Here is a 60,948-nt window from a genome sequence, read left to right as displayed (position 1 = left end):
TTTAAGATTGGTTTCCAGGTTTGTGTTCGCTTTTTTGTAACAAAGGACCACATATTTATGTGTAGTTTTTTCCGTAATCTTGCACTTAAAATGTGTTTCGTTTCATTCAGTAAAAAAATGTCGGAAAAAATTTATAAATAATGATTGGCGCAAATTTATTACCTTTAGGAATAATAAATGACCTGAAAGTTACAGTGTAATATATTACTCTCGTAATGCTTATGCGGTAACATGAGCAATGTTTCACACTTTTTAATAATTGTGTTTCGGTCTAACTTTTTATTTTTAATTTGAATGAAGTCACTGTGTCTGTACCAGAAACGAGAAACACATATGAGAGTAGAGCATCACCACACATAGATGTGAATGTGTTCATTCTATGTAAATTCACTGCTTCAGTAGTGAGAATTCCGCTAATTTACATCATATACGTAAATACGTAAATACGTAAATGGTTTGTCACACATATGTATTGACGCACTAGTGCGTAAATGTAACGTTTGTAAAAATGGATATACTAACTTGTACCATAACCGAACAATCTCACATCTTTTGCAAAAATTTTAGTAGTTATTTTCATGTCTTGACTCACTTCGTTCGGGCAGCAGTTGGCGCAATTACCTAAAATTTACCGTCCAGCACAGATACGTAAATAACTATTAATAATTCCGAAGCTGTAAAATATGAGTTTTGATGTGTCAGGCACTCAAAACTCGTACTACATTAATTGCAGGCTTCATGATCTGAAAATTACAACAACCTCCACAAACAGAACATTTTGAAAACAATAAGAAGTGTAAGATCTTTCGTCTTAGTCAAGTTTAAACGATAACAATAATTCCCTAACGAAAACAAAACTGAGAACTTGTCCAGTCTTTCTCCATCAATACATCCGTTTCGTCCTGCTGATCTAACAACTCACTAATTTAATGTGGAAACAGTATACTCGGTAGGGCGTATCGAATTTTGAGAATTTTAAGGGTCGCGATAGCCTGTGTGCGGAAAACGTAGATCATTGAAAACAAGTCCAGGCATATGGTTGATGGATCCGAAGGTGCCCGGGAAGAAGTCCCCCCGGACGACTTTAACTTTTAAATGGTCATAACTCGGAAAGTTAAGAGTATTTTTGAAAACAATGTTCTAGCAGGATGTAGTGCGTTAAAAACTCTACAAAACTGCCAAAGAAACCGATGGTCCAAAAGGTGTGTCTGTCGAGGTTTTCTAACATCGAAAGTTCGACATTTTGGTTTTTGACTTTTATTTCCTGAGAGACAAATTATTAACTTTAGCTTTTGGCATGAGGTTGTAGAGGAGGTCGAGTACTACCAGTACACTAGGCATTGTCCCGGTCGGCGATCCATCCGAAACCACTTTTTCAACATTTTTGAATGGACTTTTTAAGTGTACCCACGTCGCCCACGAAGCCAGTGCAGACAATGTAACCGGTGTTGCTGAGTCGAGGTAACCTTGGCCAGTAAAGTGCACATAATATTCCATAACAGTAGCTGAACTCTTTTGGACCATCGGTTTCTTTGGCAGTTTTGTAGAGTTTTTAACGCTCTACATCCTACTAGAACATTGTTTTCAGAAATACTCTCAACTTTCCGAGTTATGACCATTTGAAAGTTAAAGTCGTCCGGGGGGACTTCTTCCCGGACACCTTCGGATCCATCAACCATATGCCTGGAATTAGCTTTCAATGATCTACGTTTTCCGCACACAGACTATCGCGGCCCTTAAAATTCTAAAAATTCGATACGCCCTAATACTCGGGATTCGTCAGGTGAACTAATTCCAAAAACACATAAATTTCAAAGAAAATTTTCAAAAAATTTAAGAGACTGACATCTCACAACAACTCGACTGACATCATTCATGGTTTGTCGACCAAGTGTCCTAAACCGCTTTAACATTTTAGAAACGGATCTACACACGAATATCGAGTCTTTTACTTCTATTGTTTAAAGTATCTTAAAGTGTTCTCCACAAAATCTTTTACTTCATCTGTTTAACAGTTGATCTCACTATATATAATATTTCATTTGTGGGCTGTAGCTTATTTTTTGACGTTACTGTCGATAGCAAATGATTAGCCGTTACCAAAAATGCTTCGTTCCAACGCGGTGTCCCCTTTATAAGTAGTCGACTTACATCTTATGACTTATAACCACAACGTCTAAGTGACTGACTTTTCACTTTAAATTCGGATTTATAAGTTGACGCTATAGGCTATAAGTACGTCATTTGTGCAAACTCTCTATTGTACGTTTCCGTGCTTTGTACTTCTATTAGTACAAAATGTGTACAGATGATCTGGATATATCCGACCCAGAAGTAAATTTAATTACCGAAAATTCCTGAATTCGATCCAACCCGTACGTTTACTTTCGGATTTTACCCGAACCTAAAATTTTTAGGATGGATCAGGTTTACCCGAACAAAACCTGATCCATCCTGGGAACAGGTTCAGATAAGGTTCGGCTCAAACCAAAAAGTAAACGTTCAGGTCTGGACTGATTCGTTTCGAAATAATTCAGTTTCTGGTCCGGTTCGGGTTGACCTCGAAAACTTCAGATTCGGTTTAAGTTCTGGTCAAGCCCACCCCCTAGACACTTCGACAAAAAATATATCTGAATAGTGACTTGGTCGAACCTGAAATTTCAGTTCGGGTTCCAGTCAGATCGAGTGTTAAATACAATCTAGCGAACAATTTGGGTGAACGTATTTCTTCTCGCTATTGTGAGGTTCTAATAGCTCGAAAGATTTCTTTCTACAAGAATGAAAAAATCAGAAGTGGAAAGACAATTGTTCATTGTAATCCACTTTGGACATCGAGGGAAGGGAAAATCATTACCACTCTCGCACTCACAACATAATTAAAGTTAAACTTCTTTGAAACTATTAAATTTAACAAAATAATAAACGTTAATTGAAGCTGTCACTAGAAAAATTACTATTTAAATTTGAGCATGTCAAAAGGTAGAAAAAAAATAATTCTCAAATGTAGGCACAATCATGATGGTGATGTTAAAAAATTAACTCGTCTAATATATTATTCAATGCTGAGCATACATAATTGGTACCTCATTATAGTTCTTCTTTTTTTTTTCTTCTTCTATTTGTTAAATATTATAATATAATCTTCTTTTTAAATGAATTTATGAGAAGTGTAGAAAAGGAAACTGTGTGTATGCCATTGCGTTGAATGGATGGATCCACTATAAACACCCATCCATGTGTGTATGTGCATAAAAGTTATACTCTTCTGTCGCACAGAGACCCAGACGTTATAAATGTATTTTTATTATGTGAAGATTTTATCAATGAAAATGATAAAATAAAAATTATTTCAAGCACGTTTTAAGTATTAAGAAAACAGACTCGGAATAACAATTTCTCATAATTCCATTCTGTAGTGACGATATATTGTTGTTTCGGCCATAAATGTAAGATTAGAGTTAATTAGTCTTGTTCGTAGTACGAGTGTATGATGTATAGGTGAAGAGTTAGCGAAACGTAGGACTTCCCGTCGATCTTTACTGAGTACAATAGGAAAAATGTTCAGTTCAAAAGACATTTTCACAAGGGGCTTATCCAGGGCCGTATCTACTAAGGGACTCATCCAGAGAATTCTAAGAAACCGGTTTTTATTTAATTTCCTCAAACAAAACTTTTGTGCCCATCCTGGAAATTCCTGTCTGGATATGCCACTGGGCAATATACCAATATTTTCTATAATTCCAAATTTTGTCTAATTATTTTGTGTGAAATTGTAACTGTGCCTCTTTATAAAATGTCTAGCTGCAACGCACTTCAATCAAAATTGATCATAGTCGACAGCTGCCAAAATGAGTACTAATTTGTATGAAATTGTTTTTTACAGTGTTTTACAGTTGTTTGACACACTGTCAAGTTTCAGTACCCTACGTAGAGTACCACTCATGCTTCGTAAGATTTCCCTCTGCCTGAAGAGTAAAATTTGCATAAAACTTTCAAACACCTTTTTCAACGCCCTCAGTTTTTATCATCGGGATAAAAATGAAAATAAAGGTCTTTATGTGTTGACTGACCCCAGCTTCGCCTCACACGGAAACTGGACCTTCCGACCTTTCTTACTTATGAATAACTAATGATCATAGAGAAATCGTGGCCCATGTCGACGAGAAAAACGAGTTCGACTACAGCTTGTGAGGCTGCCTTCGGATAGTAAAATGTATTTTAAACTAATGAAGTAATAGATTTTTCTTCAAATCAGTCGCTAAAAAGTCGAACAAACGAAGTAATAGATTCGATAATTATAATGGTGCACGTTCTTCATTAATTTACAATTAGACTATTATATGCCTCAATGCGTATTCGGTAGTGGAGGCTGGAATGTAGGCAACAGCCATCATTAGTTGCTAAAAATCTAGCCAGTCCTTACGGCGAAAGTGATGCCATAACGCCAAAATTATGATGAAAATAAATCATCCCAAAATATTTATGTTCAACATAGTCTTCTGTTATTCAGAATATATTTAATTAAATCAATGTACCAGCCGAACCAAGCTACAGGTCAAAACTTTGTAAAATTAAAATTTACGAGAAGAAAGAAACACCCAAAATATCAAAATAAACATATACGAAAACATGAATGAAGGGCACGCGTGATGCCAGATCTTGTTCCAGATGGGTAACAGTTTCGTCATTTTTTTTTTCTGTTCATTCCTAACAACAAAAAGAAAACAAATCCCGACCAAAATGACAATGATATAAATGAATGAAAAAAGAGAAGAAGCCAATCATGAACTTAAAATAATAAGACCAACAAAAGACGTTCTGACTATAATATACAATACGCACACAGTACGAGCTCCCTCTACGTTTAATATAGAAATAAAAATGTCCATTTCATTATGTCCTTTTTTTTGTGTGCTCCCATTCATATGCATATTTTCGGGTCGTTAAGGTACCAGATCGGCAATATAATAACAAAAATAATCGAAAAATATAAGTCGACAGTGTCTTTTGTTGAACGAGAAATTTCTTTATAAGAAAAATGAATTTATTTTTTAAGTGGCTCGGCTAATCCCATGAAAGATTTCTTTTCCCTTGACGATAATTATAAATATGGGCACAGTGAATGGGAGATTGCTTGGCAGAAATTATTGTCGCATTGTAATACCGTTTCATAGATTATTTACTTTTTTATTTTCTTGAAATCATTTTTTTTTTCTCTCGAATAGTAGTGTCAATAATAATCATCATGAGTCAGACAGTCAGAGAGAGAATTTAATTTAAAAAAGTGGGAATTAAAAACGGTGTTCGGGACCACTATAGAAACATCTAACTATATATATGTGTCAACACACTCTGCAAAGGATTAAAAATGATGAGTTTCCTTTTTACGATGTTTTGAACGAAATTGGCATTTTGTGTTTTATTTTTTTTCTTTCTTTCTTTCAATCAAATAACTTTGCCGACAACATTTTCTGTTCGAGTTTCTGTTGAAATTGAAAAGTTGAAACTAACATTTTTCGATATTGTGTACTTATACGCATCGCATTCGTTGGTTCGGGATATTTTATATTTTGAAAGATCGAAAAGATTCGAAATTCCAATTAGTATGGTGAAAAGAATGAATTTATAGCGAAAATCATAAAGTTTATTGGCAATAAATAATATTGAAAATCAGTGAATTGGTGGGGGAAATACATTCTTATTTCCACAGTAAAACATAAGGTTAAAAGGTATCACTTGATGACACGTTCACTAATAACTTTCACTAGCACTAGAATAGAATTCGATCGGATAAAAATATGTTTCTAAAAATAAGGATAAAACGTAAAACGATGGACGAGTACAATTTACATGTGAGTCGCAAATAATACATGTCGCACGTATGCACAGAATAAATATAGGTCGTAAAATTTAACGTCATACTAGTCATACGACTTGAATGGACATTGTATATACGAGATGTTGTATTTGCGTCTCGCACGTAAATCGTACTCGTCCTGTACGTGCATGGGTATTTTACGTTTTTTCGTGTGACTTTGAAAAGTATCACCACTTTGGATGTGTTTACCCCCATTGTCTCTCTTACATATTCAACAGACTTAGTGTAGAACTTCCCCATCTTATAGAGGATTCCTCCCTAAAAAAACAACCAACCGAGGTCGGCGCATTTTCCATGATTTTTTTTTAAATATGAACGCTTAGTAAGGTGTTGGACCCTGTAGAATCTATAGGAGGTGATGGAAAACCTAAAAGAACCATCATGGGCGCGCGTTAGCATAGCGCCCGTGACGCAAGTCCTATTACTAGAAAAAATTGTAAAAAAAATTTTTTGTCGTAGACTGCAGAACCATATATACAGCAAATATTGAAGTTCCACAATTTAAATACAAATGACTCCAAATTACCTTTAAAAAAAACTAGGCGTCCGTATGAGTTCAACGAGCTATCACACGTTCTTGCAGCTTAAAATTTGGCCACGCAAAAAATCTTCCAAGAAGCCCCATTTCCATACATTTTGGTCAATTTCAGTACTTAAAACGAAATGAAAAAATCCTACGTTACTTTGTTAGTCCGTCCGTCCGTCCGTCCGTCCGTGTTTCCTATCTTCGAAAGTCTTCTTTAGATTTTGTTGAAATTTTGGGGGGAACCGGCCTCGTTTCGGAGCTAGGGCTCCTCGAAGTTCCCATATAAGCCCCATATAAGAACATCTTTAAGTGTGTGTGTGTGTGGATGGGTATGGTAGAACAAATTTGCTCGCTTTTGATAAGCTCTGCTCGCCTCAATTTTTTTCCCTAAATTTAGAATTTTTTAAATTTTGCAAAAAATTTTAAATTTTTCAAATTTTTTTAAATTTTTTAAATTTTTTAAATTTTTCAAAATTTTTTAAATTTTTAAAAATTTCAAATTTTTCAAATTTTTCATATTTTTTAAATTTTTTAAATTTTTCGAATTTTTCAAATTTTTCAAAATTTTTCAAATTTTTCAAAATGTTTCAAATTTTTCACATTTTTAAAATTTTTCAAATTTTTAAATTTTTCAAATTTTTCAATCTACTAATTCTTCCAAAAGAACTGATATCAGTCAAAAACACTCAAAAGAGTAAAAGTGACGCAAGTCCCTGTGCATACTTCCAAAACAACTGATATCGCAGAATGTGACGCATCCTGCGCTTGTACGCAAAAACTGTAACACCAAAAATTTGACCAAAGAAATTCTAGAAACAAAATTTTACCAAAAAAATTTTGCGTCACAAATGGCATATGTTGAGGAAAGTACTTTTAAGAATTTTTTTAAAATAGGCTAGAATACGTCCTAATACGTCCGAATCATCTGCCACTTTGTGACGCAAAATTTTTTTGGTAAAATTTTGTTTCTAGAATTTCTTCGGTCAAATTTTTGTTGTTACAGTTTTTGCGTACAAGCGCAGAATGCGTCACCTCCAGCGATATCAGTTGTTTTGGAAGTATGCACAGGGACTTGCGTCACTTTTACTCTTTTGAGTGTTTTTGACTGATTTTTATTGTGTAAATTTCTCCATGAACACGAAGTCATTAGAAAGGTAATTACATGTTTTTCGGGGTTCTAATTGGGTTTAAAATTCATCTACACTGAGATATGGGCAGATGAAGTAAAAGGACAATTTTGGAGCAGTTCGAAATGCATCAAAAACATATAAAAACCGATTTCCCTGATCACTACCGCTCACAGCTTTCCAATGACACCAATGATTTCTATGAATCTATGAGGTGTACATGGAGAAGATGAAACTTTTTGTACTTTACAAAATCTTTGATCTGCTCACCATTTTGCAATGAATAATGAAAATGAAAAATGCAACCAATTTTTTTGGCCTTGTGTGATGGTGTTACCACCTGAAAATTGTCTATTATATGTTTTTCATTTGAACATTACAACTACACACTGACTCTTGACATATTTTCAATTTATTTGAGGCATGCAAAAGTAAAGTCTAATAAACAAAATGTTTGATGTGTATAAACGACGCACTCCACAATGTTCGTCTCTCACTCGAAAAGCAACTAGCGCATAAAAATCATCTGTTTCTACTTGCAATTTCTGCCTCTATATTCTCTATATACGTGAGCTTTCATGAGTGAACGTGGTGTAGCTGTTTTTTCCATTATGATTTTGTGTTCATATCTGTTTCAAAGCCACTCTTATATTTATTAGCATCATGGAAAAATATAACGAGTGAAGAATTTTCACAATAAACAGGTATTATAGCAGACATATTTTTCGGCGTGACAGACAGACATTTTGCGATGATACGGAGGGTGGTGGCGGTGATGATTATGATGAATTTTTAAAACGCGTCGGAATTAATCTTTGTGGTAGTAAATACAAAGAAAAAATGTGAGATGAGAAATAGATTTTTAATTTGGTATCGCATGTTGGAAATGAAAGAGTTATGGCTGACACGTTAATTTACTCTTTTTTTTGTGTTTATGAATGGGGTGTCGGTGTATTTGGTTAACCCCTTATTTAAAGAAAAAAAAATTCTTTGTTCTCCTATGTCATCTCACTAGGGACATCATGGGATTATCAGCAAATTATGTAAATAGTTTCCTTGATGGATTACACCAGTATCACTTACAATATGCTAGATTTACAAGTAAAGAAAGGAATAGGGAGCCAGCCTATGTCAGGACACATTTTAAGGAATGAAATTCTTTAAATTTAAAATTCCTAGGAATACTTAAAGTTCCTAAAAAATCTTAAAATTCCTAGATTTTCTTAGAAATTCTTGCAATTTCTAGATTTTCTCAAAAATTCTTAAAATTTCCTAGAAATTCAATTTTTTGGTAAAATGTAGAAAAACAATATGATACGAAGGTTAGTGGGTTGGTTCGATGACATATAGCGAAAATCGTCTGTAAAAGTTATAAATTTTGAAGAATTTAATTTGATTTTTTCCTGTCCTATGTACATATCCCAACAAAAATCTCTTCGAGAAAAGTGTGACGCAGTCTTTGAAGTATAATTTCTAAAATGAATGATATCGCTAGAGTTGACGCTTTCAGCTTCGTTGCGCAAAAATTAAATTTTACACCCAATTTCAGTTCAAACAAGCTGGCTTAGTTTTTCTCATCATCTGCCAAATAATTTTTACCAAAAAAAATTTGACTGGAAACAACCAAAATTTTACCAAAAAAATCTGCGTCGCATGTGGCAGATAAATTTTCTAGCTGGTCTGTTCGTGAACATCTGCCACTTTGCGACGCAGATTTTTTTTGGTAAAATTTTGGTTGTTTCCAGTCAAATTTTTTTTGGTAAAAATTATTTGGCAGATGATGAGAAAAACCAGCTTGTTTGAACTGAAATTGGGTGTAAAATTTAATTTTTGCGTAACGAAACTGAAAGCGTCAACTCTAGCGATATCATTCATTTTAGAAATTGTATTTCAAAGACTGCGTCACACGTTTCTCGAAGAGATTCGAAAATTTGACGAAAATCGAAAATTTGACGAAAATCGAAAATTTGACGAAATTCGAAAATTTGACGAAAATCGAAAATTTGACGAAATTCGAAAATTTGACGAAATTTGACGAAAATCGAACATTTGACGAAAATCGAAAATTCGAAAATTTGACGAAATTGGAAGAAAGTAACTCTCTATCTGCCACCATTCAAGAAATACCTCTAAAAACATAATTGACCCACCCATTTCCAACTTTCGACATTTTTCACATATACCCTTCTGTTCTACTCGTAAAACTCTGAGACTTTGCCGAAGAAAGTAACTCTATATCTCTCATAATCGCAAAAATATTAGTCCTTTCATCCTACGCTCGAGTAGCTCAAAATTTGGTCACTCTAACCACTCTAGCTCAAACGAATCTGCCCCGATTTTTTAATATATTTTTTTGTTCGAATCGTGTTACGAATACCTTTCATTTGATGGGTCGCACGCCTCTGTAGGTTTCAACACAGCTAAGCTACAGCCGAAAACGTGTTCCCGACCCTCGAAAACCACACTCAGAAACCACTTCGAGGCCAATAAAACAAAATTCTGGTTTTTCCTGGGGTAATGGCATATCACATTTTCATTTTTATGCCCACCCTGAGGCACCTGCAAAATTTCATGGAGATTGGCTGACTAGTTTCCGAGATCGACTGTCGATAGATAGATAGATAGATAAGTTGAAAGATTTTGATTGTTTGGGAAAAGTCAATTTGGTGCATTTTGTACATAGTCGACATAGTCGAGTGATAGCTCGTTTTGCTCGTATTTGAAGCGAGAATATGATAGAATATGTTTTGTGGTGATATAAACCAAAGGGTAGAAACTGAAATGTTCGGCTATATATAGTTGCCACGTCTCAAAAAAATTTCTTCGTTCTTTTTTTGGAAGTTAGACTGCGTCAAGTCCTCCGCTATCGCTCCGGACATGATCAATTAGTCATGCGTTGTTCTATGGTCATTGTTTCTGATCGCTGCAACGTCTTAGACATCGCAAATCGCTGTGAAAATTGAATTTGGTCTCCTAACGAAAGTATTGGTGGCAAATTGTAAGAATGAAATTTGAAAATAATTTTTTTAGGCAAAGGTCTGTATTGACTGTCAGGTGAAATTTTTGAAATTTCAACATCTGATACGAAAAGCCTTTCAACAACAATTTCACAGAGAGACGCACGGGCTACAAAGAAACGTATATAGGATTTTGTTTTGCTTTTCATTTGGCTTTTCTCTTTTTTGTTTGTCCTTTAAATTGTCGTCGCTATTGCCAAGAGAAAGGTGCTCATAAAGCGAACTTTATTCTTCTTTTTAAAACTTTTAACTTGCAACGAAATTTGTCAAACGAAAATTCAGCCAACCAAAACAAATTCGAAAACATAAAATTCACATTAAGATCTTTCTCATTATTATGCCGCTGCCATCAACACCCTTTCTACAGAATAGTAGCTCAAAGTAACATAGCTTTTAGATTTTTTTTTTTTTAATTATGAAAGTGGTAAATTACTAAGATTGCTTCTTAATTATGAATTTTCAAGGATTATTTTCATGCACATGTAGCGCACAAAACAAGACAAGCAATGAGAACGTGTATGTATATTAAAATACATGCCATAGTGAGGGTTTTTTTTATATTTCAAATTTAACTCACTGTTAGAGACACTGCAAAACCTCGCATGCATACAGTCCTTGAAAAAAATTAAAATCTGCACGTCACCATCACTTAGACTCTGTTCAACTTTTTAACGTACTATAAGTTGGTTTATAAAGTTCTTGAGGACCCAATTAGCGGCTTTGGATGTAACTCTTGCTTATGATGTCTTCATAGGATGCAGGTGTGACAGCAGAACCAATTAATGTTAAAAGGAGAGTGCATTTTTGAGATATTAATTTGAGGAATGGAAATGTTGTTCTTGCATAAAAGTGAATGTTGTTCAACATTATGAAATTACAACTAAAGCGCGTCAACTAGAAAATGTCGATTCATACACGTACCGTGCGCGAATCTAAATAAAAGGAAGAAAATGTTGTGTTTTCTGAGAGGAATGATTAGAACCATAATGTCGCAGGTGGAACATTGTTTCATCTGGGTAATGTTTCCGTTTCCGTTTGGAAAGTTTGCGATGAATGTGAATGATAAATATCGAGATCTGGGTAACGTTGTCTTTTGTAGGAGAAATCCATGTTGTAACAAATGAAGTAACAGATTCTCCCGCAACGTGGGAGCCAAAATCTAGTATTTTTGCTGCACATTTTTATACAGTTTTTGTACTGTCTGGCATGGGCTACCCATTACCAGTGGTTTATAAATTTCTCAAATTTTTACTTATTGATGGTGTTGGAACCCACACCCGCCCTGAACAAAAATAAAGTTTTACCGAAATGCACCCAAAAATTGATCGCTGTTCTGAATAGAGGGACCCTAGGGGAGTTCAAAACGATGGTCCGTTAAGCTGGACCAGATGCTTCCCCAGCCCATACAATTTTTTCCTTAGTTGTATGGGTGTTTTGAACTCCCCTAGGGTCCCTCTATTCAGAACAGCGATCAATTTTTGGGTGCATTTCGGTAAAACTTTATTTTTGTTCAGGGGGGGTGTGAACCCTTTTGCGGTTAAAGCTGATTTCCACATATTTTTACGGTAAATTTCCTCTAATGGTCAGCTTTAACCGACTCCAGATACACGTAATTAATGTAAGAATTGCTGCAAATGACTTATACCACTTATTTATGAAGAATGCATAACAATTCCACTCATTCTAAAGGAACGGGCACTTGAAGATAGATGATAAATTGAAAATTTCGTCGTAGAGTGACCTTGCTGCAAACAAAATGTCGTAAAAGATACTTGTTGTGAGGCTGGTATGGCGAGTGTGGTATTGTTGTAAAGCTTAGACTGCAGGCTGATCAGGCATTATTGTTTTGTTGCAGACAGGATCAACCTGTGTATTGCAGATGAGTCCTAGTTTCGCCGAAGATGGTGAAAATAAAATTTTTCAAATATTGTACAATTCAAACAAATTTTGTAAAATCTATTCTCGGCGTTTAATAAAGCATGGAATGCTCTACCAATATCGCCATTCAAAGAGTTTCAAACTTTCTTCGTCTTGGACATATCACCATTCAAAGATGTTGAATTTTTGACTTTAGCTGGCTGTAGCTACGTGGTCAAGTTGTCAAGGGGAGCCATTTCAATACGAATTAGCTTAGAATTAGTCCCTCTATCCGTTGCGATAACAATCTGTATTCAAATTGACTCGTCGGTCCCGCACAGCCATGAGTGCCGGTTCTCCGAAACGGCTGGAAAATTTTTCGAACTGAATGTGGTTCCTTATAGTACTCGAGTCCCTCAATAAGAATATTAAAAAAAATCAGAGGTGGTGTCGCGACTCTATTTAAATTTTGTTCAACCCCACCGTGCTTTGTTTTTGGAAGCTCTAGTTGAGACCTTTTCAAATCACTCTTACCAAAAAAAGTCTCGCCAGAATTTTTTGAAATTTGTAAATTTCTTTGTGAACTATTCCTACCAGCAACTGCCAAAGAGTTAAAGGGAAAAAAAGTTGGTGGTGCATTGAGACCACGTTCTGTATCGATTATCTATCTGTTCGGTAGTCCTGACTATACTATAAGCCCTTTCGTTACTCTGGATGCTGTTACTTCTTCAGCTTCTTCAGCTTCTCCGTATGAAAGTGAAACATGCTGTGTAAAATTGGTGTTTTTCTTGCGTTCACATCTGTAATTTCATTGCAATCTGCAAATACACTTTGTGGAGATGGAAATTGGCAGTGATTCCAATACGAAAATACGTCTATTAAACCGTTAATATGTATCGACCGTATATATATATGAGATTAAAATCTCACGGCCTAATATTTAATTTTGGCGGGATATATATTAAGTTTCTAGTCAATTTCGATAGTAGCATTCGTGTCAGGAATATTTCCTGTGCAATGCAGAGACGGAGAGAGAGAGCATATTAGAATATATTGAATTACATTTCATTTTTATAATTCAAATTACATGTGTAATACATTTCCAGATGTATCAGCCAGTCAAAGGCTGTGTTTGACGCCTTATCCTATGCTTAGCAGGGGGTGAATTACTGGTAGCAAATCTCAAAACCTAATTTTCTTTTTTCCATTCATCGAATGTATGAATTCGGGTACATTTGGATCAAAATGTAAAGAAAAGCTTTTCACATAAGACGCATAAAGTTTATATTCCTCTATATACTATATACGCGACTTATATATATACATGTGTGTCGATGATATTATGAAATATGTGTGTTCGCCGAACACTGTTTGGTTATATATTGCTGGAAGCATGGTATTAAATGACTTCATATATAATAAGAGGGAATTTATATGTCGCAGAAGTATAGAAAATAAGTAAAATACAAAAAAAGAAATTGAAATTAAAGATTTATTTATAAGATTTCTTTTCGAAACATAAAAGTTTCCCGTCCAACTCTCACCGAACATTGGATGAAATATATTTATTGCGGTTTTTTTGTCGTTGTTGTTGTTATTGCTCTAATGAATGGGTCCCACACAACAACTCAGTATTAATGAATTAACCGAAATGCTATTTTCACTCATAATAATATCAAATAAAATTCCACAATAAAAATTACTAATAATTTACCAAAACGAAACCCTTTCGTTGACACCCTGATACAACCCCCTTTCGGCATAAATATATTTGCCACAGACATATATTTCATAAATAATCATAAACGTGAATTTGACACGACATTTAAATGCAGGGGAGGAATATTTTATGTATTAATGTGTGTACCCATATAGCTGTCGTCATGAGAGTTTGAAAATCTGGAACAACATGAAGAACAACATAGATAAATTTAGGCGAGGGGCGAGTCACATTTTGATGGAAATTCTATGAGTGAAATAACTAAGACTTAGGAAAATCCAACGGGACGTGGGATCTCAGTGGCCCATTGGTATAGTTATGGGGAATGAATTATCTACAAGATGAAATTAGGAAATTTAAGAAAGGCAAAAGCTAATATTTGAAGTTTCTAACCTTTAATCTTTTACGTAAAACGAAAAGCTTTTGAAAACGGAAAACTTTTGGAAACGGAAAGCTTTTGGAAACGGAAAGCTTTTGGAAACGGAAAGCTTTTGGAAACGGAAAGCTTTTGGAAGCGGAAAGCCTTTGAAAACGGAAAGCTTTTGGAAGCGGAAAGCTTTTGGAAACGGAAAGCTTTTGGAAGCGGAAAGCTTTTGGAAGCGGAAAGCCTTTGAAAACGGAAAGCTTTTGGAAGCGGAAAGCTTTTGAAAACTGAAACCTTTTGAAAACGGACAGCTATTGAAAACATTAGGCTTTTGAAAACGGAAAGCTTTTGAAAACATATAACTTTTGGAAACGGAAAGCTTTTGAAAAAGATAAGCCTTTGAAAACAAAACGCTTATTAAAACGGAGAGCTTTTGAAAACGAAAAGCTTTTGAAAACGGAAAGCTTTTGAAAACGAAAAGCTTTGGAAACGGAAAGCTTTTGAAAACGGTAAGCTTTTAAAAACGGAGAGCTTTTGAAAACAAAAAGCTTTTAAAAGCGGTAAGCTTTTGAAAACAGAAAGCTTTTAAAAGCGGAATCGTTGATCAGAGGCGAAGCCGAGGATCAACAAACACACGAAAATTAGATTTTTCGCGTTTATCCCGAGTTATATAATGGATAATGTCGTCGAATGAAACATGAAAAAAAACGGTTTTCGACGCATGATAGCAGGAAAAAACGCCCCCAATCTATTACATAGTTCGGGATGTAAAAGAATAACCTCGTTTTTGTATGTTTATTGACCTCGGTTTGGTCTCGGATCAATAAAACTCTTCATCTTTTCATCCATAGCTATCTCAGAGACTGTTCCGTTGCATATATCGATACTAAAGTAGTAAACCTATTCAATGTTAAATGTCCAATCATGTTGTCGGATTGCTCCTGAAGTTGGCCAGATTGGAGACTTAAGTTCGAATACGTTTCTAGCACTGATATAAACAAAGGAAAACAACTATCTCGATTATAAATCACACTAATTTGTATCTATTGCCTAGGAATAAAACGATTAATACTAAGATTGCGAGCTTCACTTCTAACTTGAAAATTTTATGTCACTTCTCTGTACAATGTAGGTGGACGGTCAATTTATAATTTTCAAATTTAACTCGTCTTCGTAGTCGTCCTAAATTTGCGTGACTTGTTCTGAGTCTCAAAATATAAAAACATTTTCCTTTCGTAAACGGCAGAGAGTGTCAAGTTATAATTATGACCACAAAATCTTGTACTTCTTTTGTTCAAGGTAAAGCTTAGAGTTATCAATTTACTTGTTAAAAATGCTCGGTGATCGAAGAATAATTTATTGAAAAAGTAAACTCAACTCTTAATCATGCCACTTTTGACGACTGCAAGTGGCACCATTGATTCTACGTCATCCGGTTATTCAAATTTTACTACCAAACGCTTACTATACTAAGGACTCAACTTTGGTATGAGCATAAACAAACGTAGAACACCCCTCATGTTTAAGTAAACTCTAAATGTGATTGTAGATACAATACATACATATACTACCATTGCACCCTCCAGTAAAATTGTAGAATAAATAAATATCAATAATTTGAGTTACCAAAATAATATTTTCATTGTTGATTTGTTGACTTGTTATATCCAAATTGAATTTTCAAAATGCCAACCCAGAAAGTAAAAGTTTTGATTTTTGTATATTTACCAAACAATTAGATTATTGTTTGCATTTTCTCTGCTTTTTTTCTCTCTTTCTCTCTAAAAAAAGTGGAAATTACGTAACCAGAATTCATATCGGTGGCAACGCAACATTGATTCATTCATATATCAAAAACAATGAACCAAGCAACGCTCATACCACACTTGGAAAATCCATTAGTTTTCTCACTGGGATTTGTTTAACTTCCTATCTCATCCCGTAAATCCCCAAAAATAAATCGACCACATGAACAATATGTCCAAGAATACGTGAGAAAATTAAGAGGTCGTTACCGTCGATTAAGAAAGTCGATTTACTTGAAATGCTTAGTTAGCGACAAATTAACCAAACATTTTGCTATTTTGTTAGAGGGTGAACGCTGAGGAATGAACATAAAATGAATTACGGGGATTTGTTGGATGTCGTTAATGGTATTAAGTGGTTGTTCGAGGAGAATAGACTCTCATACTTCTGGGTATGCGGACGACCCAGAAAGTTGTTACCATACGTTGATATTGAATCAAAGATTTTCGTTTAGGAAATTTTAACAAAAAAAAGTTTATTTCTGGTAACATAATGTCCGTTGAACGTGGAACCATTCAAACTTGTCGGAAAATAAAATTTTTAACAAAAAAAAAACTTCAAAAAATAAAAACAAAAAAATTAATTAATCCTTCTCGGAGCTGATATGAATGGATGTGTCGCGCGGTTTACGACTCTTATTTCTTTGCTTTGCGACGTCGTAATTCGGCCTCAACTTGGACGATGGCACTGCGAAATAGGAAACAATTATTGGGATAATTAACTAACTGCCGTTCAAGCGAGGATAAATGCGATAATAAGAAATGTAGGATCGGAAGATATGCCTGACATAACTATTGATGAAGTACATGCTGCAGTAGCCGAAATGAAGAACAAAAAGTCTCCCGGTGAAGATGATGTTCCAGTGGAAGCCATTAAACTAGGTGGCGACTCATTATAGGGTGCAATAACGACTTTGTTTAATCAATGTCTTCAATGGGAAGAAGTACCAGAAGCATGGGAAAATGCAGTGATAACATTGCTGCCTGAAAAAGGAGACATAACAAAGCTGGAAAACTATCGACCCATAAGTCTCTTATCAACACTCTACAAGTTGTTCATGAAAATAGTTACGAAGAGGAACACCAAGAAGCTCGACTTCTACCAACCTGTTGAACAAGCTGCTAGATCAGGATTCAGCACAAACGACATGTGATGAGAACGCTAATTGAGAAATGCAATGAATACAAGATTGCTGTGGTCTTGATATTCATAGACTTTGAAAAAGCTTTTGATTCAGTGGAAACATGGTCGATATTGGACTCATTAGACGAGTGCAGAGTAGACTCAAGATGTCTGATCGAAATTAGCCAAAATTCAAAATCAAAATTAACGAAATTTTGCAGATGACAAGGACAACCAGTACAAGGCGCATAACTAATTCTCCTGTTGCCACAACATTTAAAAACAAAAACTTTAACATTTGCAACCAGGTTCAGGTCAACAAGCCATTTCGGAGACAGAATTTTCTTCGAAAAAGGGGTAGTGACGACCGAGTTAGACAATTTTTTCGAACCAACTGAACCAACTGTTAGAAAAGTGGAATAAACTTACGTCTTCACATCTTTGGAAAAAGCATCCAACGTGTCGTTTCGCTCTTGTTTCATCGCTGCTTCTGCTTCCATTTCGGCCTTTACTTCTTCCTTCTTTTTTTCATGTTCTTCAATGCTCTTTATCGTCTCCTTCCTCTTCCGCTCAATTTCGACCAACTTTTGGCTCAAAACTTCGTCAGTCTGCGAATGAATTATGAGAAGATTAGATTTGAGCGATCCCACAACGACAACGAGGTGAAAACTTACGAAATTCTTCGGGATATCTTTGACGGACCGAAAAAATGTCATGATGCTGTCACTTTCGTCTTGCTTTTCAGCATCCAATTCACGCAGTGCACCACCCATTCGATTCATCTTCTCATCCAGTTCCTTTTCGATTTTGTCCCAGTGATAGGCCCCCCGGGCACTTTCCTTGGCTCTAAGTCTGCACTTTAGATCTGAAAGCGAAACAAACGCCTAACGATGTGGTTGCACTTTCCACCGGAATGAATTCAAAGAATGTGCAGTCTTACCGAGCTCGATATCGAGCTGATCGTTCTGCAACTTTAAACGTAAGTATTTGGTCTTCTTATCAATCAGAACGGCCCGATTTCGTTCCAGTTCAGCTCGAGCCCGTTTCTCCATTTCTTTCTGACAATAGATAAGACAATGGCGAAGCATAAGAGAACGTTCGCGATTCAAAATTGTCAAACAAGGACTTGAAATAATTCCGCCAATGCGTAATCGCCAACATCTGTCGCCAGATAAAATAATTTTGTGACTTACCGCTTCTTTGACCACATTTCTTAACTGCTGAAGCTTTTCTTGAAAATTCTGTTCGGACATGTTGATGTTTTTTGATTCAATTTGTCTTCACTTGCACAGCTAGGATCGAAGGTTTGTATCTGACTGAAGTCAGCAACGATACGATTACAATAGTCGCTTCCTGTAATCGTCGTCCTTTTGACAGTATCAAATTCAGAGAGATGGTAATCGATAGATAGATCCAAAAACTAGCGAAATGACAGAATATTAAAACATTCTGCCGAAAATAGAAGACGTGAGGGAAGTGATGTCTATGAAGAAAAAATGCGAACATCATTTATAGAAGGAGAAGGACACCGTTTGACGTGACTGACCTGAGATAAAAGTCCTTTGCAATTCTCTAATATACTCCGTCACAAAGACGGAAGAGTTGAAAAGTCGAGTTTTCGCGTGAAATTCATGAAAACCATGCGAAAACGTGACTTTTCATTTTTCGTCATAGTAACGTACAATATTTCTTGCGCTTGAAGACTGAAAATCCACGGATCTCGACACACAAACTATGATCGAAAAGTTTAATTTTTCAGAACTTCTCAGAGAGAGGTATTTGCGGCCAAGAAAGTACTTTCTCGACCGCTCTCTCCGGCCCTAAATGTACTATTTCATATATATTTTGTGCCACCGAGAATTGAAATACGACTCTTTTCAGCATTCATTTTAGTGTTGTAAAGTGATTTATTTCAGCGCCCATTTGATGGGATATTTCAACACTCAAAGCAGTGTTGTTATGGAATTTGTATGAGTTATTACAGCATTCGTTTTAGAAAATGCAAAGCAATGTGATCGATCAAATTTGAAGAGTGATTGTTTACCATGAAAATTATGATTTTTTTGGGCATTTGTCTATTTCAATTCTCGGTTGGCACAAAGCATGATGTGTTACACGTATTGTAATGAGATTTTTTCAGCACACGACCCAATTTTCCTTACTCGCTCCGCTCGTAAGGAAAACTTGGGTCTAGTGCTGAAAAAATCAACATTACAATACTTGTAACACAACATACTATTTCCGGCCGCGATCAAGTGTGCATGCTTTAGTGTTGAAATGGCTCCACCTCGTTAGGACAAGCTTACGACTAGTACCGAAAAATGTCGTCACTTGGAACAAAACGTACTGTTACATGCTCTGGATACCAAAAAAATGCTTCATTGATGAAATCAACGGTTTGCGGTGCAGAAGCATGCAAAATTTTATATTGTTGCAACTCCACTCCAGCGATTAAAAGGCCCGTCATTGGGAAATGACAGGACAGTTTCCCGAAAATGTATGGAAAATTTTATCACAAAAATTCACCGAAAAGATTCAAAGAAACTCACCTCTTATGCTTTCCATTGTATTCGGGCATAGTCTCTTTAGGTCGCCAAGGCATATTTGAACACTAAAACACTTTTTACTCGATGCAAAAACAAAGTTTTTTTTTTTGTTTTGTCGCGACAAAAACACAGAAAATATTTCGACACAACTGTGACACTCCGCTATTATAAGGACTAGAATGAATGTTTGCTGTGTTCACTTCGGCGGTAAAATATTTTCATTCAAAAAAGTGTCCGACACTTCAACGATGGTAGACATTTATTAAAATTGTAACCTCTCCCACTTCTTTAGTAAGCTAACAAGACTTCGCTGAGTCTAATTATGCCACCTCTTCGAACAAAAATATCGGCTGAGGTCGAATAAATCTCCGCTGAGCTTTAACAAACCTCCGCTAAGCTCTAATAATTCTCCGCTGAGCTTTGACAAACCTCTAATGAGTTCTAATAATTCTCCGCTAGGCTTCAATAAGAGTCTGTCAAACCTTAGCACGTAGTAGTAAGGCAATGAAGCTAAGCGAACACTCAATAAGCATCAGCGGATACCTAATTGTTGCTATGATTTAATAAGACTCCACTTAGCTTTGGCAGATCTCCGCTGAGTGTCCGATTCGCTCCATTAAGCCATCCTGCAACTTGCTTAGGCCTAACGGACACTTCCTGAAGCCTAGCAGAGAATTATTAGAGCTCAGCGGAGGTTCGTTAAAGCTTAGCGAGGAATTATTAGAGCTCAACGGAGAATTATTCGACCTCAGCCGATATTTTTATTCAAAGAGGTGGCATAATGAGACTTCGCGAAGTCTTCTTAGCTTACTAAAGAGGAACGAACATTTATTTACGCTCAGTGCAGTCTTACGAGAGGCTAAATTTTTAATAAATGCTCTCCCATCGTTGAGAGAATGTCCGCTGAGCTCTCGTAAAGCTTTAAAAAATGGTCGATGAACATTATTAAATGTATACGCTACCCTTTGTCAACCGTTTGATGATTGTTTTTAAATGTCCGACACTTTTTTGAAAATATTTTACCGCCGAAGTGAACACAGCAAACATTGATTCTAGTACTTATAGTAGCGCAGTGTCACAGTTGTGTCGAAATATTTTCTGTGTTTTTGTCGCGACAAAACAAAAAAAAACTTTGTTTTTGCATCGAGTAAAAAGTGTTTTAGTGTTCAAATATGCCTTGGCGACCTAAAGAGACTATGCCCGAATACAATTTTGACACCATATGAATTTTTGTGATAAATTTTTGCATACATTTTCGGGAAACTGTCCTGTCATTTCCCAATGATGGGCCTTAACACAGTACTCTTCAATCGAAAGTTCCACTTCACAACAGAAAATGACAGTTTTCACGTATCACCTATCGGTGGAATGCTCTGCATTGCATCGAAGTTACTTGTGATTCGGTGCTAGAGAGAGCTTTGCTCTGTCGCGTAATAAAATTACTTCTTTCGCATGTATAAAACTATCGGCCAAAAATAGCTTACAATGGAAGTGTGATGCCAGTCCATTTATCCACTTACAAAAGAATTGATATCGGCGGGAGTGACGCTTATGCTTTTACACGTACAAGGAATCTCTAGGACAAATATATTTATCTTCGCAGATAAAATAGCGTATGCACCTCTGTCCATAGCCAAAGTGTACAGTTTGAGGATTTGGATTAAGCACCACGCTTTCGGCTTCCTACTTAACTTCTCAATCATCAAAATAAACATTTTGGACAGAATAATCTACTATTAGTACTTAGTACGCTTAGCCTATTGAACAAGTAACAAACAGAAAACTAAAGCTTTTCAAACAAGCTGAGTCTTCAAGAATAGCCGTAATTGAACCAGTTGATATTTTAGTGACAGATATACTCACAACAAAACATAAATAAATTTAAGTTATTATAGTGGCGACACCAGCAACCCTTCTGGCATACACTTTCAGCATTTATTTACGTTAATTTAATCTAAATGTTATACGCTCTTGATTACTTCCAACACAATATGACATCATTGAACGACAGTAAAATTCAATTATTCTCCCCACAATTGCAAAGTAAGGGACACGCCGCGCTACAATTCGGTGATGTAATTTTCGATATTTATATGCCACAAAAACTTACGGTAGATAGACGACTGTGTGGGGTGGTAAGATTGAAATGTCATGATTGCATCCCAAAGGGCAGCTTTAACTACACAACAACTTTCATCTTCTTGGTACACTCAAACGTTAACATTCATAAAACTTATGAGTATTTAATGCGAATACCCTTGTATCCTCTTGTGCAGGGTACGTTGTTTGGTAGTACGTAGTACACACAAATTCAGCGGAGAGATATGAAATTGTGTGTATGAAATATCATTGTAGACAATTTTTTTCTTTCTTTCTTTCTTTACTCTCCGAGTTCATGTACATGAATAACATCACATCACACATCTTTCATTTGTATTTTAGTAAAATCCACCGGAAATCTTAAGAGATGTCAGCTACAACATGCATACATATACTTATGCGATGAGATGTGGTTTTTATGAAAAGAAAAGATTTTTTTACCCGCTGGTTGTGCTGCACTAGAGATTCAAGAGATTGGCTATATTATTATAAATATGTGGATCGTATCATGGGTTTCATATGCTGTACCATCACATTTTTATGTGTAATGTATGGTAAATGCGAAAAAACGAACGATTTTTTTATATGTTTAAATACTTAATGCATACAGTAAGGGAGTGAGGTGAAGTCATTGCAAAATGACGTCGAACGGTTGAATGATCAAGATTCGTCTTAAATCTCCTAAATTTCCAGTGACCGGTCATTTCTTGGGAAAAATCAACGGGAAACCTTTTGTAAAGATCTTAAACAATATTTTGCAATTTCCAATCACACATTTAGCACCCATTGCTCCATTGGCAATATAATGCCAGCGTGTACTGATTTTCGTCGTTTTTTGTTGTCATAAATTCACAAACTGCATTTTACCAACATTTCTATCGCAACAATACAATCGAATATATATCATTTGACAACAAAACGCAAAAAGGAAAACGCGCTGTTTAGAGGTTTCCTTATGACAAACATATCGGTGAAAGGTGTGTGCCTGTTTGTATGAAAATGTTCTTGTGTAGATATGAAAGCGGTTGAGTACCTTTACACTCTTTTTTTTTCTTCTTCCTTCTTCCACCATTTATGTGTGCAATAATGTCTAAACGGAATAGGGAATATAATAGTAAATCCCGAAAATAAAATAGAAAATCTCTTTCATCCGCACGCTGAGTGACTGATGGGATTTTATTATGGTTGGAGTGAAGGCATGGTGTATATTATGTGGAATGTACAAATTTGAATTTAACGATTGCATGACTTTCGTGAGGTGGTGTTACGGATGTGGGGTGTCAGTTTATTACACATCCATTTCTTGAGTTTAGTTTTATTTGTTGATATAACTGACTTTCACTTTATTACACCTTTACGTTGACATTCCGATTCGCTGAACTTGAATTTTTGTTGAATCGTCTCGATAAATCAGGCAACAAACCTAGTTCCATTTTAATTGTGTGTGAACCCACGTCAGTTATGGACAGCCGCTTATTGCTTATTAGAAACTAGGCCCCACCTCTTGGGTGGGTCAGGTCCCATGACTGGCTATTTTTTTCTATAATTTCTGTTACAGACGGCTGTCATCTGTTATCGACAACGACAGCAAGAATAAACGACAAGCTCTGACTGATGAGGTCTTATATAGCAAAAAGCATGTTCCAAACAAATGAAGTAAAAGATTTCTGAAATCATCTCTGTAAATTTTCGATCAAATGAAGTAATAGATCAGCTAGTAAAACTGTTAATATGCTTTCTGTCTGTGACAGGTTAAATGAGGTGGTGTTTTTGAGATCACAAAATTAAAGTCACATGAAAAGGTGATGTCTCTTTTATTTAGAAAACAGCAGTCATCACATGCTTCATTTTACTCATATTTATTTAATTTCATGAAGAAACAAATAGAGCTATGAGTTGAGCCAGCGAGCGATGTCTTACTCCTAATATGAGTCTCCTATATATAGTCTACTAGAAGCGCTGAACAGGTGGCGCATTTCTTGCCTACCTCTTGAAAAAAAAAACTCATGTGAATTACGACCCTCGCTTCGCTCTGACAAAGTTCACACTCGTACAAACACTTTAGGAACGAAAAAATTTCTTTTAACATGTTACAGACGGCTGTCATCTGCTATCGACAACGACAGCAATAATAAAAGACAAGCATCGACAAATGATGTCTTGTACAGCAAAAAACGTGGTCAAAACAAATGAAGTAAAAGATTTCTGAAATCAATCTTTGAAAATCTTCGATCAAATGAAGTAATAGATCAAAAGATTGAAAAAATTAAACTTGTGTGAATTACGGCCCTCGCTTCGCTTGGGCCGCAAAGTTCACACTCGTTCAAACATTTTAGGAACGAAAAAAAATCTTTTAAGAATACGGATTTCACGCAAAAATTTTCGTATATCCCAGATTACTAGTCCAATTAAATTTAATGTTCGAGTTTAACCACATGAATTACGCTACTGGTCGAAATTGATTTTTGAAGCCTCTGAGAATTACTCTATTGGTTTCTCAAGCAAGCAAAAACTTTTTTGGGAAGTACATCTAAATTGTTAGACCAGAAATCCAGAATTTCACTACTCGTCAAATAAGAAATTTTTCTGGAAATCCGTTGCAAAAATGTCGTGGTATAACAAGTTATGTTTACAATTACTCCAAACTCACTACTCCAATATCATTATCTGTCAATTAAAACAAAACATTTGAAAATCGGGTAGAAATTACTCAAGTTATCGCGTGGTAACAAAAGAAAGCGTCTGTGTAGAATTTCTCCCATCTCGTTGTTCGAACATTATCCATCTGCAAACTCAGCCTCAAGAGTTTCAATCTTCGTCGGTTAAGACAAAAAATTTGAAAATCTGAAAAGAATTAGGGAAGTTATCGCGGTAACAAGGAATAAAATTCTCTTGAGAATTACTCCCATCTCATTACCCCAATATTGCCCATCTACGAACTTAACCTCATGATTTTCATTATCCGTCGATTAAAACCAAAATTTTGCAAATCGGTAAAGAATTACTCGAGTTATCGAGTCCACAAGTGTACGGACGTTTTCTGTATTTAACGTTTTTTCCCAATGTAGAACATTTTCAAAATATCAAAGTGAACTTAGCGTTACGGACATTTAAGGGTATTTTCTTTCATAAGACCCTGACTTTCAGTCAAGGGAATTATATGCGGAATTTTCCTGATAGAGAAACTAGCTGTATTTTGGTGCAATTTGGTATAAAAGCGTGAATTTTTTACCATTGATAAATATGCATTTGAGGATTCCAAAACGATTAGGAGACTTTGAACAAGTTACTAGCACCATCTATATCCGGTTGAAGTTTTCGATGCAGATGTAACTTTTATGATTTTCTGCGTAGCGGTAATCGAAACTGCTTGAATTTGGGTGCCATCACATATCTCACATCATTCATCCTTTGATCCGGAGAGCACTCCGTTTAGCCTCCGTCTACATGACAGTTGTAAAACAGAACAAAAGAACTGTTACGCAAACGGAGTGGAAATTGAATTTATTTCAATTTTTTACTCCGTTTACGTGACAGTTCTTTTGTTCTGTTTTACAACTGTCATGTAGACGGAGGCTAAACGGAGTGCTCTTTTTAGGTGAAAACTATACTTAAGGGTCCCAGGTAAGCGTTCAAAGTAATATGGTGCTGTTTGAGGCGGTAATGGAATTTGTAGGGTCGGCCAAAGTTCGCCGAAGGAGAGAAACTAGCAGATTTTAGCAGATTTCGTGAACTCAATCTTTTTTTAAATGAAAAAACCCAGTACTAGTCTCATTAAATCAAAATAAAAAATCACGAAAAAAATTGGCCATGCAAAAGGGAATTTTTGATGAAAACTGCAACTGTTTCTCCTCAGTTTAAAAATATCATTTTTAAGTACCAGAAATATATAACTTTGTCCACCAATGCTATCGATTCCCAACCAATGTCTACTACGGAGAACATTTAATATTATCACAACGAGGAGTCCAACAAGGCGATCCACTCGGACCAGCATTGTTTTGTTTAGTCATTCAAGATATTATTTCGTTCTTGCAAGACCTGGATCTGAATGTATGGTACCTAGACGATGGTACAATCGCCGGAACCCCTGCAAATGTTTTGAAGGCTTTCAAATCAATAATGGAACAGGCACACGAAATTGGGTTGGAATTGAATCATGACAAATGTGAACTTTCGATTTTAGAAACTGAATTGGAAGAAATAAAGACCGCGATAGAACAAAAATTCCAATTAATCTCAGACGGCATTCAATCAATGACACCCGAAAATGCTTTCTTATTGGGAAGTCCTTTAACCTATGCAGCGTCAATATTGTGCTTGACCAAGAAAATATCAGACTTACAGAATTTGACCACAAGACTCAAGAATTTAAGCATGCACAGCGCTTATTTTTTGCTGCGAATTTCAATTACAACTCCTCGTTTGATTTTCTTTTTACGAGGTTCACTAATGTGGCGTAATGAATCTGGCCTATCACAGTATGATGAAGTTTTGAAACGTTCACTCGAATCAATTTTCAATATCAACCTCACCGAACAAGTCTGGATTGAGTCATCCTTACCCATCAAAAAGGGAGGAATTGGTATACGTCATGCCTCCGATATTGCTCTTCCATGTTTTTTGTCATCATTGTACAACGCATCCGCCTTATTAGATCGACTGTTACCTGAAACTTATCGACATGTAGATCCGACTAAGGTGGATTCAGAGGAACGATGGTACAGAGAATTTGGTGAATTGCCAGAGGAGTCACTGCGTATTTATCAAAGTGTATGGGAATCGTATGAAATCTATCAAAAACTTGTTTGGATTAACAACTCACTGAACAAAAACATAGACAGAGCACGATTTCTGGCAAATTCTTCGCAAGAATCTGGAGCATGGTTGCACACTCTACCATCACGTCCTCTGGGGACACATTTAAGCAATGATGAGTTTCGAATATCTGTTGGCCTACGTCTTGGTGCCGCGATTGTCCAGCCTCATAAGTGTGTGTGTGGAACTAAAGTTGATGAATTCGGTAGACACGGTTTGTCATGCAGCAAAGCATCGGGCACAAATTCGAGACATGGAGTGTCTAATGATTTGATCCAACGAGCCTTAAAATCGGCCGAAGTTCCTTGCAGACGTGAGCCGCCCGGTTGTTCCAGACCGGATGGTAAGAAACCGGATGGATTAAGCCTCGTTCCATGGGCAAGAGGAAAATCCCTCCTATGGGATTTTACTTGTGCAGACACTTTCGCACCGTCATACGTTAACAAAACGGCCCGTCAATTGGGTTGGGCAGCTAAACAAGCAGAAACTCGGAAATTCGATCACTATGCGAACTTAAGAGACCAATTTATATTTGTTCCAGTGGCAACGGAGACATCTGGTGTGTTTGGCAAATTGGCTTTGGAATTGTTTAAAAAAATTGGTTCAAAGATATCTGAAAAAACACACGAAAAGCGAGCGACCAGCTATTTCATTCAAAGAATAAGTTTGGCGATACAACGCGGTAATGTAGACTCTATTCTGGGAACATTACCACCGTCGAAAAATTTGAATGAAATCTATTATCTATAAATGTATAGAACAAACTGACTTAATAAACCATCTATTTTTAAGAATATTTGGAAAAACTACGGGAAAAACGTGCACTAAAAAAAACTTTGTCACTTCAGTTTTCGTTTGAGCCCAATATTCACGCCGTCAGTGTGCCTAAAATTTGAATTTTGAGTGAACGATTCGATGAAAAAGTTAACCAAAAAATACATTTCAACGCTTCCTTGTATGAAAATGACGCTACGTTAGAAAGACCTACGCACTTTCCATTTTGAATTTCGACCGCACTAACGGCGTGAATTACTCGTGTGAAAACTTCAACCGGATGTAGATGGCGCAAGACGTCACTTTTTCAAAGTCTTCTAATCGTTTTGGAATCCCCAAATCCATATTTAACGGTGACAGAAAATTCACGCTTTTATACCAAAATGCACCAAAAAATTTATTTTGTTCAACTAGTGAGCCCTACTAGTTCAACAAGTCCCTGTATCATCCAATGAAAGTATAAACCAGGTATTGTCTGTTCATACCAACCGGAGGACTTGGCTATTTCATATAAACAAACTCACCTCCAATGAGTGGTGAGTTTGTTTATATGAAATCGCTATGTCCTCCGCTCCATACAAAGTTTGACATTCGACCATACCTTGTGTTGACCAAGGCTGTATACTTTGGGGAGGTCACGCAGATACAGATACGCGGGTTACACACCACAGTTGATGATAAAATGGCCGATTTCATACAAAAATTCACCTAATCTGATGATTCTCGTCGTCTTGATGATGTGGTGAATATTTTTACATGTAAAATCATCAGAAGTGGTGTGTTCCCGCGTATCTAATAAAATGGCGGTCTGCGTGACCTCCCCAAAGTATACAGCCTTGGTGTTGACGTTCATTGGTATCATCAATTTTTAGCCTTTCCTTAACCCAAACGCAAAAGGCAATTGTATCCATGAATCGAGACCTATATTTAAATTGGCAATACCCTCCCACGCATAATGCATATGTTCTACTTATTGCTTAAACTTAATCTCAACATATCGTCTCAACACCAGAGAAATGATACAGATGATGTAAGGCGACACCAACGCCATCTGTTATCATTTCTCTGCGAAATTAGCCACAGGTGTGACACTATTCACGCTATTCACATATATTTTATGTTAAAGTGTCTGGAGGATCAAATTAGCTAAGAAACTCTGTCTCTATCTTTAATTAGATGCCACAGCTTGCCAGCCCACAAAATCCTTGACAAAATCCACTGGCGCATACGTATTATTATTGTTCAATATTGTTATATTTCGTACATGGTCAAGTACATTATGTGGATTGTATGTGAAGGCTGACGACCATTAGATGCGATATACGATAACATAACAAAAGGTAGGGGAAAAAGTGTCGAAGCCGGAGTTTTTTTGTATTTGTTGCTCGATTACACCTGACGAAAATGGCACTAACATTTTATAAGCGGCAAACGAATCGCGATATAATCAAGAGGTTGATAACGAATCCACTGCCCTGGTTATTAGTTTTGAACTAATATTCTACATCCGCTACTTCCTCTGTAATCTGCTATTTATTATTAATTTTCATGTGGTATTCTGTGGTCAAGAATACATACCTGCAACGGCACAGATATTTCTGCACTTTGCTTACAGCTATTAACCATTATGCACACATGGTCTTTCCTCCGCATTGCAATATACATTTTCTGTATAATACACATACCCAAACCATCAGGGAGAATAAATGTTCTGGTTTTTCATCATAATTTTAAAACAGAAAATACCAGGCACACAACATCAATACAACTTCTGATGCACATTGAAGTGTTCTTAGTAATTTAAAATTTTCCGGAAAATTAATTTCTGAATATTTCATAAGAACGAATTCCATACAGCCCCGTGTTGTATACTTTACTTTACTTGTTGATACAAAATTTAAAATTTATGATATTGCTTTCTGAACGTTTGCACCAAATTTATTTTATTTTTTTTTCTGCTGCTTTTTTTCGGTAAAACAAATGTTATTTTTTACGGGCCATGGTTACTCCACATTTATATAAAAATTTTCCTTTGCTCAAATGTATTTTTCCATACAAAACGCCCGTCAGTGTGTATGTATTAATCGCCCAAAACCACTTACAGTGGAGGTGTGACGCAAGTCCTGTTATCCACTTACAAAAGAAATGATATCGGTGTAGGTGACGCTTACAGATTCGACACGCAAAAAGGTATGCGTCACAAATGGCAGCTGATGAGGAAAGTACGCGAAAGTTTTAACAACAAAAATTTTACCAGAAAAATTTTAGGAAGAAAATTATGATAAAAAAGTTTGCGTCAAAAAGTGGCAGATGATTCGGCTATCTTCCGTTTGAATTCCATTCTTTAAAGGAATATATTTTACAATTTTAAAAAATTTCCTTCCTCAACATCTGCCACTTGTGACGCAAACTTTTTTATTATAATTTTCTTCCTAAAATTTTTCTGGTAAAATTTTTGTTGATAAGCCTTTCGCGTACTTTCCTCATCAGCTGCCATTTGTGACGCATACCTTTTTGCGTGTCGAATCTGTTAGCGTCACCTACACCGATATCAGTTCTTTTGTAAGTGGATAACAGGACTTGCGTCACACCTCCACTGTAAGTGGTTTTAGGCGATATCAGCTCTTTTGTAAGTTGTGATTTTTTAGAATTTGGTCGCAGATAATAGACAATCATATTGTGCAGTTTGAACGAAAATATTCTTCTTACAAAACTGTATAACTTTCTCTTTGATCTAAACCTTCCAGCTTTCATTTGACGAAAATTGAAAATTTTACGAAATTCAAAAATTTGACGAAAATCGAAAATTTGACGAAAATCGAAAATTTAATGAAAATCGAAAATATGACGCACTTAAAACGTTCATAGCTCACAAATAGACGACTTTTTAGGAAAACTATGAACCACGTGTCGACTAGTATGTGAAACTCTATAAAATTGTCTTTTATACGAACTTTCTATATGCCATATTTTCCGAGTTATGGCTGACATAGCTCGCACTTAGAACGCTCGTAGCTCCCAAATAGACGACTTTTTAGGAAAACCATGAAACACGTGTCGACTAGAATGTGAAACTCTATAAATTTGTCTTTTACACGAGGTTTCCATCTGCCGTATTTTCTGAGTTATGGCTGACATAGCTCGCACTTAAAACGCTTGTAGCTCCCAAATAGTCGACTTTTTAGGAAAACCATGAAACACGTGTCGACTAGAATGTGAAACTCTATAAATTTGTCTTTTAAACGAATTTTCTATCTGCCATATTTTCCGAGTTATAGGTCTCATAGCTCAATAGCTTAACACGCTCATAGCTTCGAAATTATAAGCTTTTATAAAAATTTCTTCAAATTAGTTTCTCCCTGAAAATTTCAGCCAAATCCACCGGTAAATTAAAAAGTTTCGCCGTAACAAAGTAACAGATAACAGAGTAACAAAGGTTGGTAAAATTCATCAATTTCAAAATGTATGAAAATGAATGTCTTCATACGATTTTCCAAAGTTTGAAAATTAATATCTCGGCCAAATCGGAACTTTATGAGGCGTGTGATAGCTCGTTGAACTCGCATGGACGCCCAGATTACGAATAAAGTACTTTGGGGGTAGTAGGAGCAAAGGGGGAAAAGTCGGAAAAGTTGTGTATATATGTTCCTTAGTCCTGCGGAAAAATTTTTTGTCAAATTTTTCAGTGTGAACGGACTTGCGTCACGGCCCTTCACTAACGTAGGGCCATGATACTACTTATACTTATGTGTTGCCGCTTTTTATGTACATGATTCTTCTTCCCCTATCATAATTTTAAGCAATGTCACATAATCGCAAAATTTTATGAGGCTCTAAAAGACATTAATAAAAACCAATCTGAAATAGAGACGATAGCGAAATGTGAAATTTAAAGGTTGAAATTAAATTAAAAATGCCATCTAAAAAAAAGTGTGTAATCTCCGGCAATGGGCATCGCCATATACTTTCTTTTTTGTCACATTTCCACGCAGTGATAAGTAGCAATTATAATGAAAGCAGCCAAGCAATGTCAAAAAAAGTATTTATTTTTCTTCGTTTTTTTTTTGCTTCTTTTTTTCTTTTCTCAGAATGAAAACTCATTTAAAATTAATGGGCAATATGTTGGAAGAAGTGGGGCAGTTACAGAAAAAAAAAATCTCTGTTGACATAAATAAAATGATAGAAATATGACATTGAACAATTTTTTTTTGAAATATTATCTATCTTATGGATGGCTTCAAGCAATTTACGATGGTGAGAACTTGACATGTGTCTTGAAGATTTCCCCCCTTATCATGTTATGGTAAAACATTCCATATACATACATAAGCCCTATACGGGAAAATGTGTGTAATAGGTTAGACTTTTGAAATATATACACAAACTTTTTTTTGTATATGGTGGAACGGAATTGAAGTCAAAGACGAATGTAGCCTGAAGTGAAATACGATTTCTAGGCGGATATATCAAATGGGTTGTTACATCGCTCTAATACTTTAACTTTATGCAGCACGAAACATATGTACCGCTCAGGCAGTTACATATTAACGGCGTTGTTAAACAACGCCTTGCGTTTTTTCGTTGAATCGATTGGAGTGTGTGGAGGATTTGCTTCGTTCGTTAGGATTTTCAATTAATGGTAAAGCATACTTTGTAGGTGTCAAATTCAGTAAATTGATAGAGCTTACCAAATTCAAAAGCGAGAATGTGCAAAGGAACGCAGCGTTGTATGCTCAATGAGTACACAACGCTGCGCTAATTTGTACATTCTCGCGTTATGAGTATCACTGATGTCTGTGATTCTTCTCATTACTAGAGAGTCAGCGTTAAAATATCCTTCTGATGCCATTTTTTACTTGTACAACGAGCTTCGTTATAACAGGTGCCTAACTACATGTTTCGCCTTTGACTCGTTTTAGTAATTTTAATTCTTCCACGCGAAGACTAAAGACAATTGTTGAGAAAATTACTATTTCCAGTACATTTGAGAGCATTCTGTCGGCTATCACTAGGGGCACTGATCAGGGAAATCTCTAGTATCACGCTGTCCCTCAACCAAGATAAACTTTTTTGACCTATCTATGCAGAACGTTATTACGTTATTATAAAAAATGGGTGAGGCGACATAACTACACGGTCAATATCGTCAGGAACGATATTATCGTTTTTTAGACGATAGTATCGTCTAAAAAACGATAGTATCGTTTTTTGGACGATAGTATCGTTTTTTAGACGATAGTATCGTCCAAAAAACGATAGTATCGTTTTTTAGACGATACTATCGTCTAAAAAACGATAATATCGTCTAAAAAAATTTCATCCAGGACGATAATATCGTCTAAAATTATAAATTTTAAAATATTTTCAGGACGATATTATCGTTTTCTTGACGATATTATCGTTTAAAAAAACGATAATATCGTTTTTAAACGATAATATCGTTTTTAAACGATAATATCGTTTTTTTGGACGATACTATCGTTTTTTTGGACGATACTATCGTTTTTTTGATGATACTATCGTCTAAAAAACCATATTTCGTTCAAAAGACGATAATATCGTTTTTTTGACAATAATATCGTCCTGGATGAAAATATCCGCTGGACGATATTATCGTTATTTTTTTTTCTGAACAAATTTATCGTTATTTTGGACGATATTATCGTCCTGGTCGATAATTTTTGGGTCGATAATATCGTTCTGGACGATAGTATCGTCCAGAACGATAATATCGTTTTTAATTTATTAATTTTTTTAAATTTGAGACGATAATATCGTCCAGGACGATAATATCGTTTTTAATTTATTTAAAATAAAAATTCTAGACGATAATATCGTCCTGGGCGATATTATCGTTCTGGATGGTTGTTGAAGACGAAACACAAAATCTTGTAGATAAACACCTTTTTATAGACGGCAAATATATATTAAAAATTGGTTCATTTGGTTCCGTAAATTTAAATTTTATATAGAAAAATTCCACAGACTAATTATGAGACGATGCGAGAAAAAAAAATTAACTCCTAAGTTCCGACACCGTTCCGGCGCCCGGCTCGCATTGCGGCCCTCCGCTTCGCTCCGGGGCAATGGGCCGGATCGCTCGGCGTGTTAAAACGCTTTTTATGTACAATCAAAGTTGGTATTCATTTCGTAAAAAGATGAATTATTTAGGGACGAACTAAACGCCTTTTTTAAACACTGATGTGTAGGTGATTTCCTCTGACAATTGTTTTTCGATATTTTGGAAGAGAATTCGGTTCTTGCTGCACCTCTGAGTAAAATTAAGTCCTGGACAATATTACCACCCAAAACTAAACGATAATATCGTCCTGGGCGATATTATCGTTTTTTTAAACGATAGTATCGTGTTGGACGATATTATCATTTAAGAAAACGATAATATCGCCCAGGACGATATTATTGTTTTGGACAATATTATCGTACAGAAAACGAAAATATCCATTAGATTTTCTAGAACGGTAATATCGTCCAGAAAACGATAGTATCGTTTTCTGAACGATAATATCGTCCAGAAAACGATACTATCGTCCAGACAATATTTTAGAATTTTCCAATTTAGACGATATTATCGTCCTGGATGAAAATTTTTTGGACGATAATATCGTTTTTTTGGACGATACTATCGTTTTTTAGATGATAGTATCGTCCAAAAAAACGATAATATCGTTCCTGACGATATTGACGGTGTCGAAATGTCCCGCCACCTTAAAAATGAATAGAGGGACAGTCATTTAAAACAGGTTTCAATGTAATTCGATAAGATCCTTCCCATTATATAAAACTTAGAATTGTCCATGTAAAATACACGTGAAACAGTTTCCGTTTCACCGTCCAAAATGAAGGTTTTTGTAAGGGTACCCGCAGAGTTTTTACCGAGGTTAGATCATTCAATAAAACTTTATCTAAGATGAGAGACTCCGTGGTTTTTATTTTACATCCTTTTACAGTAGTTCTAGAAACTCTATGATCGCTTCTGGCCGACCATGTCCATTTTTCGTATCTCGCGAGTTTTGAGTGACCCTTCCAACCTACATAACTCCCTTACTACAACTCACCACCACCCAGGACTATATTTTCTACACGAATCAGAGTAATCTTCGCAATATTCAAAATTTGCTATTTTTTCATTTGCTATCGACAACAACGACAATACTAAACGATGGGCAATGGCTAGTGTTCTCTTATATATGAAATAGTATGGTAAAAACATTGAGGTGATAGATTTTGTGTCAAACATCATGAGATACTTTTAACAAATGAAGTAACAGAATTAATGATTTGGTTGAGAAACAATCGCTGTTTGTAGAACGCTGTCGAGTTTGCTTGGGAATATTGTTGATAAAAGGCGAATCCGTAAACATGACTTTTCATTTTTATACCGTCGTGGTATGAAGAGTGAACACAACAGAGATAGATATTTAAGAACTAATTTCACATAGTTCACACAGACGCTTATTGATATGGATGTAGAAAACAATTATTCATTTTTCCACATACGTAACGTACATCCAAAGTGACATCAGCACCATTATTATTTTGTCCTTAACCTTGACAATTTTATCCATTAATTTTTTTCGGACATTAGCATGCATGTGTTGTTATTAGAAAAACAGATAAATCACTCCGATGTACGTAGTCACTGGATAGAATTTATGGCATGGTGGTAGATCTATTTTTGATGGATATTTATAGGCGTAGAATGAAAAAATATAGCGAGTTGTGTCTTATAGATGTTTCATGTCACCACCCACTGTACGATAGACTAGACACAAAGTCAAACTCCTAGACGCTACTACTACTAATTTTTGGTGTTCGATTTCAATAGATTAAGGTTAACTCGCTTAGTTTGTGTTTGTTATTACGTATGTGGAAGCAAGGGTTTTCAGGGGGTGTAATGCAAAGTATATAAACACTGAAGGTAATGCAGACTCTCAGCGGATCAGAGAAATTACGGATCCAAACTTTCAGGTGAATTCGTTTTCGTATGTTGTCTCAAAGTATATAAACACTGAAGGTAACGCAAATCCGCAAGAACACACGGACTCCTACTTTCGGTTGAATATAGTTTTTATAATGTTGGACACAAGTCAAATTTACTTTGTTAGGTTGCAACACATGCCAAAACTCAATACTATACAACACACTTCCAACAACATTATAGCGCCAAACGTTACGGATGCAACATTACAAATCTTATATTCACCCGGAACTTGGGGTCCGCATTTCCAAAGTATATAAACATGCTGGAGGTAATGCAAATCCCCAAAAACTCACGGAACCATACTTTCGGGTGAATATAATTTTTAACACAACAAATTGTATGGAGAACAACACATTTCTACCAACATTAAAACGCCAAACGTCACGCAAGCAACATAACAAGTCTTATATTCACCTGAAACTTGGGTTCCGTAAAATTTGTGATCCGCTGAGCAATGAGCATTTGCATTACCTTCAGTATGTATATTTACCTTGTGTTGTCTAGCTTAGACTTGTGCAACATGACGGCCCTAAATCCTTCCAATTCACCACTAAATACAACTTGACGTAAACGAATTTTATATGTGTGCAACATAACGCCGCTAAATAGTTCCAAATTTACCACTAGATGCAACTTGACGCAAACGAATTCAATACGTGTGCAACATGACAGAGCTAATATTCACCTGAAAGTTTGGATCCGTGTGTAACTGTGGATTTGCATTACCTTCAGTGTTTATATACTTTGGTGTAATATACCGATGCATGTGTGCCAACTTGTAAAAAAAACCACTAATGACCGGTGGCGACTCGCTTGACGAGCGAATAATGCTAGAACAAATTCCTCCCCAAATTAACTTTGTGACACTCACCATAGCTGTTCAAATGTTGATGCGATCTATACTTGCGAGAACAGAGTAATTTTCGAATTAGAATTTGCTGTAACTTAATACACTGGATGCATGAAGCATAATAAAAGTTTACTGAATTTTCCGATTCTCTATTGCTACTTACATTGGCCGCAAATATCGACCAAATCATCCAATTCACATCGTTCCTTCCATAATATCCTTTTGGTTAATATTTATGCTTTGCTGCACATTCGAAAATGTCAATGCATCAAAACCAAACTGAAACTTAGCATACGGCCATTGAAAATTTACGGTCTTACGCAGAACGTATGGTATGCAGCATTTCATTATTATGTATATCGCATATTTATATATGGAGTTGAATCGAGTTGAACCAAATATATGTTCAATTTTCGTCCCAGTGCTTATATACATAACATGTGATCGTCATATAAATATAAATCAAAACATTATGTTTATGTGTCTGCATACATTGCTAAATGGCCGAATACATGAACTTGAGGAAAATTTACCGTCCGAAATTAATCATGCGAATATTGCGATAGCCTGTGATGCGTGGAGAATAAACTTGCTTCGATTACGTTCACGTGTAGAGAGCTAGAATTTCATGTATTTTAATAGCGGAAAATTGATGCATATTGAGTAATAGGAGCAATTGTAATCCAGAACGTCGAACGTAATTTTCGAATGCTCACCACACATTCAGTGTGCTACAATTTTGGTGTACTAGTTCACCAAAATTATGTGTTGAGCGAATGAAATTGATGCGATCTACCCGAAAATCCTTAACAATGAAATATTTATGTCATTTCCCACAAAACACCATCATAAGCACACCTTTTCAACATCAGAAAAGATAACAAATTTCTTAACTTTCCCACTCAACGAGCACGCATTTTAAAACGATTCCACAATCATGCATGTAAGACTGGACTGGGGCTGAGGGGTGGCGGAAAAACCTTTTTTTTTGTGGAATATGGTTTGTCATAATTTTTAAAAGTAAACGACCAAACGCATGTCACCCTTGTGGAGAAGATTATGCCACATCATTTTACTGTGATATATCGAAAGTCAGCATACATCGCCGCGAGTTTATAGTTTACTTTATCTCATATAAGATTCGTACGTCTGATTGGCGGAAAATGTACGCAAAAAGTCCGTTTAGCACTTTTGTTGAAGAATTTACTTGAAAGGAAAATACATGAAATATCCGCAAGCAGGGTGGTTTTATGGGGGATTTTAAAGAAGTTTTTAGGTTAAAGTTGCTGTGAAAATTGCTACAAAATTTTATAATCTAGGCCTAAGATTAGACAGTTTGCGCAAATGACGTATAAGTTATACGTCGACTTATAAATATGAACTTATAAGTTATATGTAAGTCAGTTATAAGTTATAAGTAAGGTGGTTATAAGTCATAAGTTATAAGTCGACTACTTATACGGTCAAATTTATAAGTGCTTAACTTTATACGTCAAACCATTAAACGTCAGAGGTTTATACGTCATACGTCTGTAAGTGATCAGTACATAAAGTGTTCACGATTAAACCATATGAATGAAATATACAAGTATGATATTATGTATGATATACACGTGCCAGGCAATGATTTATAGACATCTTCGTTGCTCTATTACGTTTAAAAAAGTGACAGAATTCTATTACCTTTTCATTAGTAATATTCGCTCCTGTCAAAGGTGTACACTTTAAGACTGGTTATTAGGACCTGACATATTGCCTTAGTACACCTAGCTTTCAAATCAAAAGGAAAAGCCATTTTCTGACAATAGATCTCTTCGTTTGGTGAAACTGATGACGGAAACGTGAGGAATGGTGGGGAAAAGTGTGCAAACTAATCGAAACCAACTTCACAATTTCACATAGTAATGAATAAGTGAGTGCGTCCAATTCTTTGAAATGAATGCAAATGAACTAAATACGGGGAATTCCCTTAGAAGCAAAGTTGGTTGTCATTAGTTTGCACACAAAACCGAACCGTCGATCGTCACGCGAGCGGTCATTTTAGTGATCTATAACCTTAAGAATAGATGAAAAATGGGAAAATGGGTCATAATTTATGATTATTTGTAGTTTGATCTTGTTTTCTGTTAGTAAATATCCTGACATCATTGTGCAATCGAAACATAATATTACCAAAATTTTATTGGATTTTGAGAAATATCCTCAAACGGAAAGCAAACGTAATTGCATATTGCTGAGACTCCTTTCGGAATGTTTGGCATTTTTCCGTTTCCGCAAAGATGATATAATAAAACTCACCACAAAGTTGTGTCATTACTTATGGACCAGAGCCTAATATTTGGGAATCGTTTTTGAGAATTTTTGGGAATTTAGGGAATTTTTGGGAATTTAGGGAATTTTTGGGAATTTTTTGGAATTTAGGGAATTTTTTGGAATTTAGGGAATTAATTACCTAAAATTCCCAAAAAATTTGTTTTCTTTGCATTTTTGTAATTAAATGCTCGTAAAAGATCAGGAACAAACAAAATATTTCTATCAGCTGACAAATACCTAATATCACATTTCGATTCTTTAGAGTTTCCGTACGTGAGTTCATCATGGCAGTGATTTTTTTAATTAAATTCTATAAAAAAATATAAAAAGTTTTTATTACAAAACTAAACTTTTATTAAAAAAGGCTCGCGGTTTATTCTGGTGGCTATCGAAACTTTATATGTTGTGGCACCAAACGATGAAACCACTTTTTTCAAAAAATATTCTAATAAGAAGTTATCATCGAAAATGTTTTTCATAGAAGGTCGGAGTGTAGACTGCTCTTAAAATAATTATTTTTGAGTGAAAGACGCAAAAGGGTTTTCGGTACCCTCTGACATGCTTTCACCTTTGAACACTTTAACCGAAAATTAAAAAAAATGTTCGAAAAAAATTAAAGATACGATTCTCTAGAATTGAAGACGAATCTATCACTCCTTAAAATCGGAGACCACTTGTTCCCCTATCACCATCACCTCCAGTTTTGGCGATATGCCGCTTAAGCTCAATTTACTGAATATATTATATTCAATATGTTCTGAAATATTTGTTGTGTTTTTTGGGAATTTTTGGGAATTTTTGGGAATTTAGGGAATTTTAGGGAATTTTTGGGAATTTTTGGGAATTTAGGGAATTTTTGAGAATTTTTGGAAATTTTGGGAATTTAGATAATTAATTCCCAAATATTAGGCTCTGTTATGGACTCATCACTTATGACGTATAAACCTCTGACTTTTAACGGTTTGACGTATAAACTTAAGCACTTATAAATTTGGCTTTATAAGTAGTTGACTTATAACTTATGACTTATAACCACCGTACTTATAACTTATAACTGACTTACTTATAACTTATACGTCATTTGCGCAAACTGTCTATTGTCTACTGAAATGGAACCTAGATTTGAAGTCAATATAAACATTAAATCTGTCACTTCTTTTGATCGCAGTATTTTCGACACAAATTCTTTTACTTCATTTGTTGTAACACAATTCGTGCTATATAAGAAAACATTAGTGAGATCCCAATTCTTATTAGTGTCATCGATGTTGATAACAGATTGCTAGTCTAGTAAATTAATTATTTCCGTTTTTTTTAATGAATTTGAGTGCAATTCCATGTAATTTAAGAGTTAGTAGAATGAGAACGGCAATTTTAAGTCCTGGATAAGTACAGTGAACAGTCGCTCGGGATTATAAATCTGGGAAGCTATTTAAAAAGAAATAACTTCGCCAATTTTTTCTTTAACCATTATCACCCTGTCCGACACCAAAGTTATAACTTTCAGTGATGAATTTTCGTATATCTACTTCCACGAAAACTTTACTCATAGAAATATAAAGAGCCCGACCCGGAGAAATATCTCGCTCTCTTATTTTATGTAGATGTTCTATCTTTAGTACGGGACACCATCCTGTATTATGTATGATATAATAAAGGTGCACTATCGCATTCCCTTCTGTGCCATAAAAAAAAGGGAAAATAATGTTTTCTAGAACTTTTGATCGGATGCGATGTAAAATGTGGTTTTAAAGTCATACGAGTTATACGATATGTGGTGGGGTGCAAAAACATTTTGTAGATAAATAGTGTGTGTACCGTAACCGGGAGAGAAAAGTTATATTTTAAAATTTTATGTATTCCGAAACGTATTGGATAACACCGGGTAAGAACGTAAAGCTGGATGTACACAACTTTCTTTTTCTGTTGATGTTATGAAATAGAGTGTAAATATTTGGTCAAATACTTTTTTTTGTGAAAGATTTAACTTACCTTTTTTCTGCGGATAAGTAAGGGTGTTTTGCGAGTGTAAGGCCGTTCGGTTGAATGCAATTTGGAATGGGTTTAAAGCATTTTTCTACTCTAACTTCTTCTACACACAAACCCAGAAACGAATCCCCAATAAATGCACACAATCCGAAAACAGACGGACAATTTTATCGTCATTATCGAATTACGAGCTGTATTATTCACATGGCAAAATAATTGTTTTATTCAATAAATTGTTCATCCAACCAAACGAATTAAATTTGACAGAAAGCATATTTAACTTCTGAAACAATCTGAATAATCTGAAAGAATATTCACCTCAAATCCCCTTAGGATAAACCGTATGCACCGTCTGTCTCTCTCTCTATATATATTTACGTATTTATAAGCCCATCCATATCCTATCCCATATCAAATATGCAACATTGCTTCCGTATGATCCCTCTTCTTTATTTCTCGAACATCGAAATGATGTACTACACACACAGCATTTTATTCAACAACAACTGAGAATAAAAATAATTCCGAATTCGTCTAATAAAATGAAAACGCAATGATGAAAATGAAATCAGTTCAAATGAATTTATATTTAGTTAGTTTAGTACCATATTATGGATAAATGTGTATACATCTTTGCATCAGCATCATCATCAACCACCCATTAAACCCCCTTAAATGTATCCACCCTTGTTATACTCTAGCCCGGAGAGCAATATGCTATTTGCGAATTTTAACTTGATTTGTGTTGCGTTGTGGGTGCAAAATAGGGGTAACAGTGTCGAAAAGCCGAAATTGTTAGTTTTAGCAAGTTAATGTATTTAGGGGTTGTTTATTTTAGGGTAATTTTATGTATCAGAGTCGAGAGCAGCGCTGTGTGTTGAGATTCATTTTTTTTAGTTGAAACATTTCAATTTAAGTCTTTTTTTTGTTTTAATTTTTTGTCGATGAATTTTTGTTCAGAGTTCAAAGGGAGAAGGAAATTTTATCAGTCTTTTGAATCGAAGAATTATATGCAATAGTCAGCAAATCTAGCTGGATTTATATTTGTTTAAGGAGTACTAAAATGATTAAAAGTCTCACACGTCCTAGGTTGTTAAAGAAAATTATGGCGAAATGAATAAACGTTTTTCAACGGATCTGTAATGCCTAATCCGGTCAACAGGTTCATTGAATGTCGGTTCTGCCGGATTCTAGGTATTTACCGTATTTACCAACGGATTCGCTATTACAACTAGGTCCCACCTGTTGGGTGGGTCAGATCCCTTGACTGACTGAACCTGAACTTCTTAATAGATGTTGTATTGGTAATGATTTATTGGTTGATTAAGAAGAAGTACTAGAACAGTCTAAATGTCTCATTAATAATTTAATTCTGTTTTGTTTTACTGAAAATCTTTGTAAAGTCTTGAGACGCTATAAAACGATACTAATTTTTGATTCACAACTTCATTTTCTGTTACTGGCCTGGTTTTATGCTCATATTAGTAGTTTAGTCGATAACGCAAAACGTTTACAAGAGTCTTCTGCTTATATCTCATCCAAAAAAGTTCCAAATGTGTCCAAGTAAGAAGAGAAATTTGTATTTTTGCTATAGCTTCCTGTCTCTTCTTGTTAGAATACTCTTAGAAATATTTTTGGGTGAAATCTAAGCAGAACACTCTTGTAAACGTTTGTACTGAAAATTGCGTTATCGACTACACTATAGACCGTTATTGTCTATAAAATGATGAATGCCTTCAATAAAAATTAAACTCGTGTAACTTGCGGCCCTCGCTTCGCTCTGGCCGCAAACTTCACACTCGTTAATTTTTTGTGGTTTATTCGCTTTTGTTAACAAGACAAAATAAAATAACAAGAAAGACTTATTGAAATAGATCAAAAAATTCGTTTAGCAACAGCAGCTACATCGTTAGACCAATATAATGTATCTTGAAACCTAACCACAGGAATTCTGTACTTTATCAAACATTTTTCTTTAAATCGGTTCAGAACACTGTAACTGGGGTTAACAAAGAGCAGAAAAGGCTTTTTCTAAGAACTACTTCCAGATGGTTGAACCAATACAACCCATTTTCGAACTTGACCTGAGGATTTCAACACTTCATAAAATAAAAAAAAGTTTTTTTGAAAATCGGTTGAACTTTGCTCCAGTTATCGTGTTAACAAACAGCAGAAAAGGCTTCTTCTGAGAACTACTCCCAGATGGTTGAACCGATAATACCCATTTTCGAACTTGACCTGAGGATTTCAACACTTCGTCGAATAAAAAAGAGTTTTTGAAAATCGATTGAGATTTACTCAAGTTATCGTGTTCACAAAATTTTAAGATTTAACGTTTTTTCATCACATTTCAATACATTTTACATGCTACATGCGTCGAAAACCGTGCTTTTCATGTTTCAAGCACTTCTTTCGAAGCCCTCATCATGTAAAATCCATTACACAACTCGGGATAAAAATGAAAAGTCTCGTTTTCGTGTGTTTATTGACCTCGGCTTTGCCTCGGATCAACAAAATTCACACGAAAACTCTACTTTTCATCTTTTTATCCCTAGATATGTAAAATACTATTTAATCATAGTGAACGTGTTATGTACGGTGTATTTGTTTTTGTAAAACCCATGACTTACAGTCGAGGGAATTATTAGTTCTGTTATTTCTTTTGCGGGAATTTGCTCATAGATAGGCCTCACAGATAAATGGAATTTTTGGCTAATACTTAAAACATATAATTCCAGTCATTTAAAATTCCACGAATCAATGCTAACTTTTTGCATTATTGTTCTTTGCAGAACGAATTAAGTACAATGACGCTCTTAACGATAAATCGAAAAATTAGAACGAAGTTCTGTGAGATATGAAATCTCAATATTCCCATCTGCGTAACAAGCGCCTTTTGCAATTAAACCAAAAAATTCATTTTATTATACGAGCCTATCACGCAATTTTTTTCGTTTTAATAATTTAAAATTAAACCTTTCCAGCTACCAGTCTAAATAAAAAAGACAAAATTTCGATTCTGTGAACAATAATCATTCAAAATCAAAATTATACACAAAAATGCGCGCCAACAATGCGAATTGAATGATTAAAGTGTGCGCACTCCAAACGTTTCAGATGTATGCATTGCACAGTGCTTTCTACGGCAATAAGATAGCCGTGCCTTTTTGCCCACAAATGTTCTCAGTGATATTTTGACCAAAATATCCGATTAATCTTCACCAAACTTTAGAGAATGAAAGTTCCACACGACTTTTAGCGGTACTCCCCAAAAAAAGTTCAAAAAGTTTTGTTTTTGTTCCCGTACGGACTCTCTCAAAAGGGCATTTGGGGTGCTATATAGCACCCCAAATGCCCTTTTGAGAGAGTTCGTTTTCATAGTAAATATTAACTTTTTGATTTGTTTTTTGGGAATATCGTTAAAAGTCGTGGGGAACTTTCATTCTCTAAAGTTTGGTGAAGATTAATCGGATATTTTGGTCAAAATATCACTGAGAACATTTGTGGGCAAAAAGGCACGGCTATCTTATTGCCGTAGAAAGCACTGTGCAATGCATACATCTGAAACGTTTGGAGTGCGCACACTTTAATCATTCAATTCGCATTGTTGGCGCGCATTTTTGTGTATAATTTTGATTTTGAATGATTATTGTTCACAGAATCGAAATTTTGTCTTTTTTATTTAGACTGGTAGCTGGAAAGGTTTAATTTTAAATTATTAAAACGAAAAAAATTGCGTGATAGGCTCGTATAATAAAATGGATTTTTTGGTTTAATTGCAAAAGGTGCTTGTTACGCAGATGGGAATATTGAGATTTCATATCTCACAGAACTTCGTTCTAATTTTTCGAGTTATCGTTAAGAGCGTCATTGTACTTAATTCGTTCTTCAAAGAACAATAATGCAAAAAGTTAGCATTGATTCGTGGAATTTTAAATACACTTTCAATGACTGGAATTATATGTTTTAAGTATTAGCCAAAAATTCCATTTATCTGTGAGGCCTATCTATGAGCAAATTCCCGCAGCTTCCTTAAGGAAGCCATTTGTGTTTACTATACCAAATCTTTTACTACAATTGTTTTCACATACTTTTTGTGATATAAAAAAACGAAAACCGGTGCTTATCGATTAATTTTGTCGTTGTTGTGGACGACAGATGAGCTTTATTAAAAATTAATGGAAAGAATTTGATTATTATACGAATTGGTTCATGTATTCAGGTTTGTGCAGAGCCAAGTTGAGAATCGTTATTTTATAGTCAATTCGGATCGGGATGATGGACTGGCTGTACTGGGCGATCGCCAGATGCGTCTTTTGGTAGTCTCCGGCCCTGAGTTTTGGGGTGATGCGCCCAGCGAAAGTGACGCATTCTTCGCACTGAATTCCATTTTATGTAGAATTGTCGAGTTTCAGTTTGTTAAGCTCTGGATATTGTGGTGGTAGAGAATCAATTTCCATTTCTTCGTCTTCGGAGGTGAAGAGTGATGGCGATGCTGAACGGTTCATTTTTTTAATTGGACACTGTTGATGTAATAGAAAAAATTTTGTCTGTGAAATGAAGAAGTGGGTGAGATTGAAAAGTAATTGATTGTGGATTGGCCTGAAGGAATTTTAGGAGAGTAGGTTTATTGAATTTTGTATCTAGGAAGAGGCGGGAAATTTCAAATAATGTAGTTAATTGAGTGGAAGTTAGAATAATGTGTAAGTTATTATGAAGGTAGACTGGTACACTGCAGGGCTTACTTTAGAGAATTTTAATTCTGAAAAGTCCGAAAATTCTGAAAAAATTCCGAAAAAGTTCTGAAAAATTCCAAAAATTATTTCAGAATTTTTCGGAACTTTTTCGGAATTTTTTCAGAATTTTCGGAATTTTCAGAATTAAAATTCTCTAAAGTACACAGTATATTTACATTGATTTTTGAGGGGTCGGAGATATTTTATTATGTTGGGGGTAGAAGACCTGGATTGTCAATGATAGTTGAGGATGAAAATAAAAAAATAAAAATTTGAAAATAATTTTCGAAGCCGAGCTTGGAAATGTAAATTTCATGACTTTTCACACAGCATAGTGAAGTAAATCCGGCAGGAGTGGTTCATTTTCGAAACGTCAAATGAGCGACCCAATACACTGTATGAAAATGAACTCAAATGAACACTGACATAAATTGAATAATTTTATTCGCAAAAAATAGGTCTACTTGACGTCCCTAGTCAAATCAAGCGGTCATGCCCGGTTTACTTTACTCTGCCGTGCTTTTCAATTTTAGTGGTAGTCGAACTACAAGAACCGCAAAGAAACTCCAATGTACAACATGTTTGTATGCCATTTAAATATTAACTGAACGACAACTTTTCAAAACGTTTGCAGTGAAAACCAACAGATTTTCTTTAACAAATAGCAATCTCACTACGATCAATCTCGGACAAATAAAACGATACAAAATAGCTTCGTATTTTAGCAATAAATTTACAAAAAGAAATTCGAAAAATCAACAGTCACCTTTGCCACCTTCATCCTACTTTGTATTTCTATTATGAAACATCATTTACTTTTGTCAAAACCATAATCGGCATCTATTTGTCATATTTCTTGAAGAAAAAAAAAAATGAAATAAAACCGTCGTCGTATCCAAACCGCCAACCCATAAATCTAAACAGGATGAGCTTATTGTGAAGTTTTGTACGTATCACCTTATGGTGTTTTCGAAAAAAAAAAAAATACATTTTGTAGTTCAGTAAAATAAATCAATGTCACACCTGAGAGACGTGTAAATGTAGAGACATTTTTCTCGGTATGGCAAGGCCCTTTTTTGATAGTGATATAGCATTTTAAAATAACTTCGCGATTGTTGTATTTGTTGGTGCAAATCGTAATGTACCATACACGTAATTCCATGTGGACAAATTCGCATAAAGTTTATCAAGCAAAAGTCAAGGAACACCTAAAACGAACATGTCGAACACAAGGCATCTCTTCAATCAACTTTATGATTGATTGGATAATAATTATCCAAAGGAATGACAAAAGGAACACCTTTGAAGGCTAGGTTACCGAACGCCTACTAAGGTTAGCCGATTGAGAGTATAACTTATTAAAAATCGTCGTAAATTTTTGCATTTTATAAGTCGACTGCTCATTCACTTTTACATCATGCCCGGAGCGTTAGCGGAGGACTTGACGCAGTCTAACTTCCAAAAAAAGAACGAAGAAAATTTTTTGAGACGCGGCAACTATATATAGCCGAACATTTCAGGTTCTACCCTTTGGTTTATATCACCACAAATCCTATTCTATCTTATTCGCGCTTCAAATACGAGCAAAACGAGCTATCACTCGACTATGTAGCTTTAAAATTGCCGGAGATACATCGTTTTGAAATTGGTCACTTTTCATAGAAAATACACCAAATTAACGTTTTCCAAACAATCAAAATCTTTCAACTTACTCTGTATGTTTCTATCTGTCTATCTGTCTATCTATCGACGGTCGATCTCGGAAACTAGTCAGCCAATCTCCATGAAATTTTGCAGGAACCTCAGGGTGGGCATAAAAATGAAAATGTGATACGCCATTACCCCAGGAAAAACCAGAATTTTGTTTTATTGGCCTCGAAGTGGTTTCTGAGTGTGGTTTTCGAGGGTCGGGAACGCGTTTTCGGCTGTTGCTTAGCTGTATTGAAACCTACAGAGGCGTGCAACCCATCAAATGAAAGGTATTCGTAACACGATTCGCACAAAAAAATAATTAAAAAAATCGGGGCAGATTCGTTTGAGCTAGAGTGATTAGAGTGACCAAATTTTGATGAAAGGACTAATATTTTTTTGGGTTATGAAAGATAGAGAGTTACTTTCTTCGGCAAAGTCTCAGAGTTTTACGAGTAGAACAGAGGGGCATATGTGAAAAATGTCGAAAGTTGGAAATGGGTGGGTCAATTGGGGTTTTGGAGATATTTCTTGAATGGTGGCAGATAGAGATCTTCGATTTTCGTCAAATTTTCTGAATTTCGTCAGATTTTGGAATTTCGTCAAATTTTCGATTTTCGTCAAATTTTCAAATTTCTTCAAATTTTCGAATTTCGTCGAATTTTCCAATTTCGTCGAATTTTCCAATTTCGTCAAATTTTCGAATTTCGTCAAATTTTCGAACTTCGTCAAATTTTCGAATTTCGTCAAATTTTCGATTTTCGTCAAATTTCGAATTCCGTCAAATTTTCGATTTTCGTCAAATTTTTGATTTTCGTCAAATTTTCGAATTTTTGTTATAAACTGTTATAAAAAGCAGTGTTCTAAAACTTCTAAAACGACTGATATCCCAACAAAAATCTCTTCGAGAAAAGTGTGACGCAATCTTTGAAGTACAATTTCTAAAATGAATGATATCGCTAGAGTTGACGCTTTCAGCTTCGTTACGCAAAAATTAAATTTTACACCCAATTTTAGTTCGAACAAGCTGGCTTAGTTTTACTCATCATCTGCCAAATAATTTTTACCAAAAAAAAATTTAGACTGGAAACAACCAAAATTTTACCAAAAAAATCTGCGTCGCAAAGTGGCAGATGTTCAGGAACAGACCAGCAAGAAAATTTATCTGCCACATGCGACGCAGATTTTTTTGGTAAAATTTTGGTTGTTTCCAGTCAATTTTTTTTTGGTAAAAATTATTTGGCAGATGATGAGAAAAACTAAGCCAGCTTGTTCGAACTAAAATTGGGTGTAAAATTTAATTTTTACGTAACGAAGCTGAAAGCGTCAACTCTAGCGATATCATTCATTTTAGAAATTGTACTTCAAAGATTGCGTCACACTTTTCTCGAAGAGATTTTTATTGGGATTGAGTGTACCAAAACGTCCATAAAACATTGTTCATTGAAATCTTACCATTAGTGTCATGCCTTGTTGAACTTATGTACTTATGTATGTCAATCCTGATCCTAAAGTAAATTAAGTCCTCAGGCTCATGCGCCTTTCGCACATCATCACGTTATATTCCGTTTCTGGGTTATTTTATTGAAGATTTTATGGAAAATATTTGTGCTCTAGCGTCAATGATGTCCGCATATAACACTAATATCCGCAGAACTGAATGTATGATATGAAAAGCCAATGAAAGAGTCCCAGTACCAACCGAATGACCTGGATGTATAGAAACAAATGTTGGTATTTCAATTTACCTAATTAAGTGCATTGCATCACTTCCAATCAAAAATATTCAATTTCAATGTACAGTACATAGGTAGTGCTTATTAGACATAATATGTAAACGCAAACACAATTATCTCGAATTCTATGTACTATGCACACAGAGTTTCTAATCAAATAATTTTCACGGACGGTTGAAGTGTAATGGAATTTCTATTTTGGGTAAAACTGATGTTCTGAGTGCGTTTTTTTACCCAGCGAACCCATCTAATACCAAAATTTACTAAAAAAAAAATAAAATAAAATTTTAAATCAATTATATACTTGTTCTTCTTTGAGAAAAATGTTTGCAACGTAATTATGTTTAACAAGGCTTAAACAGTAGTCCATCTGAAATGATTTGATGATGGTCATTACATAATTGAGTCTACAGACTGAAGTGGTTTACCTTTTGAAATGTTAAAGGAAAAAAAAAAACAAAGAAGAGGAAATATACAACTGCTATCTGTGTTATGATGGTTGGTATTAAATGAGAAGTAGAAATGGTATTTGGGAAAATAATACGTTTTTACGGTTGATATTTGAGAAAGGTATTAAATGATTGACGCTGATGTGATTTATTTTTTTATACAAAGATTTGGGTAAGTCTGATAGAGGAACGAAATAAAATATTTAAAGAAAAAACAGTAAATAATATTATGGGAAATATTTGCAAATTTAAACAACAACAAAAAATGCCCCGTGATCAGACGAGAGGAATTAGGATGAATGATTCGTTCGGACACACTGTTAGCATAAGAAAAGTTTTCATTATTCCCTTGACTGAAAGTCAGGGTCTTACTTGAGAAAATACGTCTGGAGGTCAAGTTCGTAGATGGACGATATCAGACTAATGATCTGGGAGTTATTCTTCAAAGAGTTTTTGTCTGTTTTCTTGAAAGCTTTAAAACATCACAATCGAATACATTGATTATATCGCAGGAAGTGGAAAACATAAATAAATAATCAAACTTGTTAACCCCTCTGCGAAACGCAATTTTCATCATTGTGGTGCATAGTAATGGTAGATTAATAAAATCATCAGTCGAGGGACCCAACCCACCCAAATAACGGGCCTAGTTTCCATCATGGAAATTTAAGAAGAAAACGTTTATTCGAGCATAAAAAAAATACAAAAATAAAGGTGCTGCCCTGATATCCAAGGTTGCTATGTCACACAGCGTACCGATCTATCCTAAGACAATCTTACTACTAACATCACGTTGTTTTTACTAACTAATTTTATGTCAAAATTTATGACTAGGTCAATTATATATATGATTATTGATGATGAAAATCGTCTTAATTAGCACCATTTCAGAAATGTCTTTAATTTTATCACAGCTGAGTTTAAATTCTTTGAAGAAATTTATCACACTTTTTCCAATTCCACCTCTGCTACCAAACCATAGACCGCGCACTGTCCAATTTCTATCACCAAATGAGTCTCTGTAACGTTCTGCATGGAACGGAATACATTTTTCGTATATCTCTCGCTTTTCGTTGCTAATTATTTCATCTTGGTTGATATCGTTGGTTTCGTAACGTCTGGTAGGATCAATGATGAAGGCGTTTTTCGATTTCGAGTCAAAAGCGATGATGTCGCTGAAGCGAGTTTAGCGTAAACTTCATCAAAGCATTCGAATCCTTTCTCACGTAACATGTCGGCGATTGTATGCTTAACGCTATGGTGTCTAGCTGTGATTAGCAGGCTACTCGATGGACAACTTCCGGATACGTGTCAAATCGTTTCATTCTCTCTGTCACATTTACGGCAGAGGCTGGAAGTGGTCGAGACCCCTGGTACTCCATTTAGATTCGCATAGTTGATGCTAAGCTTTATTGCTGCTACCCATTCCGATGACGAAAGTGAGTTCTTATTGTAGACAAAATCGTTGCTCGCTGTGTGCTGACTGAAGTGAATGACTCCTGAGCCTTGGTATGATAGGTTACACCAGCGATCGTATGCTTCGTTTCGCAGTGCTGCTCTTAGTGATCTTGTCGTATCACCCACAACGTTCAGAGTTTTAACGCAAGCCGTCATTTCGTCATCACAATTCGCGATACTCAGGAACAGGCCGTCCTCAACTTTCGAAAGCTTGCTCGACATCGCAAAGTGTTGAAGGTGCGCTTCCCATTCCGCTCAGAGCAGCCCAAGGCCTCTCATCTTTCTAGGAGCTGCTAAATTTACCGACTGTCAGATAAATTTATCTGCTCAAAAATGTAGTGTCGAAGCTACAATGAATTTACCAAAATCTATCGACGAAGTTTTTCGGTAAATTGTGGATAAATTTCAGGAAACTTCGGCTATTTTCATTATTCTCAGTAATTACAATTCTTAATTCAGACCCTACAATAAGATATTTGAAAACAGTCATCACATTTCCTTCCTAGATGTAACACGATAAAACGAGAGAAGGGTCATTCACAAAGTATTGAGAAAAAGACGATTTTCGTGTGCAATCTCGATGTTTTGTCTCTTTTAGCGTGACACAATTTTTGAATGACACCGGCACGGACTAGCGATACTGCGCTGCTCGAGGGGGAAGCCACTCTTTTTTATTGACGTGATTAACATGATTAACATGATGACGAATCAGTGATTAACCAGCATTTAACCGGGGGAATCGTCTACAAAACTACAATAAATCGTGAAATATGGTGGGTATTGGGTAATCATGGTTAATCACTGATTAACTGTGCGTATTCACCAAAATGTTGGTGATTAACCGATTAACTGATTAACCATAACAATGTTAATCACAAAAGAGCGGTTTCCCCCTCGGGGCTACTGGACTGGCGAATAAAATAATAAATACTTACAGTTAACAGAGGTGCGTCAAAAACGTTTATCCAATTGAATGTTTGTTGAATTTAACTGTACTACATTTTGGATGAGGCGACATAACTACACGGTCAATATCGTCAGGAACGATATTATCGTTTTTTAGACGATAGTATCGTCTAAAAACGATAGTATCGTTTTTTGGACGATAGTATCGTTTTTTAGACGATAGTATCGTTTTTTAGACGATAGTATCGTTTTTTAGACGATATTATCGTCCAAAAAAATTTCATCCATGACGATAATATCGTCTAAAATTATAAATTTTAAAATATTTTCAGGACGATAATATCGTCTTCTTGACGATATTATCGTTTAAAAAAACGATAATATCGTTTTTTTTATGATACTATCGTCTAAAAAACGGTATTATCGTTCAAAAAACGATAATATCGTTTTTTTGACGATAATATCGTCCTGGATCGTTTTTTAGACGATAGTATCGTTTTTTAGACGATAGTATCGTTTTTTAGACGATATTATCGTCCAAAAAAATTTCATCCATGACGATAATATCGTCTAAAATTATAAATTTTAAAATATTTTCAGGACGATAATATCGTCTTCTTGACGATATTATCGTTTAAAAAAACGATAATATCGTTTTTTTTATGATACTATCGTCTAAAAAACGGTATTATCGTTCAAAAAACGATAATATCGTTTTTTTGACGATAATATCGTCCTGGATGAAAATATCCGCTGGACGATATTATCGTTATTTTCTCTTTCTGAACAAATTTATCGTTATTTTGGACGATATTATCGTCCTGGTCGATAATTTTTGGGACGATAATATCGTTCTGGATGGTTGTTGAAGACGAAACACAAAATCTTGTAGATAAACACCTTTTTATAGACGGCAAATATATATTAAAAATTGGTTCATTTGGTTCCGTAAATTTAAATTTTATATAGAAAAATTACACAGACTAATTGTGAGACGATGCGAGAAAAAAATAATTAACTCCTAAGTTCCGACACCGTTCCGGCGCCCGGCTCGCATTGCGGCCCTCCGCTTCGCTCCGGGGCAATGGGCCGGATCGCTCGGCGTGTTAAAACGCTTTTTATGTACAATCAAAGTTGGTATTCATTTCGTAAAAAGATGAATTATTTAGGGACGAACTAAACGCCTTTTTTAAACACTGATGTGTCCTCTGACAATTGTTTTTCGATATTTTGGAAGAGAATTCGGTTCTTGCTGCACCTCTGAGTAAAATTGAGTCCTGGACAATATTACCACCCAAAACTAAACGATAATATCGTCCTGGGCGATATTATCGTTTTCTTAAACGATAGTATCGTCCTGGACGATATTATCGTTTAAGAAAACGATAATATCGCCCAGGACGATATTATCGTACAGAAAACGAAAATATCCATTAGATTTTCTAGAACGGTAATATCGTCCAGAAAACGATAATATCGTTTTTTGAACGATAATATCGACAATAAAACGATACTATCGTCCAGACAATATTTTAGAATTTTTCAATTTAGACGATATTATCGTCCTGGATGAAAATTTTTTGGGCGATAATATCGTTTTTTTGGACGATAGTATCGTCTAAAAAACGATAATATCGATTTTGAGACAATACTATTATCGTTTTTTTGGACGATACTATCGTCTAAAAACGATATTATCGTTTTTTAGACGATATTATCGTTTTTTAGACGATAGTATCGTTTTTTAAACGATAATATCGTTCCTGACGATATTGACGGTGTGGAAATGTCCCGCCACCTACATTTTGGCTCTGAAGCAGGGCCTAATATTTGACAAAGTTTTACAAATGTTTAACAAATGTTTCATAAAAATTGTGTGAAAATGTGTCAAACATTTGTGAAACTTTGTCAAATATCAGGACCTGTCGAAGTAGTAGATTTAGAAGGTGTAGTCTAAGAAACATTAGTGAACTGGTGCATGGAATATAGTAAATACGGGAGGTGTTGGGTGTATGTCTAACTTTTACGATTAAAAAAAACTCACAGAAATTAATGGATCAAATTGCTGCAGTGTTTGCAAAATGTTATCAATTGGATGCAACACATTACCATAAAAAGCGCCTATAGTCGAAGCACAGTCCCATACGTTGAATTTCAATTTCATTGTTTCGACTTAAATATGAAACGAACGAATCCGTCGATGAATGTCTACTATAGAATTTATAGGACTTGATTTTATATTCCAAGTTAAACTAACATGAAGCACATATGGAGTACAGTACATCGCTATATATGAACAACACCAAAAAGAGCCAAGGGCTGTTTTTATCGCACCATACATTCGAATACATTATTCAGGCCACGTATCCAATTGAATCGAGCATGCATACTCATATGTAGGGAAAATGGTATATTGGCTTGAAATAACCCGAAGGGTAGACATTTTCATCCATAACGTTCATTGAACAACATACAGAGATAACCCATGCATATAGAACAGAAAGTATTCACTCTGCCAGATATTGGAATTGGTTGCTAAGTGGAAGGCGTATTATTTGAGAGAGAAAATGATGGCATACGCAACGCACGGAAACCTTATAGTGATTTTTTTTCCCATCCTCTTTTTTTTGTTGTTGCCTCATTTATATTTCCCAATTCGAATTCTCGGAATTTCTCATTCATACAAAGGATAATTAAATTACCATACGAGGATCCTTTAAGATTTCCTATTTTCTCGGTTTAAAATTATTATTTTTTTCTTTCTCAGAATCATGCATGAACACCGTCATGGTAATTGCATTTCCTCCTAATGGACAAATTTCATTTCTTTTTTTAAAAAAACACACCATTTCACAGCAACAGCATTAACATTCATGACATGCGACTGAAAATCCATTTAACACTTTACCGTGAATCGTTCATGTTGTACAACAACTCATATCACAGTGACGTGAATTCACGCTTCTGTCGATCCGAAAATGTCAAAACATTGCGTGAAATGGGAAAAACTTTTTTTTTTCTGTTATAAATTCATTACCCAATATGGTCGATCTATTATAAAGTTGTAGGACACGTGTCAGACACACGTTGCGCTATGTATATATAGTTAAAGTTTCGTGAATATCGTCTACCATTCATCTTGTGCCCAGAGCAGCCACATAGACCCACTTGCAGTATCATCAACGACGTCACAGTACACAAAACACACTCCACCAACTCTTGTAGGTTATATATACAGTTGGTCTATGTAAATTTCCATCCATTTTTCCTATCCAGAAATAAGGGTGTATGTTGCTAATCTTTGTGTATAGCTTCATAAAATGAGGCTCACGTGTCAATGCTGGCTACTTCTGTTCCGTGTTCAAATAATATGCGGATTACGTAGGTAAATAGCATTGATGACTTCCTAATTTATTTTTTGCGCTATCCAAGTTGAAAACCAATTGAACGTGGAGTACATCTGATTGCGTAATGGAAAAGTATGTCTGGGGAATTTCTGACACCCACTTTGCCAATTCAGTCACGTGTAACCTCATGCTGGGCTGATTGAATTATTACATACCTTGATTGCAAGTTTTTTTTTTTTATTGTATTGTTTAGGGTTGGGAATTAAGCATTTTGAATTTAATTTAAAAATGCATTTAATTGTCGTTTGTACTGGATCAACGGAGGAGGTTCGGTTGTTCATTTACGGGGTTTTTTTGGCATTGCTGTGAAATGATTCACTAGGAATGTAAAGATCAGGTCAAAGGTCACAACAATGTGTATTTTTAAAGCGTAGTCTTGGAAAATGAAAGTGAAGAAGGAACACACCTCGGCAGACGTAGTCGTATGAGTTTAGTAAACTTAGAAGATGTTGGCGACAAATGACAAATTTATTTTTATTTTTAACAGAAAAGAGCTTCGCTAAAAATTGATTACAAAAACTTAAAAACTGTCCCAACAGATGTAGTAAATTATTTCCGGTTAACAAACGAAGAACTAGATTTTCCAATTTTCAACCAGACGAACCGAGTCGTGTCAACGGAAAAATCTAGTTATTAGTCATCTGGCATCGACATTTCAATTCACGCCGTAGGAATTCAGAATTTGAATTTTGGATGAATCAGTATATGAAGAAATGGTGAATCACGTCAATTATATAGATACGACGCTGCGTTCGGTTTGATACTTTTAATTTTGAATTTTCATCGTACCCATGGCGTAAATTGATGCGATGCCGTAAGTGTCCTTGCTGAAGAAGCAACGCAAAAGAGACCTAATTCAAAATTTGCTTGTGTTAAACTATCAAACTTGACAGGATAACAAAGATAAATTTGAATTAGGTCTATTCGCCTTGCTATGTGTGAAGTTTTGACAGGAATTCCAAAAGGAATTGGAGGCCATCTGCAATCCAATCAGGCGGTTTCCCAGGTGGTATGCTAGGTGCTGGTGGACCTGCTTCAGGCGTTGGCGGTGCTGAACCAACCATCGAAGAAGTCGATTAAAACAATCGATCGAAAGGAACATCGTAAATTCCTCGTTTAAGACCACACGTGACAAAGTTAAATTGGAATTAGGTCTATTTCGCGTCACGCTACACCCAGAAAAAGAAACTTCAGACAATACTCCGCGTATGTGTAAAATTCATCGAAACGGTATGATATACATCATTGACATATATGATACATGGACAATGTTTTCTATACGTGGGACACGTTGACAACGTAGTTACGTATTTCGATTGTCAGATTTGAACATTCATGTGTTACGTATTGTAGTGATGTACGTGGAATGTGAATAACTTACGGGTGGGACGGAAATTAGACGCACATCACGTATGTTTGACGTAAATAGTGGATTTTGGTCTTAAACATTGAATTTGGATCATCTTTATTTAGATTTCTTAACACGAAGAAGATCAACTACAAAATTGTTTTTTTAGTAAATTAGAGAAATCTCGACAAAATAATTTCATTTTTTGTGAAGCAGTTTTATTTCGTAATCATATCAGAAAGTTGTTTAAGTTGGAATTATCTGAAATTGATTATAAGCATTTTGATAATCCACAACTATCTTGCCATCAAGTCGATTTAAATTCAATTATGGTAAAAAACGACATTTAATTATTTATGTGCGATACTTTATAACGTTCTATGCGTAACTTATACGCCACACACGTATATGGCTTTTAAAGTACGCTTCAACAATAAGAAATGTCAACCAACACTACTGTACTGCAACATTAGAAAGATCGTTGGCTCATGATCAAAAAGTAACAAAAAGGCTCACTCTGTTTGGCTAAACCGTGACGGATGCCGATTGCGGCTGGACGAAGGTGGAAAAGATTTCGTTTATCGCAGTACCAACGAGCTCGGTCGATTGATCTCGAATCGTCAAAAGAGATCCGATTGTAATGTGACCAGAAAGAGGTCGAAACCAGATGATGACGATACTGTTCCGCCGAATAGTGCTCAAAGAGCTAAGAAATGACGGGTCGATCGGTCAGTGGCCTTACATACTTCAGTTGCAGTGAGAATAATTTTTTCTAAGTGAATTTTTCGATTGATTTTTTTTGTACGAATTTGAATTAAATTTGTTTTTTCTTTTGAGAGAGCGGCCTTGTGTTTATATTTTTTTTTTTTTTTGATTTTTTCCGTAAAACATTTTTCTTTTCTTTTTCTGGTGAATGGTCCTCGGGAAGGAGAAACGAAACAAACTTAAAACCGAAACGTAAACTTTCATTGTTTATTTACGTCTCACTTAAGTCCGAAATATAATTTTACATACTTAAATTCCATCTTGAAGGATTTGTAAAGACTGTACGGCAACAAACTTAAAACCAAACTTAAAATCAATTTTTGTTCTGAGCCACTTTCTGCAGTCTTTATGATGAACAGTAAAATGGATAGTAGACTGAAGGTCTACTATCAAAATGTCCGAGGCCTTAAGATGAAGACGAAGAAATTTCTGAGAAATCTGTTAGCCAGCTCCTATGACGTGATTTTGTTATGTGAGACTTGGCTAAGACCGGGTATTTTTTCGACTGAGCTATTCGATGGCAGATACATTGTCTACAGGAAAGATCGAGATAATGCTACAATAGGTAAGGATGATGGAGGTGGATGTTTGATAGCTGTGCGAAAGCACTTGTTCTCGAGCAGGGTAGAAGGCTTTGAATTAGATAATGATGTTTGGGTGTCGGTTAGTCACTTTGGTGGATTGAAGACTTATTTCAATGTGAAGTACATTGAGCTGAATAGTAAGCTGGATGATTACAGTGAACATTTTACTAAATTGGTTGAGAACGTTATGTCTTCATCTACAGGTGACCACTTTTTGTTGACTGGAGATTACAATCTCGGTGGTACCGTCACTTGGAACAGAGATCCGTCAAGTGGAAAGTGCGTAGCCACGGGTTGTAGTGGCGCTATTGTCGATGAACTGGTTGACACCCTCGCGTTGTGTAACCTTGATCAGCTGAACGATGTGCGAAATTCGAACGGAAGGACCTTGGATTTACTTATTTCCACTATTCAACCGTGTCGGTTGACTGTTAGCGTCTCAGACGATCCGCTGGTTCCGATTGATAGCCATCACCCTCCTCTGTATATTGAGCTAGATGTATCGCGCGTCAGATACTTGTCTGAGGACAAGTTGCCCAAGGTAAACTTTTTTAGAGGTGACTACGTTCGGCTTAATGGTGAGCTTTCTGGTGTTGACTGGACGAGTGAATTGACGAACTTATGTATCGATGACGCTGTGAGCAAGTTCTATCAAATTTTGGAATCATTCATTGCTTCGATACCGAAGACGCGAGTGAACTCTAACGACTATCCGGTATACTTTTCTTACGAGCTTATATTGATGATAAAGAAAAAGGAGGCTCTAAGACAGAGATTGAAGAGTGAGAAGTGTCCGGCTGCGAAGGCAAAGCTTAAGACCGAATTTTCTGAACTCCGTAAGGCTGTTAAATTGAGTAAAGCTGTGTGCTTCGATGCTTACGTGGAGGACTGTGAAGTGAAGATTAGGTCCAATAATAAGTGTTTCTTCGCTTTCACGAAGTCGTTGAGGAAATCCAACTCGCTGCCTATTGAAATGGCCTACGGTGACGAGCTTGCTGATGACAGGGTATCAGTGTGCAATCTGTTTGCCAAATTCTTCAATTCTGTATACAATCCACCTGTCTCGCCGATGGTCGAAGTGGTTCCTGACCCGTTTGTTCATCAAGCCATACCTGCAGGTGATGGTTCGGACATGATGTTCACCCCACAGCAAGTTGAAGTAGCACTGAAAGGGTTCGACAGGAATAAAGTAGCGAGTCCAGATGGTATTCCTATGATGTTCTTTATAAACTTATCGCTCGCTCTCAGTCTGCCGTTGTGTATTTTGTTTAATAAGTCCATTTCTGAGAAAAAGTTCCCAGACAGGTGGAAGATTAGTTTTGTCTCTCCCATCTTTAAGGAAGGAAAAAAGAGCGATGTGATGAACTACAGGCCAGTTAGCATACTCTGTGCGGTGTCTAAAGTGTTCGAGAGGCTTGTGTTCAATAAACTGTTCGATGACGTTAAGTCCAACATTCACCATGCTCAACACAGGTTTTTTGTGAAGGGATCGACGCAGACGAACCTCATGGAGTATGTTTCGATGGTGGCTGACTCTATAGTCAAGGGCGGTCAAGTTGACACGATATACACTGACTTCGCTAAGGCATTTGATAAAGTGGACCATGGCATTCTTTTGACTAAACTGAGGTCATTCGGGATACCTGTAACTGCAGTTCAGTGGTTTTCATCATATCTGCGTGACCGGACCCAAGTCGTCGTTATTGGTGGATCGAGGTCTGGCGGTGTGTGTCCGACTTCCGGTGTCCCTCAAGGGTCTATTTTGGGTCCATTGCTCTTCATCATCTTTATAAATGACCTGCTGGATTCGCTACCATCCTGCTCTGGGTTTGCAGACGACTTGAAAATATTCAGAGCAATTAAGACTGTCCATGATTGTAATTTACTACAGGGTGACCTGGCCAGAGTCGTTGAATGGTGTAGCAGAAACAGTATGACATTGAATATCAATAAATGCGCAGTTATGTCCACAACGCACAGCCGGGATAAAGTGATTTATCCTTATGCCGTCGGGAATGAGACGTTGGATAGAGTGTCAACGAAGAAAGATCTGGGTGTTCTGATGGACGATAAATTGTCATTCGTGGATCACGTGGACTTCATTGTGCGTAAATCCTACCAGTTACTGGGGTTCATCTTTAAATGTGGCCGATATTTTTCGAACCAATCGAGTCTTGAATTGCTATTCTCGTCACTCGTTAGGAATCGGCTTGAATATTGTTCATCAGTGTGGAATCCATTTTATCTGAATGCCAGGGATCGGATTGAAAGAGTACAAAAGAAGTACACGAGGATGCTATACTTCAAATTCGGCATTGCTCACCCGAGGCCACCATACAATGAACGGCTATTGAAGTTGAAACTCCATTCATTGGAGACTCGCCGTCTGGAATCTGACGAGCTGATGCTGTACAAACTTATTCACTATCGTGTAGATTCATCATTGAGGCGACAGTTGTCATTCCGTCAATCGTCCACGAATACCAGGCTGAACTCAATTTTCTACCTTCCAAATATGTCTACGAATTACCAGCTAAACTCACCGTTAAATAGATTACAACTTAATCATATGCACTATTTCCGTGAACTAGACATTATCGGCATGAGGCCGCCTGAGTTTAAGAAGGCAGTTAAGGACTGTTATGTTTGGTAACGGATGGCTGTTTCTCGGATTGGTGAGTTTTTCTATTTGAATTGTATACGTTTTGATGAATGATTTGATGAAGTAGTAGTAAGTGACTAGCTTGTTATTAGGCTCCGGCCTGTTAGTTTGGTCGTTAAACTGAATAAAATAAAATAAAATAAAATAAAAATAAAAATAAAATAAAATAAACAAGTGAGTAAATAGGTGAAGCGTTACACTTTTTACATTAAATTTTTCTGGCGTACATACGATGTGAACTTATTTCAAACTTTGAGCGTTACAGTAACGTTGACATCCATGATTGGGATTGATTCATGAATTTTATGATTCCTTTGATGTGCGCTGATTCCACATCCCAAATTCACAACTATATCAACCATACAAATAATCCTCAAAATTAAATCCAAAAATATCTCT

General features: G+C 35.7%; 1 protein-coding gene across 1 annotated transcript; it reads right to left on the bottom strand.

Annotated features, from left to right (window-relative positions):
- Window positions 1–16,744: 16,744 nt before the first annotated feature.
- Window positions 16,745–18,769, bottom strand: LOC119072852 (stress response protein NST1-like). Its single transcript, XM_037178164.1, has 5 exons — window positions 18,611–18,769; window positions 18,358–18,475; window positions 18,092–18,282; window positions 17,847–18,025; window positions 16,745–16,982 (listed from the first exon to the last, which is right to left on the bottom strand). The coding sequence occupies exons 1-5, from the start codon at window positions 18,668–18,670 to the stop codon at window positions 16,931–16,933; spliced, it is 600 nt and encodes a 199-aa protein (XP_037034059.1). The 5' UTR covers window positions 18,671–18,769; the 3' UTR covers window positions 16,745–16,930.
- Between the last annotated feature and the right edge of the window lie 42,179 nt (window positions 18,770–60,948).

The sequence above is a fragment of the Bradysia coprophila genome, assembly GCF_014529535.1.
Source record: "Bradysia coprophila strain Holo2 chromosome IV unlocalized genomic scaffold, BU_Bcop_v1 contig_84, whole genome shotgun sequence".
Classification (NCBI taxonomy): Eukaryota; Metazoa; Arthropoda; class Insecta; order Diptera; family Sciaridae; genus Bradysia; species Bradysia coprophila.
This window is presented reverse-complemented; position numbering and strand designations above follow the sequence as displayed.

Bases quoted from the DNA above. Each gene is read 5' to 3' on its own strand.
- LOC119072852 (XM_037178164.1), bottom strand. From the start codon at position 18,670: ATGTCCGAACAGAATTTTCAAGAAAAGCTTCAGCAGTTAAGAAATGTG. The intron at 18,026-18,091 runs GTAAGTTTTCAC...ATTCATTCGCAG, and splicing joins AAGATATCCCGAAGAATTTC to ACTGACGAAGTTTTGAGCCA. The intron at 16,983-17,846 runs GTAAGTTTATTC...CCTATTTCGCAG, and splicing joins TTTTCCAAAGATGTGAAGAC to TGCCATCGTCCAAGTTGAGG.